The 72,089-nt window shown below is 38.8% G+C and overlaps 1 protein-coding gene across 1 annotated transcript; it reads left to right on the top strand.

The window, feature by feature from the left end:
• Positions 1 to 24,603: 24,603 nt before the first annotated feature.
• Positions 24,604 to 60,191, top strand: TAFA2 (TAFA chemokine like family member 2). The gene is made up of 4 exons (XM_054399988.1): positions 24,604 to 24,712; positions 57,890 to 58,042; positions 59,032 to 59,156; positions 60,162 to 60,191. Exons 1-4 carry the CDS (start codon positions 24,607 to 24,609, stop codon positions 60,189 to 60,191), a joined length of 414 nt encoding a protein of 137 aa, XP_054255963.1. The 5' UTR covers positions 24,604 to 24,606.
• Positions 60,192 to 72,089: the final 11,898 nt, after the last annotated feature.

Genomic DNA, 72,089 nt, shown 5'->3' with positions numbered 1-72,089 from the left:
CTGCAAACTGAGCTTTGAACTGAAACATGATGTAACAAACTAATTTCCATTGTATCACACCCTGGGCAACTTCGATTTCTGTGTAACTAGAGGAGATTTGACTCTAGGGAGAAGATACATTTTTGTTTTCCATTCAGGCTGAGAAGAAAAGATTTCACATTTTGAACTGGATATTGTGTATTTTGTCTCATTGTCAATCTGCATGCATTTCTTTGCACTTAATTATTTAGGTAATGCCTTTGATCCTTATTCCTCTCTAATATTAATGTTGACATTTTACCTAGATTTTGCTGAGGTTGGTATTTTCCTCTTTGATACTAGTTCTTACTTTTGAATGTTTTAGTCCTAAAGCAGAAGCAATGAGCTCAATTACACATTAAAATCAAGGATAATTGCTTTTTTAACTGTCAAAACTTTTTTTCCCTATGAAGCCTTGGATTTGTTACATTTTTTGGTGAACTACAATTTTTTTTTTTTCCAGCCAGCCACAAGCCCAAAAGACTATTCTAAGCATTTAAGAAGCAACTGGTACAGCTCTTCCACTGATTTTCTCTGCCTGTTTTGCAGTTATGCCCAAATTTTAACCACCCGCTTAACTTTTTGCCCAATGATTATCTTCAGTGAAGCTGCTGGGAACTGGTTATTAAAATCCATCCCATAGACTGGAAATTCTGTGGTAGGTCCCCCAAATGTAGGAGAAATCAACCTCTGGTGTTGCTTCACTGAAAAGCTGACAGAGCTGGCATGTCACCACCGCTGCCATCTTCTACCACCCTACAGGGGCAGGTACCGCTTCTGTGAAAGTTTAATAATACTGTTTAGACTACAGTGGAGTTTTACTTTATAAATAATGAGCTTGTAGTGTTCTGTGGTTAACAGGCAGATGAAAGCACAGATGACTTGATTTGAAATCTGTACCTGGCAGTTTTGAGGGTTGCAAGTCTCTTTTAGGCAGTTATTTTGATGTCTTGTTCTCTCTGGACGCTCATATGTGAAGACCTGATGTAGCTAAGATAGTGTTGTTCTCTGGACACACAGGTTGTGGTTGTGATCTGGCATTTGTCAGCTCTCCTGACAGACATTGTGGCTGTTTACATTTACAGGACCTAACGTGTTCTGAACATTTAATTGGCTGTGTGGATGTTCTTTCTTTAGCATTATTTCCATATACAGCTTTCCATTTGACAGAATATTGCTACTGTAACAGCTAGGGAAACTAACTGGTAATAACTGATGCTATTACCAGGCACTTCATTTGCAAAAGGCCAAGAATTAACAGTTTTGCTATTTATATGGCACACTAATTTTTTCTACAAAAGGAAGTCTGCATTGATGAATAATTTAAATCCCAATCTCCCTGCAAATCTATAATCACATGCCCTACAGAGACTGGAGTACGTTCTGCTGTGAGCATTGTGCAAAAGATTAGTAGCTCTGCAGTGGCAATGCTCCTATAACAGTGTGAATTGCACTTTTAATTTGTCTTCCCATCTGACAGAGCATCTCATTATACTTTACAAAATCTATTTTAAATTATGCTTTTAAAATTCTCAGTAGAAGGATATTTACATAAAAAAGGTGAAGATTAAATAAATTGTTTTAAGTCATATCAGCAAATCATTTTAATGAGAACATCCTTTCTTCTTGCATTTGGAAAAGAATGTGCATTTTATTCCCACTGTGTTGAACTCCAGTCAGTCAAACCCAGCAATGACTGGATACATTTTTTTTTTTTTTAACAATACAGTCTGGATATGAAACGTGTGATAAGCCCTACTTTGTGCTACAAAATTATGCAGGCTCTCTAATAACTAACTTGTTAGCTATCTTGAGGTTGAAAAGCATTTTATACGACCTCCTAAATAAGTCAAAAACTTGTTTTTTTTCACCAGTAACGCTGAGCAGAAAATTATTACTTTCTGTTAATCAGATTTAATTGTGAAGGAGTATACATGCAAGGTCCTCAAGTGCACATTTTAAATAAAATCATTACATTTCTTTCACTGCTTCATTTTGCCCTATTTGCTCTTTCTTAACTACATTATTAAAATTTAAGAAGCATAATAGCTGATCTCTTTAATGGCACATCATTATCTTCCTATAGCACAATACATACTATTCATTCTCTCATATTACTCATTAATCCATTGTAATTATTATTTCCTAGTCTTTGTGTGACTGTGTAAGAAATCAGAATTTCACTGTACAGATGAATAATTTTTTGCAATATTCAGTGATCCCAATTAATATCAGCGACCTGTTCATTTGTTAGTTCAGTTGTTGGTAGCATTTCATGTTACTTGGCCAGTGTTTGTTATAGCTCCTGTTTATTTCTCTGGGCATCATCTGTTGGAGTTTGTACTGTGCTCAGCACAATGGAAAAGCTGTGGATTGACAGTCTCAGAAATATTGCAAACTTACTGAGTGGTTTCTTAAGAACCAGTGGACATTATGTAAGGCTTCTCTGTGAATAGGGTTATATTTATTTGAAACAATTGTGTTTAATACTTTCTCATATATGAGCCAGGTCCTTCAAAGCAATGGGAGGTTTAGGAGGCTGTTGCCATGGCACTTGGCTTCTTGCAATTATTTTCCAGCAGAGTGCACCTTGTAGGCTGTAGCTGCAGATGTAGCTTTGGCTAAGGGCTGCTCATGCCTCAGTGGGGTGGCAGGAGCTTACTTTGTTTGGGGACAGAGCTCTGAGATCAGGGCAGAACAGTCAGGCTGCTCCAGATCATGTCTCTAGCACTATTCTAGTGCTCTATGTGGGTTGGCACCTTTTTAAAAATAAAGTTACTATAAACTACTACTTCACAGTTATTAGTGATTGGCAAAGTACTGTGTTTGGGTTCAGAACCAGATTTGAACTTCAGAGAGTGATGGGAGATTCTTGGACCTACATTTCTGATTTATGTAACCTACTGTGCTTTTTTGTATTTCTTGTTTGCCAAGCTACAATAAATGAGTTAATGTAAATCTCTTATTTTTTACACCATTATTTTAGGTCACTCCTCATTTTGTAACACCCATATATTAAGCTTGGTAGTTAAAGTAGAATTCATTTTAAAATGAAGTTTTGTTCTATGCCTTTCTGACTTGCATTGCTTTAAATTACCTATATGTAATATGAATAAGAGAAGGCATTACATAATGAAAGGGTAAATAATAAATTCCAAAATGGACAGCAGTGCTAATTAAGACCTCACATCCCAAGTGCAGTCCCAGTTCCACAGATACCAGAACATGTGCAGAGTTTTAGATACAAAAAGTTGTCCCAATGCAGAGTTCCAGGCCCAAAGTGCTCAGCACTTTGCATATTTGTTCCCTAACTGCATACATGCTCATGAGCTGATCTTCTGTGTGTGTACTGAACAATGACTTGACTTCATAAAGCTGTGCAAGCATTTTGGAAAACAAGTCTCACTACAGTTTTAAAAACAACTTCAACCATCTGTTTGGGAAAAGCAATGGGTCGGTTTCTTGTGAACTTGGCAATTAGATATGCTAAAATATAGTTGTAGCAGGATTAAATGATTGCCATACCTATTAAAACCAAAAACTAAAATCCAGCTAAATAACACCAAAACTGCAGACATAGAGCTGCCATCTGGTTACCAAGTAAAAACAAAACTCTTAATACCCATAAAACACCCTCACTTGAATACATTTTTAGTGGGGAATTTTGAAGCAATAGGAATTAATTTCAGATTAGAAAAGCAAATGTCTTACTTCAGGTCTTTAAAAAGCTGTAAAATATGTAACTCTGTATATTGTGTGCCCCTTTATTTAGGCTGTGGTTTTCTGGCTCTGAAGCGGACAGCAAAAACTGCAGAAAGTTCAGCATTTCTCTGATCTGATTACACAGATTGAGGCCAGCACAGAGACACAGCAGACTTCATGCTCCAGCTCTTGGAATAATGAAATCACAGCTTTCACTGAGTGAAATGTCATTTCTGCTCCTTACGGTAATAATAGAAAGCTAGCAAACATAGAATACCTTTTAAGGCTATTTAAGGACTTCAGATATTCTGGAAAATGGCTTTGAGGAATGGATTTGCCTCTAAATCTCAGTGGGGTGTTCAGTTTCCAGAGTCAGTCCCTTGGGGTAGTCCATCAAGAATAATTTCAGTAGAGAGCTCTGTGTATGACAGAAGAAGAATAACAGTGACATAATACTCTCAAACTAATATATCTCAGTAGCTGGCATAGGTCTGCAGTTCATTACTGTAGCTCCTACCAGGAGGAGGTAGTTGTCCTGACTGTGTGAAACAGCTGTTTAATATGCTGAATGAGTAAAGGACTCCATAAGTGAGCTTCATCTCATCTAGCCGTAGATTTCTAAAAGGCAGATCTGTCTGCCAGTAGTTTCTCTAACTCCTTTTGTCATGAATGAGGGAAACTTGCAATTGCAGGGGTGATTCAGCAGCCCTCAGATACCCTTGTTAAGTTGCTATGAACCAGCTCCTGAATCTGACTTTTCTCCTCCAGAACTGTAAGAGAAATGTAAACATTTTGATACTTAATCTTTAAAATGTTTTATCTAAAACAGGTGAAGTGTGGCTAAAACTATGTTGTCTCTCATACTAAGGGCAAGCTATGGAGTGGCTGAGACTGCAACTACATTTCTAGCTGTTTCTAAATGCTCTTTCCAAACTTTTTTTCCTGGCAAATGTTTAATTACTATGATAAATAGGGAAGAGGTTATTTGTACATAGCTTAACTTGCTGACATCCTTAAGTGCTTTGAATACGAAGTTCTTCCCAGTTCTAAGGTACAGATCATTTTTGATGGTGTGACACTCATAGAATTAATGTTCCTTGGGGAAGGAGATGGAGGAATGTGTTGTTACATTCAGCTTTTCTTCTGGATGTTCAGCCCCTGAAATAGTCTTCTACAGTCTCTGAAGTACCAGATGTCTCAACAGTTATAATCCTACCTTCTCTCTGGCATACCAAATTCCATTATGACACTGAGATCAAATCCATGACCTTGACTTGGTTGGAAGAGAGGAGCAATCTTTGCATTCAAAAATGTTGTTTCACACCATAGTCAAGCTACTGAACTGAAAAAGTCCCCTGGTAATATCTCTTGTGTTTTAGATATTATCTACATTTTCTCACTGTATTCAGAAATTACTCTTTTGCTCACAGTCAGCAACAGATCTAGTTTCTTTACACAGAGATTATTTATGCAGTGTTTTTGGGATTACTCTGTGGTTAGCTCTCCAGTTTAGCTGAGCCAAATATTTTACAAATGCATCTAACTGCATATTTACAAACAAGGCATCAGCCTACTTAAGACACACTGAATGTTTAGTTATTTTAAAATGCCTCCATGTTGTCTGTTATACTGTGCAAGCAATGTATGGGTGATTATTTTGAAACTTCAGTGTCTGTCTGCCATGTAGGTTCTGTGCAGCCTTCTGGGCAGTGGCTTTTCTCTCATCCCATGGAGTGTTGAAAATTTCTGCAATTTTTTATCAGAGGCTCATACTCACTGGCTGTGTTTTTCATGTATTTTAACACTCCTCTGACAATGGCACAACACAAATCAGCGATTTCCTTTTCCCAAACCCAAACAATGTCCAAACTGCTATCTACAAAATATCTAGATGGACTTGGAGAGAAATGATAAATATATGCATCAACCAGTGTGGCAAAATCAAAGATTTGCTGTAAATACCTTCTTGCTCAGTGGATCTATCAAACAAAATTTAAGACTAAAATCAAGTTCAAAGTGTTTGTAGAAAAGCTGAACAGTTTGGATTTATTGAAAGCATAATGACAGCATTTATATATTATCCTGGAGAAATAAAAAGGGTCATAGAATGAAATGTTTTCTTCTTCAAATTATGCTAATCTAATATTTTCTGTCAATATTAAATTTTGCTCTCCAAAATGTCCTGGGTTGAGTTAAATCTGCTGATGAATTTTCAATACCATGCTGATGTCATGCCAGCTTCAAAATGAACGTGCTGGCTGGAGCAAAATGATGAGGCTTGAAGTTCAGATTGTTAACATGAGAGGCTTCCTGTTTTCAGTTGCTGCTTCTGGTTTCTAGTTTTGGGGTGTTGGTCTTTTCCACTGGGCTGGTTGCTGCGTGCTTGGGTGTGGAGGGAAACCGTTTTATTGCTGGCTTCTACAGCTGCTTCTGCTTTTGCCAAGGGAACTGTATGGTGTAGCATCTCGTTCAAGTCCTTATTTCAACCCACAGGGTTTTTTTTATGTTACTTTCTCTCCCCTTTATGTGTGTGTGTAGGCTTAAGGGAGCAGACAGTGTTAACCCAAGACTATCTATGCAGTTAAAACTTTAACATGAGAGATACCAGAATTCTGCATGGTGTGGTCATCATAGGTTTGCATTACAAGATGTTAACTGATACGTTCAGACTATCTGGTTAATGAGAATTTTTTAAGGTCATGAAGAAAGGTCTCATTTGTTCTATGACCTGTATACCCTGGTAATTGCTATGATGGAAGCAGGATCAATGTTCTGCTCTTTCCTGGTTATGATATTAGTAATTCTGAGTCATTTCGCAATGTATTGAATTACATTGAAGAGGTAGATTGCTCAGATTGCTTTTTATTAAGTCTAAACATTTGGCTCACTTTGATAATTTCTGGAAAGCCTTTATTGCAAAAAACCAAACCAAACCAACCAACCAAAACAAAACCCCAAAACAACCAACCCAAAAAAGGGAAAACCAAAACCCATAGATTTTTCCTCATGCTACTGGGAAAAAAGTGCTAGAGGCATAAGAAATCTGGTTCCTCTCATGTTTTTAATATAACAGCCATTATAAACTTGAATACTTTTTTGTAATCACACTGAGTATTTGTCAAGAACCAGAGTTTGAAGAGACATTGAGTAGATTTTAAAATCAGCATTGCGCAGCACATCAGCTACATTGTAGGCTCCTTGTAAATAGCGAGATGAATGATTTCCTTGATTCTTGGATTATAATGGCATTTTGGTCTGGTGTCAGGTTTTGTTTTGTTTTTTGTTTTTTTTTTTTTTCTTTTTTTTGATTAATTGTAGCTAGATGATTCTTTTTCTGATGAACTGTGAGGTAGGCAGTTGCTTTCTACTGATGCTTCTATTGATAGAAATATAGTACTTCTGGGAATGTCAATCTGAATAATTTCTATCATCCTGGTACTTTGATTTCTTGGTATGCATTACTGAACATGTAGCTAAGGGCTATTTTTTCTTTCTTTTTTTCTTTTTACTGTGTAGCTGTAACACCTTGGTACTTGAAGTATACTGTGCACTGACTTTTAAATGGTACCTCTGAAATTTGCTTAGCTGTAGCCAACTAATTCATAATTCTACAGGTACTATAAAGTTATGCAAAAATAGAGCACACTGCATATGAGATTTTAGAAGGACTACATTAATATGTATATAATATCACCCAGTGTTTGGGGTAGATCAATCAAAAATTAGAAGCCCAAACTTAGTCTTTGGATCTTGCTCTGAGAGGTGGCAGTGGCTTCTTTCACCACTAGATAGTGCTTTCATGTCTCACCTTCTTTGTTCTTGTATGCACAGCTACAATGGCCATAGCTGTGGTTTTCTGTAGACAATCAATTGATTGGTCCTCAAAAGTGCTGAGGAAAGAAAGTAGGATGCATAAAATTAGGACAGCCAAAGAATCCTGCAGGACAGTTTCATCCTAAAGCTCCTTTGTTGCACCATACAGACTGAAGGCTTTTCTGTGATTATGCAGGACTAGTTTTCTCTTCCACTTGAAGGGACTTGAGTACACTTTTGCATGATTCTGTCGTTATCTTAATGACCGCAGCATATAGTTTTCATTTCTGTCTTGCACAAGGCAAAGTTGAATCAAGACTTTTACCTGAGGTCAGTGTCATAATCACCAGAGCAGAGGGTCTTCTGAGATCAGTCTCCTGCAGTATGTCTTCATGGTGCTAGTATACTACCTATTTACAAAGTAATCTTTGAGTTAGGGAATGACTTTTAGTGTGATGGCTTCCTCACTCAGATCATTCAGCTTCAGTGGAATACAGGTCTTTTCTGTCCTGATAAATATGTATTCATCTCCTCAAGCTGGAACAGCTTCAACCAGAAAACTTAAAAATCTACTATAATTCAAGAACAGACTGTGACCAAAAACTGAACATGAAGTAAACTTGTTTTTTGTTTTTAAAACTTGCATCTTAGAATACTTGTAAACTATGCTCTGCAGTATGTCAGGACATTCAAATATGACTTCAATCTTACTGACACTGAAGCACAATGACTCTTTTTTCATCACTTCGTCTGTGTAGATTTCAAATAATGTAGTTTTCATAAATGGCCTTTAGGATTAATTTCACCTGCATTGCAAAATGCTACTTTAGGGGTTATAAAAGCTTAATTTTTCATGATTAGATAATTTTCAGAATCAAGAATTTAGCTGCAATGGGATTGAAATAAAACATGGAAATACTGAGACAGTTTCAGATTGTTGATGGTCTATCTACCTGCCTCACCAGTTACATTGCCTCGCTGAGACTGTTCCTCTGCTTCCATTCTAACCCTCTGATTTGCAGTTCCTCCCTATCTGCATTACACAGTTTCCATGAGGCTGAACAGTCATTATGTCTTGTGGGAATATTCTACCTCCAGATGCCAAAGTCTAAAGGATATTGTGCTGGTGAAGGCAATGAGCACTACGCACCCAGGGCAGTGTATATATGTATGTGTGTGTGTGTGTGTATAGATATAGATATAGATATAGATATAGATATAGATATAGATATAGATATAGATATAGATATAGATATAGATATAGATATAGATATAGATATATATGAAAGGACAGAAAAGGTGAGGTTCTGTGGAAGCTCAAGATATCATTTGATTTTCCTCATTTTTTTATTCGATAAAACCTTAAAGAAAGTATTTTTCTGTTTCTAAATACTGAAATACTTTTTCTTTTTGTGTTTGGATTTTTTTTGTGTCTGTGTTTGCATTCAACAAAATATTTAACCAAAAGAAAAGAAACAGCTTCCTTGTTTTATAGACAGTATATAGCAAAACAAGGGCCTAGTCTTTGCATTGCTCTGATTACAGCAATAACTGGAAGGGGCACCTACTATTACCTTAAAAAAAAACCCAACAGAAACAACCAGGAGAAAACAAAAGAAGCAGTCTTATTTAATACATTTCTAGTTCAATTTATCTTAATGGCTTTTTGTTAAAGATATGTATCTCTATGGTAAGTAATTATCTCAATTTAGGCAGCCTTTTTTAATTCACTAGTGGCATAACCCATCTTGTCCTTGAAATTTCAATTTAATTTTTCTCTGTGAAATTTCAAAACTTATGTAAGGAAATGAGGAGGAAATTACCCTTTCCAAAACCTGTGACTTGTTTTGTGCAGATACTTCATATTTACAGTTGGGCATTTATATTAACTAGACATGAACAACAATGATGTAAGTGAATTTATCATGATTAATGTACTCAGAATAAATTTCCATACAGCATCTGTGGTCAAAGAACATAAAATAAATACATAACCTCCATGAATATTTCCAAACCAAAAATTTGGCCAAATCTGGTTGTCCAGAAATTTAGGTTCATCTTTCTCATGTTCTCAAGACATGTAACAATTGATCCTTTTATTGCCTTTAGAAATCACATTTTCTCTGTAACTATAAAGTATAATTAAAATTGCACTTCTTATCTCATTATTGGACTCTGGGAGCTTTCAGAGAAGCATCAAATATCACAGGCCTCAAGAAAACACTGGAGGAGCTGTGCTTGATTCACTGTGCAAAACAGGATCCTGAAATGAAAGCCCGTTGTTAGCAATCACAATTGCAAATTACGCAAGGAGGAGTATGGAAACAGCAAACCTTCCTGAATCAGTGTGGTGAGAAGAATTTTCACCTTTTACTGGCAATGAAGATGGAAGATGCAAGGCGTATAGCTGTTAAAATGAAATAGAATTAGCTGGTGCAGGAGGAAATACACACATCAGCTTAGACCAGGCTTTGTTTTTCTTCAAGTTTTGAAAGCTGCAGTGATTTTACAAAATTAACATATAATGAACTGCTGATCTCACTATCATCCATACTGTTTTCTGCAGGTCTGGAAAACACATAATCATTTCTTTTGATGAGGATGGCAGTGCAATATCTATAATTGTGACTGAAATGGTATTGAAATAGTCTGTCTGGTTTTCGTTAGTAAGTAATATACGTGCAATATTATACCTGTGCTCTAGTTAATGATAATGCTCTGTCATTAAAATTGTCATGACTTCACAGAAACAACATTCTAAACCATTCTGTCTCACCATTTATCTTTAGAATTTTGGGTAATTTTCTGCTGTCTTTCATTTATGGTGCTGTCTGTGGTGTACTAGCTAATGCTCATTCTTATCTAAACCTCGTTTAAGCCTTGAATATTGCTTTCTTAGAATAGGAGACATTCAAAACCTCCCTAGGATAGCATAAAAGAATCATGGTGCACTGTACTGCTTTTGTATGTTACCAAATTTAGAGTGCTACTGACAGCAGAACAGGCATTACTTGGCTTAGTTCCTAGACAGTTCCAATTAATGATTATAAGACGAAGAATGAAAATTAAAATAAAAGCTCTTTTTAATCATAAATACTACAAACACTGGCTGTAACCCCTTCTTCTGAAACAAGAGGCATGGAATCCTGGACATCATTGTGTCTAATACTGATGCTGTTAATGCAATTGTTATGAAAGTAGAATGACATAACCCTCTTTAATAATGAAATACAAAGGAAAGTCAATAATTGCTTTGTTCCACTGAGCCTGCATAAGAATGCAAATGCAGATGTTTTAGAAACAGTTAATCCTGTTGCTAAATGTGGTAATATCTGCGGATTTTCTCAGACAAATCTGTATTAGGGAACAAAAAAAACCACACCAGTCAGTTTTTATTTACTGCAGTGCTGGGCCCCTCACTTCAAGAAAGATATTGAGATGCTGGAGTGGGTCCAGAGGAAAGCAATGAGACTGGTGAAGAGACTGGAGGGAGAGCCTGAGGGAGCTGGGGTTGTTTAGCCTGGAGAAGAGGAGACTCAGGAGGTCCTTATCCCACTCTACAAGTACCTGAAGGGAAGGTGTAGTAAGGTGGGGGTCAGGCTCTTCTGCCAGGCACATTGTGACAAGATGAGAGGGCATGGTGTGAAGCTGCACCAGGGGAGGTTTAGGTTGGCTGTTAGGAAGCACTTCCTCATGGAAAGGGTAATTAGAGACTGGAATGGACTGCCCAGGGAGGTGGTGGAGTTGCTGTCCCTGGAGGTGTTTAAGGAAAGATTGACATGGTCTGGTCGCTGTGGTGATGTTAGGTCATAGGCTGGACTTGATGATCTCAGAGGTCTATTCCAGCCTCAATAATTCTGTGATTCTGTAATAAGCAGCTAATTTAAGGACGCTTTACATTGCTAGGCTGGAATAAAATTGTTTTAATTTAGCTTTGATATATGACCTGTATTTTGTCAGATAAAGTAAGCTGCAGTATACTTAGGCTCAGTCCTGAATTTGTGTGTGTCAGGGAACATGATGCCTTCCCTCTGGCAGGTCATTGCTGGCCAGGGCCTGCCCCACCTCAAGTTAATGATTTCTTAGGCTTTTCCTTTTAGTCGGTCTTTATCTAAAGGGTCAACCTATGCATCTTTAAAGCTGTAGCTTGGCTACCAGAGGCAAGGAAAAACAATCAATTGGCAGGTATTGAGCCAATAAACTATTCAGTTTGACAGTTTTACAACGAGTTGTACTTCCTACAACAGATTTGCTTGTAGATTAGGTAGTAATCAGTGTGAAAAAAGACAGCAAACCTCTTGCCTTTAATTTCCTGCACTGAGAAGAAAGGGTTTTGCTGTTTCACAAAGAGGAACAATTCACTAAGTAATTTGAAGTAATTTATTATGTACTCTATGATCTAAATTAGGGGGGTGTACTGCAGGTAGCTGTTTCCTGGGTTTTGGCGTCCAAGCTGTGCTTCTCTTTTCTGTGGTGTCACGGTAGGAATAATGCCCCTAAAATGCAGATCAGAACTTGTTTGAGGGCCTCCTGAGTGACAGATTTCTTTCAATATGCTGTTGAGGTTTCCTGATGTTCTGAAAGTGCTTTTCAGAATAATCACAACTAAAAGGGCATCTTATCCAAGTATAAAATAATGATGATAATTATCTCCTTCCTCACCAGATTATAAGGCTGCATCTACATTAGCAAATAGTTTATCCCTACAAAATGGATGTTGTAGAACCAAAATTGTTGCTCAGGTCACTATGTTCACATTATATTTGTTTAGTGAAGAATAAAGTTCTTTTCAACTAGCTATTGTCCCCTGATCTGAACACCCCTAAACTGTTGCAGTTTGTTAGGCTGCAGTGTGTTCTCTAGCTCATCTTCTGCTTTATTTTAATCTAAAAGGGACTAATTTTGTGTCCTCCAGAATCATTCCATGATGTGATCAAGATGACAGTAAATGGAGACAACTCAAAAATTTGATTGAAAAGTGAAGTCCATCTCCAAACTCGTATGCTAATATAAAAACACCTTGTAAGTGTCTCTGTTCCAGGGTACTAGAGGAACAGAACACTGTTTATTTATTTTTGTCATTCACCCTCCTACTGTGCTCTACCTGCAAATCCCAAGGTACATATCATGCAGCAGAAAGCTGTGTATAGACTTTTAGGAACTGCAGTTTATAGCTAGTTATTAAATGAGCTCCTGGCCATATTAAGATGCCATTGCAAGGCTGGCATAGTACATGCCAAAGTGAGTGAATTACTGGAGGTAACTCAGGATTGTATGGTTTAATGTAGCTGCTTGTACCCTTCAAAACAAGGCGTTTGAAAAGGGACTGGGAAATTTATTTGGTTTTTCAAGGAAGACTGGGTGCAATTAAGATACTTCAGCCATCATTAAGCAAATCCTGACCTGACTTGAATCCATTCCTAGCAAGCAGGAATACTCTAATTTTTTTTCCAGTATGAACTGGTTATTAATAATTTCTTACTGTTTCAGAAGACTGATGAGGAAATTAATCTGACTTCAGCTGTTAAAGGCAACAAGATATGCTTCTAAGAATATAATAGCAACACATGGAGGACTAAGGAGAATTTCTGTCCCATGTTGGATGCAGTGGAGCACACAGAGGTCAAGGATGAGAAAAAGGCTGAGGTACTCAATACCTTCTTTGCCTCAGCCTTTAGTAGTAGGACCAGTTGTTTGCTGGATACCCAGTTATCTGAGCTGGAAGATACGCATAGGGAGCAGAATGAAACCCCCATAGTCCAAAAGGAGATGGTTAGTGACCTGTTGCACCACTTAAATATACAGAAGTCTATGGGGTTGGATGGGATACACCTGAGGGTGCTGAGAGAAGAGGTGGAAGTGCTCACTAAGCCACTTTCCATCATTTATCAGCAGTCCTGGCTAAGTGGGGAGGTCCCAACTGGCTGGAGGTTGGAAAATGTGACTCCCACCTACAAGAAGGGCAGAAGGAGGACTTGGGGAACTATAGACATGCCAGTCTGACCTTGGAGCAGATCGTCTTGAGTGACATTACACTGAAAGTGTTGTCAAACATTGGAATCAGTTCCCCAGGAAGATGGTTGAATAGGTTCCCTGGGGATGTTTAAAAGACATGTAAGTGTGGTACTAAAGGATGTGGTGTAACACCAGACTTTGTAGAGTTAGATAATGGTTGGACTCAATGATCTAGAGGTCTTTTTCAAGTGAAACTGTTCTATGATTCTATAATTGTAATCTATGTGACAGGTTGGGTAGATAGCATGCTAGGGCCCCAAGCCATATGATAAAACCCTCTGCATAGACAGAAAAGCTGCTGTACTTTTCTGTCAGTAACTTAAAAATTCAGAATTTCCTCGTGTGCTTACATGGGCATACCTCTGTTCAGTACAAAGCTCTGTAGCTGATTTAGCTGCTGGACTTCATGTTTTTCTTCCTAGCTGGTAGCTAGATGATTTTTTGCAGACTGGCTTCCATTCTGTAGCATCTCCCAGAGTGCAAGAGGTCTTTTCCTAGCACTAGCTCAGGAACAGAGATTTTTATTATGTACTACATCCTTATTTTGGAAAAACATGGTCTCACATTGCCTGGAGAAGTTGTGGAGGCTTCAATCCTGGATGTGTTCAAGCCAGATTGGACAGGGCCTTGAGTAACCTGGTCTAGTAGAAGGTGCCCCTACCAGGTACCCTACCAGGAGGTTGGAAGTAGATGGTCTTTAAGGTTCCTTCCAAGGCAAACCATTATATGATTCTATGAACTTTGATCTCTTTTCTTTCCCCTGGAAGCCGCGTCTGTGGTGATTGTGAAGAATGAACATGTGTTTGGACTTGATATTAAAAGAGCAGAGGAATGTGTTCCAACTGTTTCAACTAGGTTTATTCACAGTTGACAACTCTCCTGCCTTTCTGTTGTGTTATGTCAGCTCTCAGAGCTATTTTGACCATTGCAAAACCAAGTTTCATATTTGTAAGAGATTTGAGCAATCTGTCGCTTTTCATTTACACTTGAACCCTTGCCTTCAAATGTGGCCCAAAATGTGTAGGATCATCTATAAAACCATAGCCTGGTCTCAGACCTGTTATTTGTCAGAAGTGCCTGTTGAGAGAGATAATTGTCATGAGCATAGCAGTGGGGATCTTGGTCTCATCCTGGCTTCCCATTTCTTCTTCATAGGTCTGTCACACTATTACTTGCCAGGAGAATTCTTTGGGAAAACAAAATGTAATCTTCAGTAGAGAAGCTGTGCAGTAGAATCTGAATGGTTCCTGTGAACACATTTAATTTCAGGTCTGGCAAGATCGTGTAATACAATCATAGCTCTTCATCCATAGTCTTATGATTAGCCCTCTTATAGTCTTATAGACTAGCCCTCCAGTGTTGCTTGAAAGATATTCACAGAATCACAGAAACATTCAGATTGGAAAAGACCCTCAGGATCACCAAGTCCAACCGATAACCCTAATCTACAAGGTTCACCCCTAAACCGTATTCCCAAGCACCACATCCAAACCACCTTTAAACTCACCCAGGGCTGGTGACTCAACCACCTCCCTGGGCAGCACATTCCAATGCCTGACCACTCTTTCTGTGAAAATTTTTTTCCTAATGTCCATTCTAAACCTACCCAGTTGTAGTTTTAGGCTGTTCCCTCTTGTTCTGTCACTAATTCCCTGTAAGAAGAGACCAGCACCAACCTCTCCACAATGTCTTTTCAGGTAGCTGTAGAAAGCAATGAGGTCTCCCCACAGCCTCCTCTTTTTCAGACTAAACAGCTCCAGCTCCTTCAGTCACTCTTTATCAGATTTATTTTCCAGGAACTTCCCCAGCTTCCTTGCCCTCCGTACTTGCTCCAGCACCTCCACATCTCTCTTGTATTGAGGTGCCCAAAACAGAACACAATACTTGAGGTGTGGCCTCACCAGAGCTGAGTACAAGGGGACAACGCTGGACACAGCGTTTCTAATCCAAGCCAGGATGCCACTGGGTTTCTTGGCCACCTGGGCACACTGCTTGCTCATATTCAGCACCTTGTCAATTAGAACCCCCAGGTCCCTTTCTGCTAGACAGCTTTCCAGCCACACTTCCTCAAGTCTGTAGCACTGCTTGGGCTTGTTGTGACCCAATATTACATTTAAGATGGTAGTCACTTCAAGTCAATTCGATAATGACACACATTTTTAATTCATACATTCACACTCTTAAAATACTTATGATATTGTTTCTTCTGTTTTTCTATTAAAATGCCTAATTCTTGAAAGTATGTAGGTTTTGCTTTCTACCTTTGGACTCCTGTGGAAAATGAGATTCCTTCATATTTTGACAATTGTGATACTTGCCAGTTTTACATTTCCATGATGTCACTCTTAAAAGCAGAATGACAGTAGGAAGATTTTCAATTTCAAGCAAGAGTGATAGAAAAAAAAATAAGAGTGACTTCTTAAAAAAATGAGGGAGTCTTAGTCATGGAATACTAATGCTTACTCATGCTTAGCAGTACAACTTTAATTCACTGAGGTTAGTAAAAAATGATGAATGGTCCATCAATACAGTACTGTGACTGTTTGGGTCATCTTTAAAATTTATGACACAGAGATGGTAATTATGTCTTGAAAATGTCAAAAAATAAAAAAGTATATTCATTTTAATGAGATGTTCAGCAGCATGGCCAATTTTTGGATGGAAACCTGTGCGGTAAGGACTATATTTTTTTTTCAAGGAGAGAAATGCTGTGACTTCTGGTGGGGAGGGGGGGGTTTGGTTTCTTTTGAGGAGAGTGAAATGACTTGGAAAGAAATACTACACTAATGCACTTGGAAAGAACTTGCTTTATAGTTTTCTTCATGAAAAATCTAGCTCTTGGCATCCTATACTAATGTACAAAAGAAGGAACCATGATGTTGATGTAGAGACAAGACTGGAAGAGACTTCCTGGATCACTGAGTGTCCTGATCCTGCCTGCTGGCAAGCTATCATCTAATCCATTCCTTATGGACATGCTTTTTGCCCTCGCTGTGTTTATTTTCTTTCCTTGATTTTTTTTTCCCTTCAGCCTTTGATTTGTTTTACAGATCAGTCTCTTTCAAACTCTTCATGTGGTAGAGTCTTCATTCATGTGACCACAATAGAAGACTGTCCCTGTGTGTTTTGTGGGTTCATTTTTTCTTCCATGAAGATGGCTGGTCAGAATGTTGTAGATAATTCTGAAAGATAGTTTAAGAAAATTTGTGATTTATATGATTTCCCTTTTTCACAGCTTTCTAATGCCATATTGATACTGATGTGCTATTGATGATTTTTACACATCTTGTTTCAAATGACGAATTCCCAACTTGCAGCACAAGTGCCATTAATCCCTGATACTCCCTTTCAGTACTGCCTGCTGTTATCACACCTGAATCCACCTTTCAATTCTTGCAGTAATCCACAGAGTCTTTGGCTTAATGTGTAACTTCTGGAGTGACACTGTAGAAAATGCTTTATCTAAATCCAGACAAATTATATCTACTTCATTTCTTTGTAAAATCAGTTATCTTATCAAAAAAGCTCTTGGGTTAGCCTGGTACAATCTGCTCATGGTAACGCTGCTACACTTTATCCTATGGTCTATTTACTTCTCTGTGTGTAATTTATCTTTTTCTACAAAGCCTGTTCTAAGCCCTTGCAAACTGAAGGGGTCAGACTAATAGGCTTATGCTTGCCCAGATGATTTTCATCCTTGCTTTTAAATATGGGCACTTCAGTTGCCATTCTCCACTAATATTTGATGCTTTCTCTGCCTTGATAGATTTGAAGGCTTATCTTTGCCACTGCTGTGGCCTTTGTGAAATCACAGTATATTTAGTGATTCAGGTCTCAGTGAGACACTTTGTTCAAAACCTATTGAACTGTTATCCCTTTTTTTTCTTCCAGTTAAACTTTTTATTGGTTAATGAGATATGAAAAAAGAAGATTGAAATAACCATCTGCAAGATGATAACATGTAAGATATAAGCAAATATTGCTGCCACGATGTTTAAGAGAATAGATAGTACCCCCTACAACTTAAAGCTCCCTTAAGCAGAGAAAGTGAGGGTTTAAAGTGGCATAGTAATATCAGAGAAAATTATGTGACTTTGAGCCTAAGTACCTTCTAATACTGAACACTTAACTGTAAGAGCTTATTTCACAAGGCTGGAGGACATCACTGGGTAGATTAAAGAAGTTAGAATATATTGGATGTTTAAATATTCTGTAATGTTTGATTCTTAGCACTTCAACATAATGAATGACATGTGCAGGTCTAATGCTAGATTATTACTACTAGTTTTATATTTTCATAAATTCATAGAAGTACAGAATTTAAGCGCACAGAACCCGATGACATTTTCTTTCTGTGTACTTAGTAACGTGTCAGTATTAACATTCATCGTGTAAACTCTCTTTTGCTGGTCCTGAACGAACACAAAAACTTTTAATAAATTCACAGTCAAATACATCTGTATTATTTGAGTTGAAGCTGGCTAGGAGGACAGTGCATTTCTTGTTTACTTTTTCTTTGCTTTCTTTATTGCTTTCAGTTAGGTCTTGCATCTAAAAATTAATGAAGGTGAAAATTACAATCAATTGTGTCTACAAAGAACTGGTGTTAATCTGGAAGCAGGGGAGATTAACATTGATAGCAGTTTAGAGGGGAGGCCATTCATCAGTATCATCTGACTTTTCAAGACAATATCATCACAACCATCCATGCCCTTTTGGAAGAAAAAAAGCTTTTCCCATAATCTCTCAGGCTTTCTAGCTGTGAGGTAGCAGGCAGCTAGGTGGCTAAAGCATTTTATGTCTTTGGTAATTCAAGCATCTGTGCTTATCTGATTTTGGAAACAACAATATATATGTAAATTTCACATCCAAGTGATATGAGAAACTGTCAGCAACTGTAATTACCTATATGTGCATCTGTCTCCAGTTTCCTGCTACTGGGAAACTAATTGCAATATGTAAAGAAAACTATTTCATACATTCCATGACTTTTTATTTTTCAGATATCTGAGATTTTGTTTTCTTGAAACTATCTGTTCTTACAAAATCCCACTCAGTAATCATTTTTCAAGAACTCATGTTGTGTACATACAACTCTTTGGGAAAACATGTGCTTAAATGTAAGTATGTGCTTAAGTCACACTGATTTAAATAAAAGAAGCGTGGGCATGCATGTCAATCATATCCTTTAACACTTTTGGGATCATATACTTTAACACTTTTGGGAAGAAGAATGAAGTGTCTTAGTCTTAGCATAGTAGCCTTTCAAAAGTCTTCCTTATGGCATTAAGCCAAAAATTCTTCAGTCTGGTTCCAGAGGTACACTTCAGCTGAAACTAACAGTGACAACCTTGCTGTATTGATCTGCCCACAATGCTGTATCTATTTCCAAGTATTTCTCCATAGCAGGGCTAAGCTCTCTAGCATGACTTAATCTGCTATTGAAAGATCCAGGTTGATAAACAACAATTTTTGAGAAGAAAACCTAACAAAATCCGTCCCTTTTGCTTTGCATACGGAGATTTGCCATGCAACTTCTATGTAACCCCTGTGCGCTTTGCTAGACTAAATGCCTGTTCTCTCTCTTTCCTTGCCCACCTAGATCATAGAAAGTAGCTTATAAGAACAGGTCTGTGTTTCCCCCCCACCTTCATTTCAGAATCAGAATGCACTTTGTGTCTGTAACAGTCTGTGATGTATGAAGCAGAAAGAAGATTGATTTTCACAAGCTACCTTGTACCTCAAGTAATGAGAGCGGCAAATTACTTGTTCACTGAGCAAACATGACAAGAATGTCATAGAGGGAATTTATATATATGCAAACACCTGGGGGTCACATCGGTGTTACTTTTGCAAAGTGACCTTATCCACCAGAGCTGCATTTTTAAATCTGTGTTAGCTTACACAGGAAAGGCTAAATAAAACTGCAAATACCTGCATTGCATGGGATGTAGAAACTGACACAACTAATAAATAATGTAAGATTCAGCACAGTACAGAAGATAATTTAAGTGGCTACACTATTTCTGTACAAGAGATTTGGGGTCAGAAGTGATTTCTGCTCCTCACTTAGGGTGTCTCTGAAATAGTGACTAAAGTATTTATTGTAAAAAGAAAAGCAAGAGAACACTGGACTAATTTTCTATCAGGTTTTTGTCTCAAAAATTTCATCAAGATAGAGCTGAGAAATGGGCCTATGCTTCTCTTTCTGAACACTTGCATTCACAGGAATTGTGTGTTTGCAGAAGACAAATGGATCTCACTGACACCGAAAGTTTCTCCATATGTAAAGCAGGAATGAATGAATTTTGAACAGCTTCATAGATGCTGATGTTCATAACGAAAAGAAAGGAAAGGAGCAACAGAGAAAAATGCTGTTACTTCTGGAAAACAGATGAGAGTTTTATTTATGTGTAAGCTCTTAATGGAAGAAGGAAAGCCAGTATTTTCCTTACTATTTTCTTTTCCTTCTCAAAAAGTAAAGATTGCATGAGGTTATACTTCACTTAAAATAGGAAAGCAAGGCATTTTAGCACTGGCCTTACAATTGTAAGGTAATTTCCATATAGTTCTCTACTTCTGAATTTTTGAAAGGTGGCTGATCTCAAGCCCAGAAGCAAAGGAGGAAGAAAGCAGAAACTCAGAAGGTTGTGGATACTTAAGTACAGTCAAATAGTTGGGCCACATTTGCTGCCGGGAGAGGCCTGACAGTGAGATGGAGTAGTGGTGAGGAGAACCTGTGCAACCTACTAGTGTATTCAGTTTGCTTCTCATAAGCCATGGAAGCTAGGGAGAAGCAGTTTCTGAAGTTTCTCTGCAGCATCAAATGAGATTTCATCCTGAGGCAAAAATCCTGCAATTTTTAACCTATTTTGTCGCTAATCACCAAAAGAGTCTATTCTTGAGTCCATGATACCAGACTGGTGATGTTCTCAAGGAGTGTGTTTGAGAGAAAAGGATTTGCATGGAACAAGAGTAACAAGTATTACTAAAGCATTCATTGTGTTATGGTGTTAATCAAGAGTTGGTTACAACAAAGTCATCTTGCACTCGGCCACTAGCCTGTCTGTGTTATGTGAGTCACCTCTTTTTATTTTGTATTGAACGTGTCCCTGGAACCACCTGGACTCTAAGAACGTTGAAAAATGACCTTAAACCTGGCAGCCTTTTGTGGCCTCTTTAGTGTGAATGTGCTGAGAATTCCTCAGGTTTATTTTGAATTTGGGGCTTAGAAATGGAAAGAAAATTTCGTTACACCTAGAGTTTGTATTATTTTCACATAAAGTTCTGTGTAAAATTGATTTTCAAATATGGGTGTCTCCTATAGCATGACTGTTCTCAGTTTTACCACCTCTGGCTTATGTGGTGGTGTTACTGAAGGTTGTTAATGAAGGAGAGGTTCTGCAGAAGGGAGGGTGAGTGTAAGAGGAAAATGTCTCACAGAGAAAACCATTCAGGTTAATAGCTGTAGTTTGTGAAGCTGTGCATCACCTGTAGTAAAAGTAGACCTCATTTCAGAGCTCATTTGTTCTATTTAACGCAGCCTGTTGTTAGTGTAATAACAGTACGGTAATGGGCTGAATTTTATTTCCTGGATGCTTGCTCTTGACATGGATCAGGTTTGCAACGGATGAATAGTTTGTTTCAGAGCTGAGGTCAAATGCTATCTAGTTCCAGTGTCTTCTCAGCGCTATATCATGAGCTATTTTGCAAATCCACAAAAAAGAACCAGAATCACAGTCTCTCAGCCCAAGTGGTAATGTGTGCACTTCGATACTGGACATATCTCCTGGCCACTCCTTGTTATTTAGTTGCTTGCCTGCTTTGCTAATAAGATGCATCCATCCCAACCCCCTGAGTTTCTTGGACTACAAACCTTTCATATTTTATTTCTAGGACTGTATTGCTACAGTGTGCCCTCTGTTTATGTGGCAGGACTGCTTGCAAGCAGTGTACCTTGTCTGTGTTCATGCTGCTACTCATCTGTCCTTGGACTGACTGTTCTGAGTGCCTGATTCACACAACTACAGGTTCACAATCACACACCATAATTAGTTTGAAGCTTGATTATTGAAACTTAACATCATCTTCCAATTTTTTCTTAGTTGAACTACGGTATGTTACAAATGCTTTAACTGCTGACCTGGGAGTTCTAGTGGATGGAAGGTTGACCATGAGCCAGCAGTATGCTCTTGTGGCCAAGAAGGCCAATGTATTAGAAGGGCTGTGGTTAGTAGGTTGAGAGAGGTTCTCCTCCCCCTATACTCTGCCTTGCTGAGGCTGCATCTTGAGTATTGTGTCCAGTTCTGGGTCCCTCAGTTCAAGAAGGACCTCAGGGAGAGAGTCCAGCACAGAGACTCAAAAATGATGACGGGAGCAGAACGTCTTCCTTACGAGGAGAGACTGAGGGAGCTGGGGCTCTTTAGCTTGGAGAGGAGGAGACTGAGGGGTGACCTCATTCATGTAAAGGGTGAGTGCCAAGAGGATGGGGTCAGGCTCTGCTCGGTGATGCCCAATGACAGGACAAGGGACAATGTTGGAAGTTGAGGCATAGGAAGTTCCATGGAAACATGAGGAAATTTTTTTTTCAGTGTGAGGATGCTGGAACAGTGGAAAAGGCTGCTCAGGGGGGACGTGGAGTCTCCCTCTCCAGAGATATTCAAAACCTTCCTGGGTGTGTTCCTGTGTGATCTGCTCTAGGTGATCCTGCTCTGGCAGGGGCGTTGTTCTAGATGATCTTTCAAGGTCCCTTCCACCCCCTAGCATTCTGTGATTCTGTGATGTCTCTTCAGTATTCAGTCCTGGCTTACTCCTCGTTGGTATGCTGGGCTGTGGGCAGAGGTTTTGTATCTTCGCTCTGCCACCTACCCTGAGGGGCTGCTGTTCACAGACAGATAGGTTGAGTTTCTCTCTTTCACCCTGCTGCTACTGTTTTTCTTTATGTGTTTGAACTTTCTACTGTGTGTTTGCTGCCAGCCTTGCAGCACAGCAAGTGATTCTGGCATCAGCAGAGTTCAAGAAGGAGCTGTATTAGATTCAACTTTGCTTAGTGGTGCAAGTCCCACTGGGTTTTGAGCTGTGTTGGGTAAGTGAGAAAGAAAAATTTGATTTTAATGAGAGATGACTTGGCACCAGTGTCATAACAGGTGCAGCATGAGAATCCAGGAATGAAAGAGTTAATTCATATTCTGCTCAGAGGTAGCTGGGAAAGAGCATATGCTGAATGTGATTTTTTAAAAATTTTATTGCTGGTGTTCTTATTTACAGTGACAAATAATATTTTTCCCTTTAGCTTTGAGTACTTCATAAACCTAGAACTGATGATGAATATGCAGTTTACCCTCCAAAGGGATTGGAATCAGTGCAGGAAGGCAGAGCTTGGTGTGGTTCATAGCACACTGTGACCTCCACTGTGATTATTAATCAGTCACGCTTTCAGGCGCACTTCTACTATCCTAGAAACAGCATTTGCTTCCTTCCCTCTCTTTTTCCATGATAAATGTGATATCTGAACCCCTGGGAAACAGTGTGGATGTGTGACTTCTGCCAAAGGCTGCTGAGCTCTGTTTGCACTGAATTCATGCTTAAAAGAGTTTAGAAAACTCCTCAGTGTGTTTTAATTTGAGTCCTGGTGTTTGGTTATGCACAGCCCGGTGTGGAAACTTACCCAGTGTTTAATAAGATCTCATCAGTCTCCTGGAGAGCAAGATTGGCAGTTCTGGGGAAAGTAGTCTGGTCACAAGTGTGGAAATCACGAGTGGAATTGCAGGGTGTGTGTGAGGTTGCCTTTTCAGCATGTGGTGTTCTGTTAGAAAGCAATTTACTCAGAGGAAAGAGATTGATTTGAAGGAATAGAAGGAGGTTTGGGACTTTGAATAGGCTACTGGCTAATTCTATATTAGAGCAGTCTGCCTTTCACAGGCTTGTGGTAATGTTGTACATGAACAAAACAAAAGAGATGCTCTTGAATTGCTTTGAGTTTCTTAAGAACATAATAGGAGATAAATGTGCAACCATACCGGAGCAGTGTAGATTTTTCTGCTTACAAAGTAAGTATTTTAGTTTCAGGCATTAGAAACCAACAATAATTTGATTCAAGTGATTAAATTGCCAGCTTTTCTAGTATAAGTGATTTGAAATAGGCATCAGTGTCCTGTTGACCTATCAGCAGAACCATGACCATCGTGCAGAGCCGTTTCTTAACCTGCTCCCTAGGGATCTTCTACAGAGAATGAAAAGTGAGAGTAGGTTTAATTTTATACCCCTTGCCACTCTCTGCACAACTCTAATCCTTAAGCGCTACAGCCTACATTCCTGAACTTATCTTTTTGGCAGGTGGAGGGGTATTTTGTCTTTGGAGGAGGTTACTGGGAAATAAGTCATGTGGTACCTTGTACTTGAACCACCACAGTATCTTGCTGTCACAGGGAAAACATCACTGAGCAAGATGAGGGGAGCTACATGTAGTTTCCCTTGGTGCAGTAAATCAAGCCTTTTCATTACCCAAAGATTGACAGGAGAGACTAGTTAATCTGCCCTGCTTGAGTCCATGTTCCTAAACTACTCATGTCTTCCTAACAGGATTTCTCTGTGGGAAGATAGGTATTTGTGCTGCAGGTGTATTCAATTCTGTTATCTCCTTATGGCTTGCGGACAGAATCCAAAAACTTCACAACACAGAGAGGACCCTGTTGGCCATGACTGGCCCCAAATACACTAGTGGAACAGCTCTGTTCAGCAAAACTTGTATAGCTGCATGGATTCATCCTTCTTGCCTGTTCTGGAGTCTGCTGTGGTTATGAACACTAGTGGTGCCTTGAGAGAAATGTGCTGAATGGAGATGTTGATTTCTCCTGGTACTTACTAGTGTGGAGGAATGCTAGCAGACTAGGGAGGGAGGTTATACTGATGTGACTTAAGAGTTGTCAGCAAGGCACTTAGAAAAATTGAAATCTCCTTTAATTAACACAAAAATGTTGTTTGGGTTTTTTTGTTGTTTGGTTGGGGTTTTTTAAGTCTTAAGATAAATACTTATTTCTGTGTATTTTTGTTTTCAGGATGAATAAGAGATATTTGCAGAAAGCAACAAAGGGAAAACTGCTAATAATAATATTTGTTGTAACGCTGTGGGGGAAATTAGCATCTGGGGCAAATCATCATAAAGGTAAGAAATTCTGTTTTGTCCTATTTTACTGTTACGTCTGGGACCTCTGTCAGCCAATTCAGAAGTGTCTACTCTGTGTGACCTTTTTTCCTCATGTGTATTTGCGTCTCCTGGTATTGGTTCATTAATGAGTTCCAAAGGAGGAGACTTTTCAGTGAATAGACTTTTATTAATTTATTGAGAATTTAAGTATTTCAGTCCTGTTTTCAGTATTCTCTCACTGTGGGTAGTTTTGTGGAGATGGTAAAAAAAAAAAAGATATTAAAGTAAAAAAGTCAAATAATGAATACTACTTGTCTCATAAAAACAGATACCTAAGACAGCACATATGTGTGCTATAAATTGATTCCTTGCAAATTAACATTGGAAAGAAACAATTTTTAGTAATGTGTATGATGGTACTGTATGCAGTTCTCTCAAAGGTTAACTTCATGGATAGTGTGTGCTGAATATGATTGTTTAATCACCAGAAAAACAGTTGCTTTGCAGTGTTGTCTTTCATCTGTGCTTAATTCTTAGCACCAGACCAGAAATTTGAGTAGCTTGAGAATGTGAGATTTGTTTCCTCAAAATGTATACACACCAGCAGAAGCTGTCAGTTTTAATGAAGCTTGTAAAAATCTCTTTTGTGTGTGTGTGTGTCTCTGCATGTGTTTCTGTAGCCCCCTAATGCAGGGAACAAGCTTTCTGGATTTTTGTACTGATTTCTTATAGGTGGATATAACTTGAAACATGTTCTCATGATCTACAGTATATCTTCAGATGGTGTCTGTGGGCTGTTCATGTATTTATTCAAGATCAGAACAAACTCCAATAACTTGGGCAAAGTAAGGGTGGAACATGAACATTTCTGAGAGCTTAGGAGTTAAATACTGGAGAAGGATACCAATACTACCAGTCAGTTCGTCTCTCTGTCACAGAATCACAGAATGTTAGGGGTTGGAAGGGATCTTGAAAGCTCATCGAGTCCAACCCCCTTGCCAGAGCAGGATCACCTAGAGCAGATCACACAGGAACACATCATATGCATTTCATTGTGTTGCTTCTGGTAGGATTTCATGAGCAGGTATTTTATATATCTAGTTGCAAGTTATTTTTCTGCTGGGTAAAGATATCTTTCTTCAAAATGCCTCACTGATTAAGGACTTCAGGATGCAGAGACTCCTTCCACAAAATCTTTTGAGAGTTGTCATTCAGCTGCAGACAAAACCAGATTCTTATATGGTACTGCAGGCCACCAATGATGGGCATTGCACCAGACAGGAACTGTGCTGTCACCCTTTGCTCAGCCTTTGTTCCTCCTCTGAACAAAAATATGGATTTCTGCAGTGGCTTGCTAGTTTAGTTGTGTATTAGAAAAGAGCCAAGACATCCCAGCCTGGATTCAGAGTTCCTTTCTCTTTGATCATCTATCTTTAAAAATCAAAAGGCCCATCTCCAGTTCATTTTGGTTCCATCCACAGAAGCTCATCAGTCCAATTCAAACTTTGCCAAAGCATCCTTGTTATGGGTTTTGAAAAAAATGATGAGTAAAACCTGTCACCAAGTATTTAATGAAAACAAATTATAGTTGTAATGACTGTTTGGGGAATTATGGCTTCATAATTGAGAATCAAATGATCCCCCACCAATTGTAGCTTTCCAGATGTATTAATACATGAGAAATACCAGCAGAGCTGTACCCTTAATTATCTGGACATTACTTGGTGTTTGAGCCCTGGTCTTAAAGCAAAAGTAACTTGAAAATGTTTGAATTTGATGATTTTAGATACAAAAATATGTGTGAGCCCCCTGAAAAAACAGGTCATTAGCTGCAGGGACTTCTTTACATTTCTGCAAGTTAACAGAAAAACTTTAGTTATTTTAAGTTGTAATTTTCCCTCCTTTAGCAAAATAGGTGAAGTCTTATAGGGAAAATAAGAGGCAGCAGCATGATGCGAGTGTTTAATTTAGAAGAGCAAATATTATACATGTTCAGATTCTTTTGGAAAGAGAACATATTCAAAAGGATCTGGGCTTGTGGATTTAGAGCTGCAAAAATCAGCTGTGTTCACTGTATACAGGAGATTATTTTAAAAAGCACAAATCAGAGCTACACAGCTCAGCTACCATTGCTTCCCAAAGAAACTAAGAGTTTAGCTTCTCAGTGTGTCCAAGGAAATCTTCCTGCCCTACTCTTACAGCAGAAATGGAGCTAAGGTACAGTTTAAGAAAACCTGACACCGTTCACCTTTGCATGGAGTTTCCAAATACTGAGAAATGTGAATTTCTTCAGTGATAATTATTCCCAGCATCATTAATCTTAATTTATAGAAATCCTTATTAACCTACTGACACAACAAACATTAATGATGTTGAAGGAGCCCTTACAATTTCAATGATCGATAATCTACATTTGAAAAAAAATCTTTACTTTCCTATTGACTTAGTTATATTATGCATCAGTTGCACCAGCTCTTAAACCCATCTCTTTTTTCTGAAGGCTATTGTAAAAGAAAGGAAAAACAAAAAGCAGGAAAGATCATCAATGTGTGAAAAATTGTTTAATGAGCATTCTTCTCTCTAGACAGACTTCAGCAGGGATATAAACAGCTGACTTTTGACAGGCTGTCTCTAGGCTTGTCGTGCTTATTTCAAGGATGTGATACAAATGAGAAATCCCAAATCAGCAGCAAGGAAAACAGGGGCTGAGGCAGGGTGTGGGGAACCAGATTCTGAAGTCCAGTTGAGCGGCCACCTGGGTTACAACCCAGGATTTCAGATTAGAGCTTTTCAGCGTCAGGTGCATGGACATCAAGTCCATCCTTCTTTTTCTTGAGAAGATTAGTTTGAAGACACATCTGCTCCCTTTATCTTGGCTGATTGTTAAAGTTTCATCAGTTTGAACAGAAAGTCCAAGAGCTAAAATAGGTGAACACTCACAGCATTTAAAGCAAAACACAAAGCTCACTTTTTTTGCTGCACACAGGATTTTGAGATCTCCTGTGTAGTTCCTGGATGTGCATATGTAGTTATAGTCCATTTATCCTGTCCTCTGAAATGAAATGGAACTCTGCTCTTCTTCATTTTGCTGGGGACCCAAATACTATGCTGATATGTGCTGTACCAGGACATATAAACATGTGAGTCAACCTGCACTGCCAGATCCCTTTCTGCTGCAGTATCTGTGTATGAGAAGACAAGTACAGAGTGGTATATCAATCTCCAAAAGGATGTTGTCAAAGTTATGAGTCTAAAAACTGATATACCTTGAGGGTGGCTGAAAAAAATCCATAAAAGTATTCTATTATAAGACTGTTCTTGATCCTCCTACTCATTGCTAGCCTTTGGAAAACAAATAAACCTGGGCAAACATATAGTGTTAAGTGACAGATATGGCAGGCAGGCATCAGTTCAGCATCGCTGCCTGTTTGCTATTTCTGTCACAGGGAACATGAATTGATTTGGTGACCATTGTGTCACACTCCATGTTAAAGGTTTCAAGTGCTGGACTGGTCCTTTTGAGAAAGAAATATATTGATAGCCCTTTACAAGCACTCCTTCATGGATGAGAGGCTACTATGAGAGTTTCTACCCTAAAACTAAAAACTCAAAATTCATAGTTCTTTGATCTTTTCTGTGATTACTAAGTTTTAAAAAAATTATTTTATTTTATTTTATTTTTTTTTTTTAACATTGATAGTCGGTAAGGTAATCAAAATAAATTAAAGGTGCTTTTGAATCTGAGCATATAATATTCCTCAAAATACAAACCAGTAAACTTTATATTAGATATCTAATCCCCAGACAAAATAAAAAGCTACTTAAAATGATTAATGCTTGCTTTCTAGAAGGGATTTTCAATGAAACCTGAAAACACGGCAGGTAGATTTTTGGCTATTAGCTGAAACAGCATGATAATTTATTTTCTTTTGAAAATTTCTCTCAGAAGCTGAATTTGTTAATTTGATGTCTATCATATAGTTAAACTAAACTCTTTTATCATTTGGGATGCAGAATTACTGTTCCTACTTCTCTGTGAATTTGCACTAAGTTAGAAGTCTGAGGGAATGTCTGTCAGACAAGGAGAAAATGAATCTGTTTCTCCTTGGAGAGGAGTGCCTGTTCTGAAGCCCACCTGAATGAAACAGCCACTGATCCTCTAGAGCTGCCAGTCAGATTACCCTTCCTGGATAAACCTGCCCTTCTCAGCTGCCTTACTGGGGCAGAAACATCGCGGGCATCAGTGTTGTCCTGTAGGATATAGCCTGTGCCACACAGAGTCTGGGAATGGCTGTGACTATGCAAACCTACCCAGTGGTAGCAGTGGCACATTTTCAGGTTGTATTGTTGTGTTTATCCATGCCTAGACTTTCAACAGTGGTCATCATCTTTGCTGTTCACTGGGTCTCTGTCCTTTTGTTTTGTGGAAAGAGTACAAATAAAATGTACAGAACAGTCCTGCAAAGTGTCTGAAATTTTAAGTCTTTGTGTAACAGAGTTTAGGAATGCAGTTTAATTGCAATCATTGTCCTTGAGTACCTTATTTTCTTTGTATAATTTCCGTTTGCTCTGGAAGAGTTCTTAAGTCATACATCTAGATTTGTCACGTTTTCTCTCAGAAAAATGAATCAAAGGAATAAAAAATCAATCAAATTAATCAAAATCCTTGAAGAGAATGTGTATCTTTGAGAACGTTTTTTAGGGGAAGAAATATCACAGTAATGAACAAATGTAATCCAATGTGATACTGTAGGCCAGTATGAGCAGTAGTATCCCTGGTTCTGGAGAGTGAGTGCAAGGACTCATAGCCCTTGCAGACAGATGAGGTGGTGTGACTTTGTTCTTTTGGCTTCTAGCATTCAGCTGGGCTCTCTCAGCAAGTGGAGTAATGCTAACGCTGCACTGAATAAGCATGTGACAGGCTCCTGGCTCTGCCTGACCCTCCAGGCTGTGGAGTTGATTTATTCTGAAGAGAGATAATATAGCACTTTGTTGAAAGCTATGGTAATGGCCTGTGTGCTTTATCTCAATGCCTTCATGACTGTTTCATGCACGAGGGGTGAAATTCACTGCTGAGTTAGGACAACTGTTTAGATGACTTAACAGGTGATTTATTTTGTGTTCGTTGTTCTTTTTTATCACTAGGGCACTGCAAAGGTACTGGGGGCATGCTGGTGAATCTTGCACAGTGCCTTCTGAACTTACAGTGTTGTGAATTGTGCCTTAAGGATACTACTCATACTCTGATCCTTGCAATTGGTTTTCTCCTAGACACACTTCCTCCTTACAGTTATCCACTGACCAATATTCATCTAGTCATCTATATGTAACTCTGTCCTGTAATAGGTCACTTCAAGTTCAGATGTCAGTATATAAAGTCCAATACTGCCTTGCACTCCCTGGATTCCTAGAACAAAACTTTATTCTCAGAGGTGTTGTGTATTACCAATTTAGGTAAATGTACCTTGAAATTTAGTGAAGATGATGCCTAAGCTGGAGATGGTCCTGAGCACCAATGATTTGTTTTGCTTATTTATCTTCCTGATTGGCTGATTTCTGTATGTTTAAATCTGAAGCAGCAGAGCAGAAGGCATCATTTTTCTTGTGCTGACTGCTTGCTATAGACCAAGTGAAACTGTTTTGAGTGGGCTGGGAGAAAACCTCCAAAGCGCATAGGTGGTCGGTAGTAAAGGAGAGAAACTAGCTTACAGGAAGCCTACAGCAGGAACAGACTGGAGGACAGCTGAGAAAATTGATGAAGAGATGAACACCTAGCCTTTGGAGGTGATGGAAAGAAAGGCACTTAAAGAGGCAGCTGTGATTCTGCTGAGGGATTCTCTATGAGGGCAGACTGGGAAAAAGAAATTTTCCACGTGGGACAGACTTGTTTACAAGATCTTTTACCTCTGTTCAGCTTTACTAAGAACCACTGACTTTCCTGTTTTAAAATATGCTTTATATGAAAAATCATATAAAAAGTTTTTGACCATTATATCAACTGGAACATTGCACAGTATATGTAACTGATTCTAGCACTGGCAATCACACTGTGATACATACGGTCATTCAGAAGGGCTAGTGAAGGGCTGTATCAGTCCTTTACTCATGTCTTCTTATTGTATTAAGTCTACAGGTTACTAACAACAATGTTCAGAAGCTTGTGTCAATACATACAACCTATTGCAGTTAAATAATGCTGTTTAGGTGACCTTATTCAGAAGGATTAGAGAGCTGCCTTTGATTTTGATGTCTGAGATCTATGTTCCTAATATTTAGAGTCTTAGTGCCTAGGGAAGAATAACCCTAACAAATACATTTTAGACCTCTGAAGTACTCAAACCTTCATCTTTCTGTAGAAGTGCCTTTGTCATGATAGTGTTAGTACCGTAAGTGCAGAGGACAGAAACTAGATAAAAGACATCCCTTCTTCCAGCTAAGTAACCACTAGGTAACTGCATGCTCCCTCTTGTTCTCCTTTCTTCCTGAAGAAGTCCTCTTAGAAGTAATGGCCTTCTTTGGAAACATAAGATATGTGGTTTGAACCTCTGAGCTGAAGATAGCTCAGAACGATGTTCTGGGCTCTGATGTAAAGGGTAAGCAGCAGCAGTACCATTTTTTCCTCAGTTTGTGGGTTTTTGAAGTGCATGTACCATAACATTTAATGAAGGTAAATTCTATGGGCATCTTCTGGATGTGTGGGCCTGTTAAAGGATGTAAGAGTTGTTCATCATACTCCCATGGTTTTCACTGAAATGATGCAGGAGAATACTGTCTAATATTTAGTTGAGGGAAGTTGCAGCCATGCAGATGTGTGTGGGTGCCTGAGGAGCTATCAGGTGAGGTTGGACAATGTGGGGGTCTGTCAGAATATTAGATGGAGGCATCCACTCATCTGTGGCAGAACTGCTTGTCTTGCTTCATCAAAATCTTTTGCTCTATTTGCTAAATGTCTCTTGTGGAAGTTTGCCACAGTGGTAGATTCTCTGAAAAGAGAATGCTTGGTGTGCAGCTTTCACTAATTTAATTCTGAGTGTAATTAATGTTTAAATATAGAAACAAAGGAAGATGATAGTTATTTTAGCAGACATGGGGAAGAAATATATTAGATGTTCTTATCTAGCTTGGGCATTAATTGGAAGTTTCATTTATATCAGGATCAGAACTTGATCCCAAAATTGCCATTTGCTTGAAGATAATGTAGAGGAGTCAGTCAAACACTTTCATACCAGTATCTGGCACTGCAATCTAAAATGTTAATGCAATATCTATTAGAATTCTGTAGATAACATTCCTTGGCCTTCTGCCAGAGTATAAAGGAAAATATTTTTCTTTGATTGCCAACACGCCAGCAGTTCTGATGGTTCACTGGAACATGGGTGCAGAAATCATTGCAATAGCAGTCATGCCTATTTCTTCTCTGTGCTTCCAGCTCCATTACAGCGAAAGGCTGCTTTAATTTTTTTCCCCCCATTCCCACTGCCTCATTGGTGACTAAACATGGCTGTCCTTGAGGCAGCCATGGAGAGAGAAGTTGCAGAGTCATAATGAGATATCATGTATTTTCCAGTAGACTGAACACTCATAAACATATCTGTTTACGTTTGGCAAGTATTGTGGTTTCTTGATGTTTTCTAAACAAAGTAAAAGGGAAGTGCTTAGCAGTCCTTTATTTTGGGCATGATCTTGTAATCATAATGTCAAATTTTTAATAACTTTCTATGAGTGACTATCTAGGATTGTTTCCTTATATACATTCAGATTTTATGTTGTGGTGGAAAGTAGATGCTTGTGCAAAAGGTTATGTTCTTGTAAAAGTTACACAGTGAATTTTACACTTAGAAATGCCAAACATTTTCACATTTTGTTGGGTGATAGGTTGGACTAGATGATCTTGAAGGTCTTTTCCAATCTGGTTAATTCTGTGATTCTGTGATTTCCAGCTTTTTTGTTTATGAGTAATGTTATCTTCCCTTGGATAGCTGGCTCACCAGTCAGCTGTTCTTTTAGCTATTTTCTGATTTTTTGTTTGTTTATTTTTGGTTTTGTTTGTTTGTTTTTGTTTTGTTAGAAAAATATTGTAAGGTGCTAGGACTGGAAAAACACCAAGAGTATGCTTACTATGTTGTTACTTCTTCTGATCATCAGTAAATGTTGACATTTCCTTAATACTGGAATCAGGTCCTCTTTTTCAGTTCTATAGTTCTCAATTTGATATCAGTCCTATTGATTTGTTATGTATGCTAGGTAATGCATTCTGCTAGATGCCTTTATTCTTCTAGTAACATAAGGTACTTGTATTTGCATGCCACAGTTTTAACTAATCCCATAAAAATAGTATGAAAGAAATTGCTAGCTCCCCAGATAGCCATCTTTACTAAATTATTCTTGGCTTAATAATCCCACTGTCTTGGATCTTTGATTTCTCTTGATCATATTCTTGATCAGCATTTTCCTTGTTTCATTAACTTAAGTGCCCAATTAATGTAGCATATAGTAGTATATTTTTGTTTGCTTAAACATATAGTAGTATATTCTTGTGAGCATTATTTTCTGGGCTTATGGCTATATTCTGAATTTTTAATTTACATAAATGTACATCCTACCATAGATAATGTCTTAAATAAACTTTCCCTCGGAGTAGAAAAGGAAAGCAATGGGTGTTAGATGCAGCTGTGATCAGGGAGGAAGAGACCTGGAGGCTCTTATACACTAGGAAGCAGGATGCTGTGCCACAGTGAGCCAGTGGGGTTGCCTGTGCCCACACCCCTCTCCCTTTCTGGAAACTTTTTTACTCATTGACTATATTGGTTAAACTTTCTTTAAAGAGAATCCTTCCAGTAGAGACAGGTAGTATAAGAATCTTAAATGGGGAAATGATTACAAAATTTTAGTGGCAGACAACAGTGAGTCTACACAAATAAAACCTTTTAAAGAAATTCCATTCTCTGACTATTTACATAAATGGTTATTGCTGATAACAAGAGTCTACTCACTAACTCCAGAAGTATGGATCCTTAGGTGCAGGGAAGCTCTAAATGTGCCTTCTAGTTGAAGTTTCCAGCCTTAGAATTCAACATTCATTGTAGAAGAACTGTCTCCAAGTCCTCTTTGTTTTGGAGCTCTGATGGTAGGATTATCTTTAGGAATACTGGAAAGTCATGACTTCTGCAAAGTGTATTTCCAAGACCCTGAAACCAGCATTTGTTTTGTGGAGAAACCAAGCAGATTTTTGTCCACTGATATGAAAGCTTTGATCTTTCCTTTTTTCCTCAGAGAGAAGTGCTTATAGAATTGTATTAATGTCTGGGACTATTAAACAAGAATATCAATGAAAAGAAAATGTGAATAATTGACAATTTTCCTTACATTATATTTTCTCCAAAGTCAGCATGTTAAGATTGTCTCAGTTTTACAGGTCAAACATAAAGGGTCGATATTGCATTATAATTAGTTTGATCCTTAACAGTACCCAGATATGTAAAATTACTGTATTGGCAGGATTAGGGCAAATTCTATCTTCAAAGTCTCAGATACAGAGGCCATATATCCCAGAGCTGGTCCTAGGGTTTTCTGCACTGTCCCTCATGCTTTCCCAGTATACATTTTATGCATCCAACATACATTCCTTGCATGCAGTGATGCTGCATATATATGCTGGTATCTACTGCATATCCCTGTTATTCAACTCAGGGGATTTCAGATACGCAGGCTGGGAAGCTTCTGCCTGTCTACAGCATTCAGAGACATGTTAATCTTTCATCTGCATTAATTTTCTGCTGCTGTTGTCTAAAGACTATGAACTTGTGCCTTGACACTCTTCACTGAATTTACTCTATAGCAGTGTTAAGTGATTGCTTGTACAATGTCATATTTTACAACAGCTGTCATTGTATGTTCGGAAACAGTCAGCTGTTCTGGGGAATAGCAGGAGAAAAATCCCTTGTATATTCTTGGATTTCAATTTACAGTTCCTTTCCAAACAGCAACAACAACAACAACAACAAAGTTAGTTCTACTCTTTTCAGGGCTGAAGGGAATTTACCATTTTAAGGCTTACTGGGACAGCCATCCACTGGAGTAGACATCTGTAAAAGAGTCTCATCTTCTCAGCATATCAAAGAATTGATCTCAGCCCAAGCTGCACAAACCAACAGCTCCAAAGCAGCAAAGCCTGGGTCTGTATGCATGCATATGTGCATGCATATGCATGCAGAGTTTTGAGAGACTTGGATGAAAGAGAAAAATGCAAGGTCATCACTGATGAAATAGCTTATGTGGACTATTTTAGTGTTTTTAAAGCTTATCATTTATTTATAGGAGCTTCACAAATTACTAAGTGCTTTACAAGCATAACTGAAAACTCAGGGAATTTTCTGCAACATTCAGTTTTAGGCTGTCTTAGGTTCTCAGAAGCACCTTTGGAGTTCATTATTTTCACAAAGTGGTAACTTAAGGTCTCATTCTAAGCATCAATGACAGAATCACAGAATTGTCAGGGTTGGAAGGGACCCCAAGGATCATCCAGTTTCAACCCCCCCTCCATTGGCAGGGACACCTCATGCTAGATCAGGTTGCTCAGAGCCACATCCAGCCTGGCCTTAAAAACTTCCAGGGATGGGACTTCCATCACTTCCCTGGGCAACCTGTTTCAGTGTCTCACCACCCTCATGGTGAAGAACTTCCTAACATCTAATCTAAATCTCCCTTCCTCTAGCTTGGATCCATTTCCCCTAGTCCTATCACTACCTGACACCCTATAAAGTCCTTCATCAGCTTTCTTGTAGGCCCCCTTTGGGGAGTGGGGGAGGGAGTCTTCTCCAAACTGAACAATCCCAACTCTCTCAGCCTGTACTCATAGGAGAGGTGATCCAGCCCTCTGATCATCCTTGTGGCCCTTCTCTGAATACTTCTCTAAATTCATATACCAAAGTTTCCAACCTATTCGAAACCTTCTGGAGCTTTTGGAAAACTTCATAGCAGGAGGACTCAGTTTGGATATTCTTGTATCTGCCTGTCTTGTATCAGGATCATAATGTCTGAATAAAATTGTTAATATTTTATTTCTGCTGTTCAAATGAAGTCTCATATAGCTGTTCAGAAGACAATGAAATCTGGTCTATGACAAATTCATTTATATCTGGATAACATTGTGCAAATACCATTCTGTTGGGTTATAAAAGGTTTAATTGTAAAATTTAAATTTGGTGTTTGCTTTGTTTCTCCTTGTTGAGCTAAACTACATAGGAAATCATGAAAAATTCTTGAAATTTTCAGAGCAATAATATGGAAATTTTGACCTTCCAATTAAAATGTGAAAGTAGCATATAACTCTGGCCAAGAAAAACCCACTTCTCCAAATAGATGGAAGTACAGCCATGGCATATGTACTGAAGAATGGAGGCTAGCTTGGGGGGGTTAGATGACAGAAAGCTGGGAAATCATAAAAGAGCAGTCTGCTTTGTGCAGCTCTCTTTCACCAGGCTGAGCAAGAATTCTGTCTGTAGTGATGAGGAGGCTGAGGCAGGAGCTGCCAAGTCTGTCTTGTTCTTTTTTTCCCCATAGATTTGTATAACTCTTGTACTCAAATTGTTCTCAAGTAAATGCAGCAAATGGAATTCTTTCTTTGCAAAATACTTCTGGCTTCAATATCGAGTCCTTGAATGACTGAAGTATGAAGCTGAATGCGTGGGTTTGTTCTGGGTGAATGAAGAGCTGTGGAAAGGATATGCCTGAGAAAAGTGTTTTGTTAAGACCAACACAAATCCTGGGTGTATTTTTCCCATTGTATTTTTAGGTGCAAGTTATTAGAATTGCTTTGGCTGAATTCATGTTGCAGGACAGTGTGTAGGAGACTGACTGACTTGCTGGGAAGGTCAGGATTGTTCTTGATCCAGAATTTGAACCCAAAACTGTGTATGTCTGTGATGAGAGAGATGCAGGAATGAAGCACTTAAGCCTGTAATTCTGTCTCAGTGAAAAGGATGCATCGTAGAAAAGACTGAAATCATAACTGGATTCCTTCAGTGAGCTAGAAGACTAAATAAATCCAAAGTTAGGTTTTAAAAGGATGACAGCAGAAAGTATTGTACCTAAGAACAAACAAATAATTTTGTTTTAAAGGAAAATACTTATTTAAAGCTTTACTCAGTTTTGTTATGTGATGTAAACTTAAAAGTGATTAAAAAAAAAAAAAAGAAAGGATTACTGGTGCTAAACTTTCATCTAAGATGCATTGGCATGTGTCAGATTAACTATGGAAATTTTGTGAAATGGAACCCAGAAGGTGTGCTAACTGCTAGACACCGCAGAGTGGAAAGTAAATATATTTCCAGTGAGTGAATACTGAGAAAACAAGCATCTGGAAGAAATGGGAATTTTGGATTCTTAATTGCATCATTCACCCCAGAACATCTGCCAAAGATATTAAGAGCAAATATAAATGTATCTGAGAGAAGATGTAAGTTTAAATAAAGAAGGAAGAGGAGTAATATGGTGCCATCTTATTACACTGCTGCCCACTGTGCATATGAATGCTGTGTAAATCTCTCTTCCCCTTCTCGTTTTGGTTCAAAAACACCCTGGGAGCATGAAAATACTGTTTACATGCCTATGTTTACCTTTTCAGAACATGGGAAAATTCAGAAAATCTCATTTAGAATAAGTAAATAAACCATATTTTTGCATATTTTTTCTCTCATTATAGCAATACATAGTGTACTAGAAGGCTGAGTTGAAGAAGATGAAGGGCATCCTGCAGATTATGCTCTGGAAGCATCTGAGAAAAGAATTAACCCCGCATCCTACTTATGCCACTCATGTTCATAAGTGTAGTTTAGATCACAAAGGCTTCTTTAATCTTTGCTGTTACACCAGCCTGGGAAACGGCTCTTTGGGAATTGCAGGAATTAAGTCCAGTCTGGCTCTCTGCCTAATGTTAGGGAAGAAAATGGGGTGAAATGGGATGTAAACAGCTAAAATGTGAGGTATTAGGAGGATCCCTGTTAAACCAGTGTGAGGACAGGGCTCACAGTCTTATCTCATGCCTTGCTTGACTTTTCTCTTTTTGCTCTGCACCATTAGAAGTATTTTTCAGCTAAGGAATTTAAGGACATTACATATTTCCCACCCTCTGTCACAACGTTATTCTCATTACATTTTCTTTGGTTTACTCTGACAAATAGCTTATGTAAAGGAAAAGGACTGAAGAAAAGAGCTTAGGTACCAGAGAGGAGTTAGGTATAGTGTATTTCACAAATACAAAGTAAAAACTTCATGTTAGAGAAAAAAGAATTTCTAAAGTGGTGTAATTTTTAAATTTTATTAAAAAAAAGAAAAATATACCAGAAACACTGCATATAATTGCCTGTAAAAACGTGTGGCAGCTTAGACTGGGTGCCTCCTGTTACTGCCACATAAAGTTATACCTCTGGTGTCCCAAGTGTCAAACCCAGTAAGGTGGACACAGGAATCAGAGTATTTCTACTCATAAATCCTACACCCTATAAATCCATCTGCCAAGTCATTCCCTTCCTCTTTCTTCCTTCTCTGCTCCTGTGGGAGATGCTCCCTATCAGGTGATGGTGGGGGAGTATCTCAAGGCCTCTTGGGCTTGTCTAGGCTTAATGCCAGGAGGAGAAAAGGGGGGCAGTCTCAGACCTGGCCAGCCTGAGACTAGCCTAGCAGTAGCAGGGGAAAAAGAGCCCTGGGGGTTTTGGGTATACCCTCAGGTGGGGAGAAGGGAAGACCTGGGAGGTCTTTGGGTGTTGCATAAGGGACTCTGTACACTTTGGGATCTCTTTGCCACTATGCTTGTAGCTTTGTAGTTTCACCAATTACTTTTCCATTTAAACTTTCCATCACTCTTCAATCCATTTGTGTGAGTGTCATTTTTTTTGTCCTTCTTGGGGCAAGAGAGGATCTGTCTGGCTTCAAACCAGCACAAAATGCCATTTTCTAGAACAGCTATTATTTAGTTACAGTTCAGAAAATGTTCAGAATCATCGAGTCATAGAATGGTCTGGGTTGAAAGGTAATCTGAAGGTCATCCAGTCCAACCACCCACTGCAGTCAGCAGGGCCATCCTCAACTAGATCAGACTGCCCAGAGCCCTGTCGAGCCTCACTTTGAATACCTCCAGGAATGGGGCCCCAACATCAATCAGCTATTTTTGGAAATAGCCAAACAAAAACATTTTAATTATTTTGGCTGAAGACCTCCATAAATAGATTACCAATGTTTTATGTTCATGGTACAAGCATTTAGAACTTGAGTTTTAGAGCTGAAAGTCAGAGCAAAACTAAATTAGTCTGAATGGTATATAGAAATCATACTCTAATTTTTTTGCAGTCCGTGTGATTTATTTTATTGTGGGTAACATTTTATCCTTGGTGTGTTTTCACCTTTCTAAAATAAACAATAACAACCTGTTGAATAAATTTGCTGAAACAAATACCATTGTCAAGTCTAGTTCTTGCTTCTGTTTTCAAATATACTTCAGTCTAATGAGTATTTTTTTTTCACCTGGATATTACAGAATCACAGAATTGTCAGGGTTGGAAGGGACCTCAGGGATCATCTAGTTCCAACCCCCTTGCCATGGGCAGGGACACCTCACACTAGATCAGGTTGCCCAGAGCCACATCCAGCTTGGCCTTAAAAACATCCAGGGATGGGGCTTCCACCACTGCCCTGGACAACCTGTTCCAGTGTCTCACCACCCTCATGGTGGATAACTTTTTCCTAATATCCAATCTGAATCTCTGATATGCTCTAATTGTGTGAAGAACTCACATAAAACTATTGCACTAAACACTGATAAAGTAAAAAACAGCACAGATGCACAAAAAAAAACAAACCCAAAAGTCTCACTTCTCATACTGATTTTGGCTGCCAGAAAAGCTTTAATAAAAATCTGTTATATTGTCCAAACAGATCTGTATATGTGATTACAAACTACTGTGCTATTCTTCTGGGTGCTAGAAATGTAACAGTCTGCACTTAAACAGCATTATGACACACACTAAAAATATGAAAAAATGCCAAATTATGTCCTATCCTAATACAGACATTGTAGGAGATAAGTGTTAAACTATAAAGTATCAGTCAATTTTTCATAAAAATGATCATTACAGGGTTACAACTTCAATTGTTTTAAAGAAAGTTTTTATGGTTGGCATTTATTTAATATTTTAGTTTATGGAAAAATCTCTTAGGTTCATGCATAGCAAAAATGAATAATTAAGGAGGAGACAGATGGGACACATGAGACAGCCTGGAGAAAAATGTTGTTTTACAGCTATAGAGTGCAATTTATAAACTTCACACTGGTTTTGTGCCCCTTAATAAAGTGAATTGTCTATAATGAGGAATAAATCTAAGAAGTTTTTATTTTTTTCCTGAGTCCCATAAGTTTCTTTCTTACTTTGTTCTTCTTTCTTTCTTTCTTTCCTTTTTTTTTTTTCTTTGAAGGAGAAAGTTCACTGTTCAAAGAGAGCTTTCAAACTCAGTCTAGATGTGCTACTACCATAAGCAGTGACGTTATGAAAGCTCCTGAAAGTCACTCTCTTGCTGAGTCCTGGCAAATGTCTGAGATCTTAGAGGTCAGCTTTACAGTGGAGGAAAAATCAATAAATATGTTATAAGTTGGTTTAGTTGTACACATATATTATCAGTGCTAGAGCAGACATGGTTGTAGACCTCTGACTGTCTGTTAAGCACATTTCAGTATTGTGGTAATGTCAAGATTCTCATGAGGGCAATTTCCCAAAAGAAATGACTCACCAGGGAACAAGTAATGTTTCTGCTAATGTAGCTCTTTCCCTTTGGGAGGCATCTAATCTGCACAGTAAAATTTGGGTATTACCTCCTGTGGGTGCTGCTTTCTCTAGCTCTGCATTGATTATGCAGGGCCATCCACCTTACACTGATGCCAAAGCCACAGACATCCAGTGTATGGTAAGAAGTGTCTACTTTTGTAGAGAACAGTAGAAACCTCACCTTCTTCATTGTTATCCTAATATAATAAATGTTGGTATACAGATTCAGAAAATTAATAAAAATATCAAGATACACTGCTGTGTTAAAGTTTGGGATCCTTCTACTTACAGACACTTTCTTATGACTGTTTATGTCATGTATGCATATGTATAATACTTGGAAAAAAATAAGCAGGGACAAAACTCCAGCAAGTCTCTCAAATTTCCAAGTTCAGACACTGCTGTACATTGCTTTTGGGGCTCTGAGCCATGCATGCACTGCTGAAATTTGATTTTTGTTCTTTCAGCTGACAATTTATTCCTGTAATATGTGTGTTGCTAGACTCTAAAATTGACTGTATGGGAAAGGAAATGTGGCTGAACATGGCACTCCCTTGAAGAAGTGAGATAGAGCATCAGAAATAATGAGATATCCTCTATGGAACAGGCTGCCCAGGGGGGTTGTGGAGTCTCCTCTGGAGACTTTCAAAACCCACCTGGATGCATTCCTGTGTGGACTACCCCAGGTGATCCTGCTTTTGGCAGGGGGGTTGGACTCGATGATCTCTGGAGGTCCCTTCCAAACTCTAACATTCTGATTCTGTGATCTTGCGTAGCATGTTTGCAGTAGTAAAATTCCAAGTGAAGAGCAGTCACAAACCACACATATCAGACTAGGTGTGTGTGAAATAAAAATAAATTCATAGTGTCCATATTTACTTTTCCATTGTGAGTTTTGGTCCTTAGAATTTATAACTGCCCAGTTCTAACCGCTAGGTGATATAGCACTTTAACATAAACAATCAGGTGTTAAAGCAAGGCTGTACCACTGAAGTCGGGAGAGGCTGGCTTGCTCCACTGCATCTTCAGTTTCTGATTTCCCCATCTTTTTGTATTGTTTTATAACGCTCTGCTAACTGCAGCCTCGCCTGGAGGATATGCACTAGGATTATGCTCAAGATTTCCCTGACTTGTGAGCCCTGTGAAGATAAAACTCCCACTAGATTTGTGTATGCGATCAGACAAGGTATCTCATGAAAGGCATTTTGTCAAATGCTACGGCGTGTCCCCTTGCTCTTCAGCTTTTAAGGTGGTGAATAAAAGGAGAAGTCAATTCTTGTTTTGTGACAGTCTTCCACATGCTAAAGAAGATTGGCTCCCTTCACAAAATATCAGTGCTGCAGACTTGGATAGTTATTTAATGCTCACCTATTTTCCTTTTCTGGTGTGCATTTTAGAACTAAAGCGGTAAAAATATTTGAGTCTATAGATGCTCCCAAAAATTGTGGGGGATTGGTTGTTTCCCCATAATAATTTAATCTAACCCTGAAAAGAGATATTTGTAAATGGTCACTCATCAGTTTTGACCTGGGTTTTGGCACTGGAAGACAAATACTTCACTGCTCTATACTGTACATGGCATTCAGCTTCACACTTGGGACTTCAAAAAAGAATATATGCAGATAACAGCTGCTTTCAATCTGATCTTTCACTTGCTTAACTAAAATTCACTCTTCAGAGACATCTGAGGGTTCAACTTTTCAGGTTCTAATGTTCAGTTTGTGAGGAAAATGCTACATTAAAGTAGTAAAAAGGTCAAAGAGTATGCAGCCATAAAAGTGTATACAGCTAGGATATGGATGCTATCATTTTATGTGCGGATGATCATTTGCTTATATATAAAGTGATCCTTTGCAGGTTCAATTTATTTATTTGTTTGTTTATTTATTTTTAACTTTGCATTGCTTCCTGAGGGCCCACCCTTTTCACAGCGGTGAGAAAGAGGTGAGAGCTGTGGATGCTCTGTCTTTGGTATGAGCTGTCTTTGGCACTGACTCACCTGGCAGAGTGTCTCATTCTGCGTTGCTGATGAATTATTGGTCCAGCTTTTGCTGGGGAATGATGGATCTGAGTGCTGGGTAACACAACAGAGGAGGAGCTGTGGAAGCTGGATCTGATGAGAGGTGGGAAGCTTTCCTTCAGCAGTGGCCTCTTCACCACCCGTTTCAGCACCACAGCCCAGTAGCCTTCTTTCTGCATGATGGTAGGAAACATGACTCCTTGGCTGGTCTGTGAGTCTCGTATTCAATGCAGAAGGTTTGACCATTAAAATGAGTTAATTTTACATTGATTCATTTAAAATTACTTTACTAATAATTTACTTATACCCTTCTCCTGGTGTGCTTTTTTAGTTCATGTCCAAGAGCTGCCCAGTGAGCACTGCTCCATTTTGCATTTTCTTCTCAGCAGTGGTCTAGCTACAGAAGGTGCCTGGCTTGTTTAATGGATGAACAGTAATGATCATGAGCTGGCCTGGCATGGCCTCTCACATTCCGTCTGAGCTTCTGTGGACATGTATGGTGTAGAGTAAAATACCAAGAGTGAAGCCATGCCCTCATTGTCCAAAGAAGTGCCTGAATAATTATGATTTAAAAAATTTTCTCTTTTCCTATATCTTGTAGTTTTTAAATAGATTTCTCTTGAAGGAATGAATTACTTCAGATACTTTCATTACCTGCCAGTTTTTACAAAGCATGTTTCTGGGGTTTTGGGAACTGTGATATTTTTACAGCTTCTGGCTTTGGTTAGCAATAAGAGTGGTGTATGTGTTTCCTATCAACAGCTTCTATTAATGAGAGTTTCTTCAGAAACAAGTGCCAGAGAGTCTGCTGGAAGCATCTTGAAAAGATACCTTTTCAGCAGGAAGACATATCTTAAAGTGTTATCTTCTGGGAATCGCAGAGCATAAGTGTTCTTGATTGCACAGCTCTGAATGGTCCTCCAGGCAGTATCTCTTTCATTTTGCTTGTTGAAATGTGCTTTCTTTTCCTCTGTCTTGAAGAACAGCCAGCCTCTTCCCAGACCATCCAGTTTCAGTTCATAGACTCTGTCTAGATACTTATTGATTCATCATGCCCATGGCTTAGGGACTTGCTATTTATATGGAATCAATAATGTAGTGGGAAGATTGTAGCAGGGGAGATTACTCTAAAAGATAGGATTTCACAGGACTAGACATGTGCCTTGCTAGCAATTTCTTTCTAGGGGCCTGAGTTAAGTTCCCTCCCCTGACTCTGCACTTCAAAGAGCTTGCCTGGGGGTCTACAGGAGCAAGCTGAAACTTAAAATGAAGATCTTTCTTTCAGATGGTGAACTGTAGGCTGGGACATCCCACAGAGTTTCTCTTAACATATGTGGGGGAGTCTGAAGCACTATGGGGAAGTCATAGAAGACAGGGTGGAAAAGGAAAAAGAAAAAAGGCAACCATGATTTATCTCATTTTCAGAAAGGCGAGTATGAATATATGTGCCTGCAGTTTGTGGGAGGAATATTTCAAAGTGTATTTGATAATTTGGTTTAATTGATAGTAAAGTAAAAATTTATTACAGAGCTGCAAAATATAAAGTTATGTATTATAAAAATATAATATGGAATTAAAAACATTTAAACTAGTACAGAGCTACCATTCTATTCATTCATGCAAACAGCAAAACAAAGCCAAAAGGAAAAAAAAAAGTTTACATGCCAGCTAAAACTGTATCTGGAAATAACTAGCAAACCAGCCAAGCTGGAGAGTTTTTGAAATGTGGTATTACAAAAATTAATTTATTACTTTTTAAATAGATAACTTATGTTAAATTTAATCACATTTTTGTGATGAATGTACACACACATATGAATGTAAAAAAAAAAATGAATTTTTTCAGAATCTTGCAGTATGTATTTATTTCAATATCCTTTCTGGATGAATGGATACATAGGTGTACAAACTTACTCTTCTCTATAGAGTATGGATAGAGAATGACTCAGTATTCTGAATATTATGTTTGGAAAAATTCAGCATAATGAGAATCTTGAAATTGACAGAACAGCTGACAGAAGTCCACCTTGACCTCAGTGAGTGATTTCTATCACGTCATCGCTAAAGATCCAGAGTGCTTCTGTCATGGTGTATACTCTAGGCTTGATCAGCTTAATAGCTCTTCAGTACAGATATTAAACAAACAATGTTTATATATTCATCCTTAGAGAAAACATCCTTGTGTTTCTTACTTTGAAAGTTGTTGCTTTCTCTTTGCCCTTGTTTTTTTTGGGGGGGTGGAATTTTTTAAAGACTTTCTAAATCAGTCTAGGTTACCATTGCTTTTTGCAATCCTGAAGAATCTCAGCATGAGATGAACAAGGGGCACTAAGCATAATTTTTTAAAAAGAAAAACACAGAATAATAGAATAAATACAACAAAGAAAAAGGCTTTGGTAATGGAATTCATGGTGGCATTCAGATGCTTAAATATGAATCAACTTTCTTATTACCGAGATCTATTACCTACATAAATTTCTACACTTTAATAAATAAGTAAATTTCTTAACTGTGGAAGCAAGGTCACACATAAGGAGTTAGTTGTGTGTTGGGATGGAAATAGAGCACAGGGATCCAGCTGCATCTTTCTTTTGGGAAACCATGATTGTCCTCTTGGCTTCCTGTCCTTGCTGGCTCCATAGAGGCACCTAATATCCACTGCGGTTCTTGAACTATTTTCTAATAAGCATGAGAAGCCTAAAAGCAGGCTGTTCAAAAGAGCTATTGAATTTACCTCTTCAGCTTGTTACATTAATCCTGTTTTGTAGAGACTGCCATACACAGCACTTTCCTTAAGATGTTACTTCAGGTGAGGCTTGTGTGACAGAGGGTAATTAAAATAGGTGGATACAGAAACCCCCTTTTGTTTATTTTCTTTTTTTTTTTTCACTCTGGTGTGTCCCTAAGAACATTTGTCATCTAGTACAATGTGCCCTGAGACCATTTGGGTTAGCTAGTTAGAAAAGAAAATTAATAATGAGAGTAATCTAAGGAAATGGGAAACGTTCCTCATCAACTCTGTAAACTGCAGTCTTCTGAAGTCTTGAGAGTGAGGAAAATATGTGGGGTGTTTTTGTATTCTGTCAGATGCTGAAGGCTGCTCTGAGACATGTGCTCCTGCTTCTTGCTGAGTCTAGATATTTGGCAGAAGTCCCACAGAGAGAGTAGGAGAGAATAAAAAGTCTTTGTGCCAAATGTTCTTTTGAGTGCCTGAGAGCTGGATTGGTCTTTTTTCTCTATGAAATCACATAATTAGTAATCTCAAGCCTCAGCCTGTTAATTTCAAAAATATCTACACACTTTAATGTATCGTTTGCTTAACATGTTTGATAACAACCTCAGAGATCCTGGGGCTTTTGACTTCTTGTTGTATTTATAAACTGTGCCTCACCCTGGGTGTTTCTCTGTCAGCTCTACACAGGCTCATCTTGTGGATGATGTCAGCCTGCAGATGCTAGAGAAATAAACATGGGTAGTGTCTAGCCTGCAAAAAGCAAAGCAGCTCCATTTCAGGCCCATGGGGAAACATGCAGCCTTTGCTACCACCAGCCTCATCCCATCTGCTCTGCTGCTCAGCAAACCAAGTGGCTGTGCTGCACATAGTTGCATCCTTTCACCTGTAGTGGTAGACAGTGAGTGACCTAGTGGGCTGGCTGCAGCCAGGGAGCTGAGCTTGTGAGGACTGGGAGAACATGTAGAAGCCTTTTCTCCTCCTCTTCTAGCAGGTGAACATATAAAGAGCTGCAAGATTCCAAATGAGCAATGCTTGTAGTCTTGCAACTTAACCTGCAGTAGTTTCATGAACCTAGTGATCATCTGATTTCAAAACTGAAAGCAGGATCTAGGGCAACTCTCTAAGCTGAGAGGGGGTCATATGAAGACAAGAAAATTACTGAATCATAGAATTGTCAGGGTTGGAAGGCACCTCAAATATCATCTAGTTCTAACTCCCCCCGCCATGGGCAGGGACACCTCACACTAGATCAGGTTGCTCAGAGCCGCATCCAGCCTGGCCTTAAAAACTTCCAGGGATGGGACTTCTACTACAACCCTGGGCAACCTGTTCCAGTGTTTCACCACCCTCATGGTGAAGAACAACTTCCTAACATCCAATCTGAATCTATCCACTTCTAGTTTTGCTTCATTCCCCCTAGTCCTATCACTACCCAACATACTAAAAAGTCCATTACCCTCATCCTTCAGGCTACCTGATAATTAGCTGTGTTTTTGAATTCCCATCTTTGACTAAAAGTCTGGTGTGAAGGTGTCGTTTTTAGTCAATGCCATAAAAACGTTCTGACTTTTGTGGGAGAGAAGATAAGCTTATTTGAGTAAGACTGCCTTACACCTGCCAAAGGACTGATTGAATAAAATTAGCCTCAGGATAAAGGGCAGGATAAAGTCAGATGGCTGCAAGCTCTTGATGTCCAAGAGAACCTACATGAAATGCTCCATCTGTGTTTTTATGCTTGTTAAAATTGTGTGACCAACTGAGACTGTGCCAGCTTGCTGTGTTATTCCACTAAGTATGTTTCTCACTTGGTGGAGATAACTCAATCCTTCAGTCCATTTCAGTGCATAGGTTTTGCTACGGAATATCTGAAGCTTGATCTTAGAGTCATTTACAGTATAGTTTTCCTTGATTTTTTTCCAAAAGGGAAAACTTCCTTCACAGATGGTTGTAACTGGTGGCTGGCAGGCAAACTGATGGATGAGATTTTTCTTTGGCACTGTGCAGAAAAGTATACTTGGCAGCGTGACTGTGGTAAATCATTCATTAACTTGGTTTTGAAAGGCTACCAGCGATGCTGTCGGCATAGTGTGGTTGTATGAACTCTGCCTACCATTCTTCACCCAAGTGCACTAGCTGGGTAAATTGCAGGGTAGAGGCAACCTAACAAAAGAAGCTGGGCTAGTCTCTCCAGAATAAACACTTATCAGGGATTACTTTTGTCATTTTAAAATGGTTTTCCCAGAAGAGAAGACACCACATTGTATCCAAGAAGCCTGGGAGAGGCTGCAGTTAGCAGGATATTTTGTGTATGTGCTGCTTACAGCTGACACTACAAAAATAAACTGTCCAAGTGATCTGCTTTGTTTTTTACACAATGCATGGAATCATAGAATGGCTTGAGTTGGAAGGGGCTCTAAAGATCATCTGCCCGCCCCCTGCCATGGGCAGGAACATCTCCCAACAGACCAGGCCACTCAAAGCCTCATCCAGCCTGGTCTTAAACACTTCCAGAGATTCCACTATGGCCATTAAACTGTGTCCCAAAGTGCCACATCCACACATTTCTTGAACACCTCCAGGGATGGTAACTCCACAACCTCCCTGGCCAACTATTTCAATGCCTGACCACTCTTTCATCCACCGTCATAGAGCTAAACGCCACTCAGGACCTGCATTACTTCATAATAGAAATAATTTTAATATACATTCATTAATGTAAATGTTCTGCTAGAAAAACATAAAGAACCAGATGCTTTTGCATTATTGGATTAATACAGACCCATATGGTCCAGAATATGAGACAACAACTCACCTGACAACCTATCCCAAGATGCAAGAGACAGCAGAGTAAAAGAGATGAAAAGCAATGCTGTACATTTAAGCTAAACCAATTCTCCACTGGTAAAAGTAGAGCACCATATGCGCTCTATCTGACTTTTTCAGTGCTCAAGGTGACCAAATGACTTTTAATAGCTGTAGCTGAGGTGCAAGGTATGGAAATGTGAATGCAGTAAGTATTCAAAGCTTTCTCAGTAAGATGTATTTCACAGAATTACAGAGTGTTAAAGGTTGGAAGGGACTTCCAGAGATCATCGACTCCAACATCCCTGCCAAAGCAGGATCACCTAGGGTAGTCTGGACAGAAATGCATCCAGGTGGGGTTTGAAAGTCTCCAGAGAAGGAGACTCCACAACCCACCCTGGACAGCCTGTTCCAGTGCTCCATCACCCTCACTGTAAGGAGGTTTCTCCTCATGCTGACGTGAAACCTTTTATGTTCAAGTTTGTATCCATTGTTCCTTATCTTATTACTGCATTGATCAGATCCCCTCTCAGTCTTCTCAAGACTAAACAGCCCCAGGTCTCTCAGTCTCTCTTCGTAGGGGAGTTGCTCAAGTCCCCTAATCATCCTTGTGGCTCTCTGTTGGACTCTCTCTATCAGATCCCTATTTCTCCTGAATTGCGAAGCCCAAAACTGGACACAGTATTCCAGGTGTGGTCTCATCAGGGCAAAGTAGAGGGGTAGAAGAATCTCCCTAGACCTGCTGGACACACTTTTCTTAATGAACCCCAGGATACCATTGGCCCTCTTGGCTACAAGGGCACACTGCTATTTGTAGGAGTTTAGGAGATACTGCATGGGAAGGAATTGTCCATATCACAGCATTACCCAAATCAAGCAAAAAAGAGATTTACATGTCCTCTGGCATAGGATAGACTGTTCTGATTGACTTTTACTTGACTCACGGCAGTGTTTTGGCGTATGCCTCTCAACAGCTATTGATCTACTGATCTAGCAGATAAGTTTCCTAATTTGTGAGAATCGTGTACACATACTGTCAAGATTTCTTAGAAACAAAGGCTGAGTTAAATGTGATTTTGCCAAATACCCCCTCTGCCTTTCTTGCTTATTTTTTCTTTCCAAAAGGTTAGTAAAGCTCACATCTCTTAGAGGCTGCTGAATACAGTAGCTGAATGGACCTGGACCCCTCAAGGGCTTCAGGTTTAGCCAAGGGTTATTCTAAGGTGATGGTTACTTAGCACATCCTCAATTCTAGGTATTTGGAAAAGGCATTACTGATAGAATTAGCAGCTTCTCACTAAAAACAATTCTCTCTTTAAGAGTAAAATCTGGCATTTGTTTTAAGTTGTACACTACTTTGAACTATTTGGATGTTGTAAATGTGCATGGCATGAATGGGATAGATAGCTAAATAGGTTTTTAAGTAGCCATGTGAAATGTAATGATAGTGTAGAATAAGATAGCACAAAATTGTATTTTTTCCCCCCTGCTGATTCTATAGCACAGCCCCATGTGTCATCTGGAAAATAAAGCAGCATGAGTGCCTTTCCTGAGATGCACCACAACTGTGGCATGCCTCATTGTCACCACGGAGAACACAGGAATTGCAGCTGTGTCTGTAATTGATTTTTTCAGTTCACTTGCCAAAAAAGGAAAAAAAAAAATTAAAAAGCAATTTTTTTCCAAATAAAATACTTTGCTTTGCTTTAAGAATTTGTTCAATTTTAAAAGAAACCTGAAGTTTGTCATAGTAAAATAAAAAATGTAAAAAAAAAAAATTACATCAAAATGTGTAAAAAACTTTTTTTTGCCCCCTCTGAGGATGCTTAATTTTAGGTTCCAAATGTGTAACCAAATTTGTCTAGATTTCAAAACTAGATACTGTACTTTCAGTAAATGAACTGTTCAGTGAAAATCACATAACAGCTCTACTGATGGTGCAAAATACTTAATAAATTTAATTCATCATACTTTTCAGTGACATTTCTAAACTATATGTCATGATTTGCTCAATCACTGTAATAAAAGCTATGTATACAATCATCAGAATTAATATCTTAGTTGTAAAGCCAGATGCCACCTTTTTGGAAAATAAAAAGCTTTAATTTGATCATTGAAATTCTGATCCAAAACCACTGATCAAACCAAAACTATTGATTTTGAAAGGTTTCGAGTATGATCTTAAAAGGTTGTGTTCAGTAAAGTTCCTCTCAATGTGTATCTACCACTGCTTCTTTGGGTATTGCTGGCTCATGCCAGAAGCAATGAGATTATAGAATCAAGAAGGTTGGAAGAGACCTCAAGGATCATCGAGTCCAACCTGTCACCCTACACCTCATGCCTATCTAAACCATGGCACCAAGTGCCACGTCCAATCCCCTCTTGAACACCTCCAGGGATGGTGACTCCACCACCTCCCTGGGCAGCCCATTCCAATGGCCAACCACTCTCTCTGTGAAGAACTTTCTCCTCACCTCCAGCCTAAACCTCCCCTGGCGCAGCTTGAGACTGTGTCCTCTTGTTCTGGTGCTGGTTGCCTGGGAGAAGAGACCAAACCCCTCCTGGCTACAACCTCCCTTCAGGTAGTTGTAGACAGCAATGAGGTCTCCCCTGAGCCTCCTCTTCTCCAGGCTAAACAGTCCCAGCTCCCTCGGCCTCTCCTCATAGGGCTGTGCTCAAGGCCTCTCACCAGCCTCGTTGCCCTTCTCTGGACATGCTCCAGCAATTCAACATCTTTCCTAAACTGAGGGGCCCAGAACTGGACACAGTACTCAAGGTGTGGCCTAACCAGTGCTGTGTGCAGGGGTACAAATGACCTCCCTGCTCCTGCTGGCCACACTATGCCTGATGCAGGCCAGGATGCCATTGGCTCTCTTGGCCACCTGGGTACACTGCTGGCTCATGTTCAGCTGCTGTCAACCAGTACCCCCAGGTCCCTTTCTGCCTGGCTGCTCTCCAGCCACTCTGACCCCAGCCTGTAGCTCTGCATGGGGTTGTTGTGGCCGAAGTAATTATGACTGGTATGGGACATGCCTTTGCTTTTCCTGAGCTGACACGAAGGTGTGCTTTGTTTTGTGTTCACACAAGCAAATTGAAGCTTGTGTTCCCAAAATCTTGTCTGCTTTTTTCCTGATTACCCCAATGAACAGTCAAATCAAGGATTTAAACAAAAAGCTTCACAAAAAAACTAACAAAAAGCTAAAAAAAAGTCTCATTATCAGTACAGGCTGGGGGATCAAGTGATAGAGAGCAATTCTGTAGAGAAGGACTTGGGGGTACTGGTGGATGAAAAGCTGAACATTGGTCAGCAATATGGACTTGCAGCCCATAAGGCCAGTTGCATTCCTGGCTGCATCAAAAGATTGAGATAGATGATTCTGACACTACTCTCCTGTGGTGAGACCTCACCTGGAGTGTTGTGTTCAGCTCTGGGACCCTCAACAAAAGGAGGACAAGGAGGATCCAGAGGAGGGCCACAAAATGATCAGAGGGCTGGAGAATCTCTCCTACAAGGGCTAAAAGAGTTGGGATTGTTCAGCCTGGAGAAGAGAAGGCTCCATGGAGACCTTATAGTGGCCTTTGAGTACCTGCATGGGGCCTACAAAGAAGCTGGGGAGGGACTGTTTACAAAGGCGTGTAGCACTAGGGCAAGGGACATTGATTTTAGACAAGAGAAGGGTGGATTTAGATTGGACATTAGGAAAGAGTTCTTTACCATGAGGATGGTGGAACACTGGATCAGGTTGTCCAGGGAGGTGGTAGAGGCCCTGTGCCTGGAGAAATTCAAGGTCAGGCTTGAGGGGTCTCTGAGCAACCTGATCTATTTGGAGATATCCCTGCTTACTACAGGGGGTTGGAGTAGGTGACCTTTAAAGGTCCCTTCCAACCCGGTACATTCTATGATTCACATTATTTATGCTCTTACATAACACAATTGCAGCAACATCACCAACATTGCTGACAGAGTATGAATAAAATAAATTCAAGTTTTACCCTCTCAGCTACTAGGTAGATATAACAGAAAATATTGAAAAATATTGAAGCGAAGGAACTGGACTTGGTCTGATGTTTGAAGAGAGAAAGCTTAGATGGAAATGGTGGCTTAGCTGTGCTTCCATACAATTTTGATTGCTTAGATGTGACAGCTACTAATACTTACTGATGCAACAATACTCCGTGTGAGTGTGTGTTTCTATGTGTGAGATATTTTGCAAGTTTATTTGTATCCTTCCTATCTACAGTGACACACTGAGACTGATATGACATATTGAAATTGCTGAAGTGTAGCAGAAAGATAACCTACATTTGTTTTCCTTGTCAATCACTATGAACAAAGCAAACAGACTATGTGAACAAGAACATCCTTTGTGTTTTTCCTGGTCACTTAGGAGTAGGACAGTGATATAGAGCCTAATCGGGAAAATTATAACCACTAATTTTATTTGTTTTTCTGATATCAATAACCCTCCTCACACACTTGTTTGAATTTTGTAGTATAGAATAGTGATTAATCACTCAGGGAAAGAGATGAAGCAGGTTGATAATCTTCTGAAATACTATTTGTTTTCCTTGCAGATGGTTATTAAAAACAGTAGTTCCATTATAATACTTAATGCAATTATTCATGTGGATGTAGTTTACATGAATAAAGCTACTTATATGACAAATGTTGAAAGACTGGGCCACTATAATATTTCAATATAGGACATTGTCCTGATGATACTCAAGTTGAAACAAGGCCAGTTTGTATAATAAGGACTGAAACTCATGGCTAAGAGGAATTTCCATTTTTCTCCTTATTGGTGATTTGTTGTTTCTTGTTTCAACTAAAGCTTTGCTTTTGTGAGAAGCTGTAAAACCCACATAGCCACAAGCAAAGAAAGCTTTGCACACTTTACATAGTCTCTCTGACCTAAGAGGAATTACCTGAAAGGGAATAAAATAAAATACATTTATTTCACCTGAGAATGCAGAGCTGCAGTGCTTGTAAGCCTGGTTTCTGCAGAAGGAGGTAATCGTGTGTCCGTGGCTACCTGCTCCTCCTGCTGCTGTATGGCTGAAACTGCTTCTCACTAAGCCTCTGCACCCAGTTGTAGGTGTTAAACTGGTAGAGAACTATCCCTACAGAAATAGGGGATATTTTTCTGCCAGTTGAAATCTCTGACTTACTGTCATCACTATCAAATGACAGTGTTCATGCAAGCAAGGGAATAGAATGTGGGAAAAGGGATAAGATATCTTCTTTTCCTTCCAGTAGCTGTTAGTCATTAGATGGGTTTAGCTGTACCACCCAGCTGTGCCAGTGCCTTTGCAGAGAGTACATAACAGAGCCTTTTTTATGTTTTGGGGTTTTACTTGTTTGGTTGTGGTTTTTTGTGGGTTTTCTGTTTGTTTGTTTGTTTGTTTTTGTCCCCCACCATTCCTCCTCCTGTTCCCCCTCACCCCATTTGTATATGTCTACTACAATGATAGGGAACCTGAGGGTAGAAACAGCCTGTGGCTATCTCATCTAGTCCATAGCAACGTCATTTCTTCCTCTTTGCTAATGGCCAGTATATGTGTTAAGGAATGACCTGTGCATCATTCAGGAAAGAAAAGACTGAACTGGCTGAGCAGATGAGTGTCAGAATTAAAAACGAGTGTTTCTGTGGCAAGGTGAAGAAATGGAGATTGTAGTGAAAGATGGAATTCAGAAGACCTTCCTTGATTTAACGCTAGGTTTGTATGTAACACTGCATCTGCTCTAAATACTTATATTCATATTTGTGAGTTGCAAAGTAATAATCTTGTTGTCTTCTCACCTGTCACAAACTTCGCACAGAAGTAAAGGAGTAAGGGCCGTAACTTTGTGTCAGATGCATTGTGTGACTACAACTTTCCTTTAACTGAAGGGAATTTGAACTTTCCCTGAAGGAACCAGAAATGCTAGAATTTATACGTGTTTAAAGGTCTTTGCCCTTTCTATTTTAAAACAGTCTTTAAGTGCATTCAATTTTATGTAAGATGGGGAATAATTATTGCCTAGCTTTATTTATTTTCAGGGAGCACAATTGTGAACACTGAAGTTTTTGGTGAACTAATATCATACTGATTTATGAGGTAGTTGCTGCTGAAAAAATGCTATGAAAGTGGCAGGTTAATTACAGGATATACTGTAAATGGGTGAGATAAGGTTATGTCTCTTTTCCAAGTTAAGCTCCTAATACAGTGTTACATCATCTGGAACATAATATATACGTGTATCATGTTATGCATAATCATCAAGAGAACTTCACAGTCTGTACACATAGATATCTCTGAGTCTTCCTGCAGGCCTGCTTCACATTGATTTCAGGAAGGATTACTTGCATTACCAGAGACTGAGTGTTTGCAGTGGTTTTGAATAATGAATTTCTGTAGGATTACAGAAGTGACATTCAAACTCAAACATTTTCTGCAAAGCAAGCAGCATACTTTGAAGTCTGTGCTAGGAGGAAAAGGAAATAAAACCAAAATGTGAATCTCCTGAAGTACTATCCCCCTTTCATGGAATCGTTCAGTGGCTTAATGAAGTTAATTTGTATTAGGTTATGGAAATTCTTTATCTAATTTACAAAGGGGTTTATTTCACATGAATGTGACAGATACTGCACTTACTGCATGGGAACTTAATTATTTGATAGCATAAGGAGCTGAAATCCCCACATTTCCTCTCAAAGAATATTCTTTGCACACTCTAGATGGCGAATAGAAGCCAGAGGATGGTTGGCCTAGATTTTCAGTGTTTAAAATATCTCTGTAATTTTCTAGGTTGTTTCAGCTTTATACCTAGAAAATGTCAAAGCAGCTTTATTAAAGATCTCTTGTATTTTTCACTTATCTTTTCACCCTTTGAAATGCTTTTCGATATTGTACACGAAGGTAAGTGACCATTTTGCTTAATTACACTCTTTTTCCCTGAAAATCTTAAAATGCCTGATTTTTTTTCCTCCCAAATTATCTACCAAAGAAGTCTTTCAAACCTTTTGTTTCAGTATGAACGTTTCTCTCACAGAGTTTTGCAACAGCTCTTGTAACTGGCTCTCATTCCAGACGTCTATTGCTGCACATTGTATTTAATTTTCTTTAGCAGTTGTATTATGTCATTTTTTCAGACCTGGTAGAGCACTGAAAAGCTGTTTAATAAGACAGCAAGGAGACAAAATTTCAGGATCAGTGATACACATAAGAGTACAAATAAGGATTGAAAACTAATATAGTGAAAAATTAAGTGGGATGAACTTTACATCCTACCACTAAGTTTACATTCTTTTATGGATTCGTTGCCTGAGTTTTTTATGAACTTTTCATAAAATACAAATTAGTGAATTTGTGTTAACATGTGTGGGTATAAGATGTGTAATTGCCTATCAAAATAAAAATGAATATGAACTTACAAAAGCAGTGTTTGTGTTCATTCTACTACATATCATACATTCCAAATATATCCTAGAATAATTTTTCTACCATATCCACGAATAAAGAACTCCACCTTTTCCTGAGAAAAATTAATGTATTTATTTAAATTGTTTTATTGGCATATGTACCAGTGAAATTGTTTGGAAAACAATGACACGTCTTTTTGTGGTGGTTTGAGGTTCAGGTACCTCTAAGAAGACCACAAAGACAAAGTCCTCCAAACCGATAGAGTCTTAAGGGAGGGACTTGGCCATCCCAGGATCTTGTAACATTGTTACGGTATCACACTATTTAAGGCAGTGCTTAGCTTTCTTCTCTCCTCCTGGAGAAGAGCTCGCATGCCTCCTTATCTCATGGTTTGTGTGTGGGAGATGGCTGTGGCTGGCAGGGGGAATTTCCAGTTGTGCCACAAGGCTCTGTAGGCCTGAGGAGGTGGGGTTGTAGTTGTGGTCTACTCTTGGTCTTGCTGAGGTTGGTAGGGGTGAAAGATGCTGGAAGGTTTTAGCCTAGTAAGACTCAGCCTAATTTGTGAATGTATTCATTCTACCTGAATGCCTTCTGTGTGTACATTTGTAAATAGAATTTCCATTTAAACTTCCAATCTAGTTGTGCAGCCTTTTTATTTCTACTTCCCTTTTGGAGTAGAAGATCTTTGTGTCCTCTGGTCCAGAGTAGCTTGTGGCTCTAAACTAGGACAATTTTTTACATCACACTGCTAAAAGGTGTAAAAATATTTCCTGATCATCAGACAGGAGAATCATCAGAGATTGCAAAGCTCAGGCAGGTAGTATGAATTGCTTTCCTCATCCTCTATTGAATGAAAATTTCTTAGTTAAAAAGCAAAACATTTTTGCACACACACACACAAAGCTATTTTTTTCTCCCGCATTTCTTATTTATATGCAACTTACAGTATGTTGCAGTGTGATGGGTCGTGGGTTAATTGTTTGCATTGTGTTACATCATTTCAACTGTAGTGCAGCATGGTGCTCTGGTGGAGTATAATCTAACCTGACACAGTACAATGCAGTGAGCGATGACAAAGATGACAGGCAGTTCAGTGGACTTTGTTCTGCTGAAAAATGCATTATTACCTGAAATAAATGTTTAGTACTTTATGTTTTGTTGATGAGGACCCAGAAACTAATTGCTACCTCTGTTTTTTGCCTCCAGGCTCATTCTTTGGGTCTATAGACTACATCAAATTAATTTTCCTTTCTCAGGCCTTTTGGGAGCTGATACTGTGAAATAACAACTGGTTGGATTCAGAGATCAATGTTGGGTTCCTGAAAGCTTGTTAGTAGAACCTTCTCCTTGTGGAAGCTCTTGTTTGTTGTTTGCCATTAGGGATAGAAAAGGTAGCTGAAGCATTCAACATTTAGGCATTGCATAAAGCATAAAAAAGTTCAACAGCAGCAGAAATAGAGGAGTTAGGGGCACTGTTAAAACACATATCAATTTGCATAATTAATATTCCTTCTTGTATAAGGTTATAGGTCAATACCAACTAAAAGTCCAGATTTCTTTCTTCCTTCTCATGGAAAAGAACTATCCCCAGAAATATCTCACCTTGTATCAGTAACCACTGAAAGTTCAATTAAAATTACTTTTTCTGAATTCCATGTCCTTTCATAACTGGCTGCTGCACCAGGAGGGGTAGTTTGGTAGCTCCCCTCTTAACAATTTGGTCCTCCAATAGCATGATTCTAGTGATCAGTTAGAGCAGCATGGGTGCTGGGCACTGTTTATGGGATAATGAAGATTGTCCTGTGGCCTTCCAAATTTCAAACATTTGCAGTGCTAGGCAGAAAGATTTAAAATGTCATTCCTTAGTGGATTTAATTTCTAGATTTTACTTGAGGGTTGTCCCTGTATCCTGCCCATTCTTCTCTGTCCATCTGTAGGAAGGTTTTGGAATATCATATGAGAAAGTGCATCTGCCCTGGACATGGAAGTTTGGAGACATAGATTCTGAAAACACATGTATGTATGAGTATTTAAACATTGATACACATCCATTTCATAGTTTCTCTCTTAGGAAGCAGAAATAAAATGTCTTGGAAGGGACAAACATTTGTTTATAGGAGTCCTGAAATTAATACAGTTTCTGGGTTAGTTTTATAACATTTCCACTTTGTTGGAAAAGTTCTATATGGGGCCTTCTCCAATTGTCCTTCTTTAGCAGTGTTTCCCATCCAGATAGTTATACTACATTTGGAAAAGAAATCAGCTTTATATTCTAGTGTTGGTACCATTGTAATTCTAGTCTCATACATGCGAGATTGCCTTACAGAGCCAAGTTTAAAGCCTTTCTAATTAAAAAACAAAAGCCAAACAGTATGATGCTACCTCATGATATTATCAAATTGCTCATCTTCTTTTCACAGCTCACCATGTTAAAACTGGGACCTGTGAAGTGGTGGCACTCCACAGATGTTGCAATAAGAACAAGATAGAAGAAAGATCACAGACGGTGAAGTGCTCCTGCTTCCCTGGGCAGGTAGCAGGTACCACACGGGCAGCTCCTTCTTGTGTTGATGGTGCGACTACTTCTGTTGTTTCCTCTTGTTGCATGTTCCTGGGGGGTTCTGCTGGCTTAATGTCATCAAAGAGAACCACTCCATTACAATTAGCTATCTAAAACAAGCTTCTGTGTTTTAAAGGGCATGCCCAAGGTGAATGGGTGCAAGATGGGAAAAATGAGTTATTTGCTAAGCAAAATTACTAGATGCCAGTGAAAGAGACCTCTAGAGAAACTGAATTTGATCTGAGTGCCCTGAGAGCTGTATGAAATTCATTTAATTAAAAGTGTTTATGCAAAATCTACACGAGCATATAATTTTAATCTGCTGCAGTCTTTAGATATTTGTTTATCATGCAGGAACAAACAAACAGAACACAGTTCTAGCTGTTTTTAAGTCTTTTTTAGACCAACACTATTTTTCCTATTCACAGGGAAATATTAGAGTTTTAAATAAATCTGGCACAGGCTCATATGTTTTAGTCAGGAAAATACTAGCTGGTTTTTTTCACATCTCTTTCTCTAAAAGAGGAGCAGAATGGATTCACCCTTTGAATGATCTCTTTACTGTTGATATGTTGTTGGCTGTCAGAGACACTGTAAATATGTCATCTTCGGGAATAAATTTAATCAGGCTATGCTACACTATGTAGTAGATCAGGCAAAATATACTAACTCAAATGATGAGATTCTAGTTAAAACTTCAAAATCTGGCTTGGCAAGAAGAAAGGAAGGCTGGAAAAAAATACAGTGAAATGAGTTCCTGACTGTAGTAAATTAGAAAAAACATGAGCTGGTAAAGAGATTGAGTTTGAGGCACACAGCACCTTGTGCAAATTGAGACCTAATTTCTTGTAAAGGTTCCAAGCTGGCTGAAAATCACAGACTAGCTGTCAGTCAGTCTATTTATAGCATTTTCCTGGAAAATAATGAATTGTTGTGAAATAGTGATCTATTAAAGTGTCCATTTGAGCAACATGTAAATGTGTTTGTTTTCCTATCTTGTAGCTTCAATAGTGGAGCAGAAATGGTGGTGCCACATGCAACCATGTCTTGAAGGGGAGGAGTGTAAAGTTCTTCCAGATCGTAAAGGATGGAGCTGTTCCTCTGGGAATAAAGTGAAAACAACTAGGGTAGGTATGATACCAACCTGGTATGTTACCAACACGTGAAAAAAAAAATAAATAAAGAGTGCCCAGAAACTTCAGGAAAGTGGGTGCACATTGAAGACTTTAGTTGACAAGACTAAAGAAGCACAAGAAGACTTCCTCATCCTGCACCCTTTTCTCAGCACACTTTACAATTTCTTGAACATGGTAAGCAGTGTGTCAGAACTTTTCAGGTAAGCAGTGGAGATAGTAGAGTAGGCCCCTTGTTGAACTAGCAGTGTGTTAATCTAATACGCATTTCTCTCTGAAACCAGTTTCACAAAGTCTATACTCCTTGCTAAGCTTCATTCACAGGGTAGCCAACGTGCATTTTTATCAAATAACATGGAATTGCCATGTTCCTACATGGAAACTGCTGAGTATGGTAAGCATTTGATGTGTCATTACTGTATGATCTGGTTCTTTCTGTCTCATCTGACTGGGATTTACTAAAAAATTTTGACAGTTTCGATGAGTTCCTTCTCTCCGTTTGACACCTTTTATATTATTGTTTCAAAATTACATTAACAGTAAGACCTTGTGCATTCATCATATGCAATGCCTGAAAACAAATTAAACGTGTTGTCATCTCTCCTTTTCAGTGGCTAAAAGAAACAGGGGATTAAAAAATTCCTCAGATAAGCATTAAGTACACAAGCTTCCTAAAACAGCAGCGTTGTATCTCTATAGGTTGAGTAAGTTCTTCAGCAACATAAACCAAATCAAAATGTGCTCTGAAGACACACATGCATAAACACCTACACCCACCACACATACTGATAACTGGTTTTGCTTGTAAGTATTTAGTAACTGTTTTGAGTGTCAGGCCATAATTTTATAGTGTGGTGTTTACTCTATGCAGGTGTTTGAGTGTCTATGTCATTTGACTGAAACTTTAGTTGCAGTGAAACGTAGAATACCAGTATGCCTTGGTTCTAGTGAAATGTAGTGTGCACTATATAATTGAACGGTATTCTTTCTGTTCCCCAGACAACTCTATATGTCTCAGTTTCTGTCTAAGTCTTTAAAACATTTTAACATTCTTTGAAGGAAGAGTGCTTCCTAAATGTTTGATATACACCGCTTCTTCTGAATATGAAATGTCTTTCATATGAAGCTAACCTTGCTTGAATGCTGCCCATACTGACCTTTGTACACAGAATCACAAAATGGTAGGGGTTGGAAGGCACCTCTGGAGATCATCAAACCCAGCCCCCCTGCCAATCCAGGTTCACCTAAAGAAGGTCACACAGGAACACGTCCAGGTGGGTTTTGAATGTCTCCAGAGATGGAGACTCTGCCAGTTCTCTGGACAGCCTGTTCCAGTGCTCTGTCACCCTAAAGTTAAAGAAGTTCCTCCTCATTTTTAGATGGAACTTCTCATGCTCAAGTTTGTACCTATTACCCCTTGTCCTGTCACTGGGCACCACTGACAAAAGACTTGTCCTATCCTCCTGACACCCACCCTTTTAAAGTATTTATAAGCTTTTATGAGATCATCCTTCAGTCCCCTCAGACTAAAAAAAGACCAAATTCTCTCAGTTTTGCCTCATAAGAGAGATGTTCTAGTCCTCTAATCATCTTTGTAGCCCTTTTCTGTATGCTCTCCAGCAAGGGCCTGTTCTTCTTGAACCTGGGAAGTCTGATTACATCTGTGTAAAATGTGTGTGCGTGTAAAATGTGTTTTGAAATTTGCCCTGGCTGCTACTACTATATAGCACTGTTACTGTTAAAAAAATGCATGACATTTTATGCTTATTGTAAGTGTTTAACAAGTAGTAAGTGAAAATGTGGGTTTGGATTTTGTTTCTGTAGGGAAAAAAAAGTCACAAAAGGGGGAGATGTCAATTAGAATTACCTTCAGATGATTTTTTTTCCTAGCATGTTGTCAGAAGATACGTTTTTCTGCATTCATCAAGGTTACAAAGTTCTGTGCACTGTTAGGAATCTACAGAAGCCCAAGGGCTTATGCCTCTGTTGCATGCTCATATGTCAGACTCCTTGCAGGAGTTAGACTTTTCTTGTCCTCCATGAATGATGGCAGTTCTCAGGACTCATTTCACACCTCTTCAGAGAAGGTGTTATAAAAAAGCCAGTCCTTTTCTGTTTGCCATCTTATGCACTGATGCAGGAGAATGGCTGCCATAAACTGCTTGCAGACCTACCATCACTAATCCCCTTAAATCCCCCACTATTTGTTCCACTTTCTAGTTTGTCTAGATTCTGTACCTTGCCCCCTTCTTCCTTAATTTCCCTCACAGCACAAAACTGTTTTGAGACAACAGCAAATTTGAATTCAGATTCCTTCTTGATAGTTGGTCTAAGTCATTAAAATTGGGTGGCAAGAATGAAGGATACGTGGGGCTGAAAATGGCAGATGTCATTCTGATGGTCAGAAAAATATACATTGCTATTGGAAATGTGAGTGATTCTTTGTATTAAGAGAGTAGTTTATTATCAAAAAGAAAGCCCTTTCCCCTGATATGCAGTGACTACAATATTTTTGTAGATCTTCTTTCTTCTCTCCAAAGTCTATGTATACAAAAGGAAAAATTCTGAAGTGTTCTGTGGTTTCAAACCACCCACCCCCTCCCCCCTTTGTTTTTTTCTTTTTTTTTTTGAGAAAAATGAAAAGAATTGTACAGAGACTCAGTATTAAGGAGTCATGAATAAAAAGTTTCTAATTGTCAAATGAAATAACCCATGTGTTATTATCATATAAAATGTAAAAGCATAAAAAAACAAACAAAGGAAACTGAACAGTTGGGGTGATTTAAGTGTATTGCAGAAAAGCCTTGTGATTGTTTTCCTGAAAGGCCTAAGAAAGTTTATATACGCCTCCAAGCATTTTCTGTAAGTTTGCCTCCTTCACATGCACAAAAAGAACTCAATTAACTGCTGAAATACTGTCTTCTCTTCTACCAAGTTCAAAAGCAGCACCTGTGTTTCTACATTTTCAGCTGTTAAGCTCAAAGAAGTTAAGCTAAAGATAAAATCAGTGAAGGAAGGAGGTAGCTTCTTTGTCCACCTCTGTTAACATACTTAATTAAACTACTGCAAACAAATTATGATGCCAGCTCTGTAATATTTAGGATTTTAAGCCTTTGACACAGTCTCCTACAGCATCCTCCTGGAAGAGCTGGCAGCTCATGGCTTGGACAGGCACACCCTTCGCTGGGTTAAAAACTGGCTGGATGACTGGGCACAGAGTGTGGTTGTGAATGGTGCAGCATCCAGTTGATGTCTGGTGACCAGTTGTGTCCCCCAGGGATCAGTACTGGGCACAGTTCTATTCAACATCTTTATTGATGACTTGGGTGAAGGGATCAAGTCTACCGTTAGTAAATTGACAGATGACACCAAGTTGGGAGGGAGTGTGGATCTGATGGGAGGTAGGAAGACACTTCAGAGAGACCTGGACAGGCTGGGTCAACGGGCTGAGACCAACAGGATGAGGTTTAAGAAGGCCAAGTGCAGGGTCCTACACGTTGACCACAATAATCCCATGCAGTGCTACAGACTGGAGCATGAGTGGCTGGAGAGCAGCCTGGCAGAGAGGGACCTGGGAGTGCTGGGTGACAACCAGCTGGACATGAGCCAGCAGTGTGCCCAGCTGGCATGGAAAGCCAATGGCATCTCGGCTTGTATCAGGAATAGTGTGGCCAGCAGGAGTAGGGATGGAATTCTGCCCCTGTGCTCAGCACTGGTGAAGCCTCACCTCGAGCACTGTGTGCAGTTCTGAGCCCCTCACTCCAAGATATTGAGGTGCTGGAGCAGGTCCAGAGGAGAGTGGTGAGACTGGTGAAGGGACTGGAGGGAAAATCTGATGAGGAGAGGCTGAGGGAGCTGGGGTTGTTTAACCTGGAGAAGAGGAGACTCAGGGGAGACCTTACCACACTCTACAAGTACCTGAAGGGAAGTTGTAGTAAGGTGGGGGTCAGGCTCTTCTGTCAGGCTACTTGTGACAAGACAAGAGGGCATGGCCTGAAGCTGCACTGGGGGAGGTTTAGGTTGGCTGTTAGGAAGCACTTCCTCACAGAAGAGGTAATTAGAGACTGGAATGGACTGCCTAGGGAGGTGGTGGAGTTGCTGTCCCTGGAGGTGTTTAAGGAAAGATTGGATGTGGCACTTAGTGACATGGTCTGGTCGCTGTGGTGATGTTAGGTCATAGGCTGGACTTGATGATCTCAGAGGTCTATTCCAGCCTCCACAATTCTGTGATTCTGTATCAGATAATACGCAAAAAGGCTAAGTGAATAACGGGAAAAAAACAAACTTATTCTTAAAATATGGTCTACTTGAGATTTTGCACTTTTTTTCCAATTTGGGGAACAAGGTAATACATGAGTAATGAGTTCGAAATAGCTGAATGTTTTGGTATACCTAATTCAAATGTTACGAAAAGTCAGATGGAAATTATTTATCTTCAGAATACAAAACCAGGTATTATGGAAAGATAAAACTGCTTTTCCTAATTTGTCTGCAAAATAGTGAGAGAGGGCTAGTTAACCATGGAAAAGGAATAAATATGGGGAGGGAGGAATGAGTGCCAGTATACTGAGTACTGAATTAATTTGTGCTGGTTTAGAACTGACTATTTTGGCTCTGTATAGCGGGAGGAGAAGGGCAGAAAAGGCAATGACAATTTAGTTAAAGCAGTATTTTTTTTTTTACTTCATATAAAGGGATGCTTGTTTGTGTTCTAAGCATTATACCACAACAAAAGAGGACGTTTAGGAACATGTTAGGAGAATTATGAAAAGATTATGTGCATAGCTGGGATTTACCAGGCACATTGTGGCATTTTCCTCCAGACAGAGAAACTGTTTTGAAATGAAACAATTGCTTTTTTTTTTGTATGGCTAGCCTGAATGTTTTGATAAATAAGCACAGAATTTTGTCCTGATGTCTTCTTAAATGATGGCAGAATTGGTGTTTTTGTTTTGTTTGGTTGTTTTTTTTGTTTGTTTGTTTTTGTTTTTTTGAAAAGGGAAAATCCAAATAATTTTTTTCTACCTTTGAAATTTTTTTCTTCTTACAGCCTTTCTGCTGATGTGGTTATTTTCAGTTCAAAAAGCTTTCTTGCTTGTGTTTCCTTTCATTTTTGTAAAATAAGGAAAAAGTTCCTTTAAAACATGTATGGAATTGACAACGATATTAAAAGCGTTATGAATTTGTATTAAAAAAAGGAGCTTTTTACAAGGACTGGAAAAGGCACATTTTGAAGTTAGATAAAATCTGAAGAGAAAGAATTTAACATTTTTTTCAGTTATGGGGTATATTCCACACCAGAGATCTCTACATTTTTCAAGGGCCAATTCAGAAGATGCCAGACTTCTGTTTTTAAGAATAGTACATTGCTTGTTATCGTCGTAATAGAGGCTGACTTTGAATAAGAGCACTACAAGCCACATCTAACCTGTATGAAAGCATATGTTGCTGTACCTCCTGGGGTCTGAGTCTCCTAGGCATCTGCTGTGGAACTAACTTGGAGCCTGTCATGGCTCCTGGGCAGCCCGTAAACCTGTATGTCTTGCAGAAACTAGAGCAGAGCACCATAAGATAAATGGTGCATCCTGGGTCTCATCTGGAGATCCTGGAGCTGAGACATGACTGAAGAAGCCTCCACATGTTCCCAGGAGTGGGGAAGAGTCCCCAGGCTAATATTCTATGAAGATACAGAGAAATAGGCATTGATATTTTTCGTATGAAGTACAATAGACTATTTCAGTTGCAAGGAATGATCATCAAGTCCAATTGCCTGACCAATTCTAAACTGACCAAGTTAAAGCATTCTATAAAGAGCATTGCCCAAATGCCTCTTAAACGCTGACAGGCTTAGGCTGTTGCCCACCTCTCTAGGAAGCTTGTTCCAGTTTTTGACCACCCTCACAGTGAAGAAATGCTTCCTAATGTCCAGTGTAAACCTCCCCTGGCACAGCATTGAACCATTGTGTGTTAGTGAAGTAGTAGCTTGTCCCTAAGTTTTTTGTTTGATTTGGTAGAACTGCTTGTAGAATGAAGCATAGTTTAACAGTAAGTACTAAGTTCAGTTAAAATGTGTGGGGTGAATTTTATGGGACTTTGCTTGGGTTAAGGTTCTCTAGAGTGAGATCATTATCCTAAGCTTTAGGCTATTTTTTTTAGTATTGGAAAGAACTTTTCAATTCCAGAGGACAATTCATTTTGTCCTAAGATAAGTCAGACGAATTATCCTCTGGAGGTGCTTCTGTCTTTAAAGGAAAGCACTGATCAGTACCTTAGTGCCTAACATTTAGATACTTAATGGTGAATCGGAAGATGCTTGCTCAGAGACTTTCTTTAATGTGGTATCAGCAGGAAGATGATCAAAAAAGCCCATTTATTCTTTGCCAATTTGGGAAGCTTTGAACTTTGACCACTATCAAGTGCAATATATTATAGAAGAAGTTTTAAAAATATTGATGTTCCTAAGATACATAACTATAAATACCAATACTAATAGTATAAATTAACCAAAAAGATCAGGTTTAATGCAGGTATCAGTTATTAACCTCTGAACATCTCTAGAGGGTGAAAGTGAAGATTTTCCTATAAACAAGTGAAAGTAGTTTCAGATAGGTCATAAAGGGCCATGTTTTGGAAGGAAGATCCAAGTTCTGGAATAGTTGAGCACCCACACTTTTATTATTATTATTATTATTATTATTATTATTATTATTATTATTATTATTATTATTATTAATTGTCACTCTGAAAACAGGCTATTATTTTAATATGTGAGGAAAAGCAGAGTGCAGAACAGAAAGAAATCGATATCTAATATATTACTATGTAACTATATGCCAAACCAATATTAGAAATAAAGTACTGGAGAAAAAAAAATTACAAGGACAGAGAGAGATAAAAGAGAAATATTACAGGGCCAAAAATAATTCCATATCGAGTGTATTTAGCTACATTCCAAATCCAAATCTGCTTTCCAAATCAATATCACAGATAGATGGACTAGTGTGAAAAGAACAGAAATATTGCCAGGATGGAGAGAAATTCATATCTACATTCCAAAATAATATTGGAAAGAGCCTGAAGTCAGACATTTGTAATATTCAATTTAATCTAATTTTACATTATGGCATTCTTGGAAGAGGAGAATGTGTACCACCCAAACACATGTGAAGCCAAATGGTGCTCAGTATGTGCATTCCATTACTCTGAATCAATGGAGTTCTGTTGCTATCTATAAATGCTGCCTATATTTTTACCTTATCTCCTCTCTTTCACTTGGAGACGCTGGATTGTTTCTAAATCAATTACAACTGCTGAAAGGAGAGGTAGTAATTTTATTAATGTTTCCATTTACAAAAAATGTTGTTCATAACCCTTTCAGCATGAGGAATGAAAGGACCTCTGTTAGGTATCTTTATGTAGTAATGCTTTGCAGTTGGCTACTGAGATTCCCAGTATTAGGAGGCAGCATTACTGGTGAGTCAGCTGCTATCAGTGCTGCTATAACTACTGCATGAGTGAGACCATATAATACAGAACTGGATATGAGAAGAAAATGACATTTTTCTTGTAACTGAGCCTGACATCAGTGTTAGCAACGCAAATAACATTAGTTCTTGATCTTTGCTTCTCTGCATGACCAACAGATGCATAGGCTTTTTAGGCAGCAGAGGGGAAAAAAGTTGAACAAATATTACTGTTTTTTTTTTTCAGCCAAAGTTGAAAAGAAATATTGCCCTTGTGGAAGCCTCTCCCCTCACATCTTTATTCCTCATGCTCCTCCAGGTGTTTAAAAAACAGCAGTAGTAATAGCAGGCGATTAGAAAGAGAAGAGATTCATCACATAAATATTTGGTATAGGTTATTCTAGGATGTTTCCGATAGGCAGGATGTATTGGTAGTTGTGCTCAGTCAGTGCTAAGGCAATGTGTTTCTCACATGACATCATTTTAGTGTAAAACTACTAACTTCTGTCACATTAAAGAATTTGCCTTTTGCTTTGAGCACTGTGAAATACTTACAGTAATAAATAATGACAAGAAGTGCTTTTCCTAATACTATTTAAGTGGATGTGTGAATAAATTAAGAAACAAACTCACTGTAAAACTCTTCTGTTCCTCTGCCTCACTCTGTCTGTGGACTGCTCACCTTCTACCTTAATTTCACATGAAGATTTGTAGGAACAAGACACATATATGCAGTAAGTCACAATTCCTTGTGGGTCATAAAAAGGATGTGATTACAATAAAAGTAAGTTCACAGACTGCAGCAAAATATTACCCATGGAAAAGAGTGACTGCACTTGTGATAGCCACTTTGTTGCTATGGTATCTCTTTCCATGCCTTTGGCTAATCTGTCACTAGGAAAAATTTGCAGCTGTCTCAGCATGTTTCTTATTGCCAACTCAGAGATCCACTATAGCAATAAGTGGTATGTTCACATTTTTCTAAATATAGGTCTGTGTTCCATGGGGCAAACGAGCTGGTGATTGAGCTAGGATGGAATTTTCTGGGATCAGGCTAGCTTCATGTATTAGTCAGTAATTATTGTTTTGATCTAGCATCACAATCACAGAATCACAGAAAACATCTGGTTGGAAGAGACCTCAAAGCTCTTCCAGTCCAACCTTTGACCCAGTTTAGGGTCAATCCTAAACCATGTCCCTAAGCACCAGGTCCACATGCTGCTTAGACACCTCCAGAGGTGGCGACTCCACAACTGCCCTGGGCAGACCATTTCAGTGTTTGATAATCCTCTCTGTGAAGAATATTTCCTAGCATCCAGCCTGAACCTCCCCTGGTGCAGCTTGAAACCATTTCCCCTAGTCCTGTCACTTGACACCAAGCAGAAGAGGCTGCCCCCTCATCACTCCAACCAGGTAGTTGTAGAGAGTGCTGAGGTCTCCCCTCAGCCTTGTCTTCTCTAGACCAAACGCCCTTAGCTCCCTCAGATGCTCCTCGCAGGCCATGTGCTCCAGGCCCTTCACCAGCCTCAATGGCCTTCTCTGGATACCCTCCAGAACCTCAATCTCCTTCTTGTAGTGAGGGGGCCCAGAACGGAATACAGTACTCAAGGAGTGGCCTCACCAGTGCCTCCTTGTTCATGCTGGCCAATGTGTTTTTAATACAAGCTGGATGCCATTGGCTTTCTTGGCCATCTGGGCACACTGCTCTCATATTGAAGCTCAGTATTTTTTGTATGGCACCTGAACACTAATTTTTTGGGTTGATTGAACATTTTAATGGCAATATTTAACATTCCAGCCAACACATGTTTAAAGGACTCATCAATATTTGGGGCTATGTAATTCACTGGTTTTCTTTAAAATAGCTACTATAGACCAAATTTATTTCTTTAATGTGAATTTGCATGCCTAGTTCTGCCCTATGATAAGGTTTCTGTTGCAAGTCTCTATCTGACATGAGTTTAGATGAATAGCTTGATGGTGTTCATTATAGGTCACAGAAATCTAGAGAAATTGTAGTCCTTTCCCCAAAGGTAAATGTAGTTAAAAATACCCCCAAAACACAAGCTCTGGTGAAAAGGATTAAAGCAAGAAGTACTGTGGCCTGAAATGTTATAAGCAAAGTCATGGACTGAAAGGTCAAACATCTTGGGCAGACGAAGATAATCCAGACAACTGAACTGAAAGTGAGCAACAAAATAGAGAATAGGTTAAAAGCAATATGCATAGGTACAACTGTTTTGGAAAAGAGTCTGTCAATGTGTTACTTAAAATGATTTCTAAAATCAGAATAGTTTCTACCTTTTTTTTTTTTTGCCTAGAAGGTTTGCAATTTTTCTTTGACTGTTTGCAATGCCTTGCTGTATCTCCTTGTGAATACAGTCTTGTCTCTAGCTATTCAGAAATGGTACTCTAATTTTTTTTTTGTAAGACATGCTGTACAAATCATGAGGAATGGAATCTTTTACAATCCCTTCATCACACTCACAGAGTTTTATTAATATGTACTGTGGTTTATACATTTTTATGAGGGAATAGTTTTTCCTAAGGTAAGACTGCAACTAGCATCCATTGTAAAGCTTCATTTTAGCTTCCACAGAACCTGAAAATTACTCTGAAATGAAAGGAAAACATTTCTCCAATATTAAAAAAAATGCAAATGGATTTCAGTTGCATTACTTAGTTAATTAACTAATCAGTGATTTTTCAAATGTTATTTTATTCTACGTGGGAATCCTCCAATCCGTCAGTCCAGCCACAAGATTTTCTGCCTTTGTCCCAAAAGATTCATCTTGTGATTTATTATTTTTCTTTTCTTTTTTCCCCTCAATTTGTACTTTGCTGGCATATTTGAGATACTGATCTCATGTCTGAAGAATAATTTTCTGCCTCTGTGATGGAAAATAAGAATGAATTCTGAAGGCTGTATGTAAATTACTGTTTTCTCCACTTCTCCAGGAAGTATAAAAGAACTCTGAAATCAAAGATGTTTCCACTCTCATTTGCAAATCCAGTATGCCAATCTCCCTGCCCTTTCACAGCAGAGCAAGAAGGGCTTCTTGAATATCTAACAGTTCATTTTAGTTTTCCTGAAAAAAATCTTTGTCTTCCTACTACCTTAAAAATTGCCATATAGGAAGATAATATTAAAGTTCCAGGACTGTGTGAGTCATGGTGGCATGCTCTAAAACTTGTGCTTCTTCTTTATCTCATCCTCCTTTGCAATCTGTAAGGGCTTTTGGGCATCATTTCTGTAGGTCAGAAACAATACATTTCAGCTCAGAGGGCCTGGAGTATTCTGAAACCTCACATTACCTACTGCATAAATAGCTGCAGGCAGAACTCTTGCCTCTTCCCGTGGTATTTGGCACAGGCTTCACAAACTGTGCATCACTGCTTAGTTGCAGAACTGATATAAGGGAGTGAAAAATGGCTCTCAACTGTCCAAAAAGTATTAGGTTCAGTTCTCCCAAATATCAGTTTTCTGGAGGTATTTCCTTGCTCATTAGGAATGCTCATAGAAAACCTTGTAAGTACTGCCCTGTCACAGGTCTGCTTTTCTTCTTTCTAATAGGGAAGGAAGGAAATGGATAGTAATCAATACCAAGTAGAGAAAGTCAATCATGCAGAGCATTATGCAGAGTCACTGCTGAAGGAGTGAACAACTCTCAAACCAGTTGAAATCAGATGACTCCAGATATTATTTCCTGGCAGACTGAAGTGAGAATGGTTGTAAATCTAACTTGTTTCTCCATAAGAATAATGAAGATAATCCTGTCCTGTCTGAGAACTGTTCAAAATGAAGGAAATATGTATTTCAGGAAAAAATAAGTGAAAGATTGTGGTCTAGGACTAAATTAAAAAAAAGGAGAGGACCAACATAAAATTAATTTCCAGAAGAATTTCAAAATGTTGACTTTTTTCATAGCTTGTACTTGACTCCTTCATTTGCCTTGGTGAACACTGGCTTTATCTTAGGAATGACTCTACTGCTCTGCATGGAAAAAAAGACTCCAAAGGACTTTATATGTTCTATAAAATGAACTGCATTATTAGGATTCCTTTTCAGATCTTACAGTTCTGTCATTCATCCATTTCCATAACTGCAAGTGTCATAGAGCTTTGAAATGAAGATTCTGAGCGAAGCTACAATATATCAATTTCACCATGACTTATTTGTATGATGTGACTTGTAGAATTATACTGGCAAGACCTCTAAAGCCAGAAGAGAACACAGGGATGTCTCCAGTTTATGAAGATGAATATGATCTCAAGGAAACAATGGATTGTGCCTAACCAGAGTGTATCTCCAACTCAGTAGTAACAGCAAATTTGACAGTTTTAATGGAGCTGCATATTTTAAGAGGTTCAAAACAGCTTTGCCACTTCAAGAATGCCAGAAAATATCTTACTGATGCCAGCCAGAAGAACAACAGTTTGTTCATTCACTGTGAATTCAAGCATTGTGGCTCAAGAACATGTCCCTTCCAAAAGAAGACCAGAGGACCTTACATCTGCTTGTGCTGTTAGCAATTCAGGCAAATGCACTGCAAAATCAAAGTAGTTCCTCTAGAATTCTGAGATATCTTTCTCCTGTTTCCCTGTCACCTTTTCAGCACGATCTTAGAAAATGAGAGCATACCAAATGTATCATTTTGAAGACATCATTCTGATGCCAGTTGTTAATAATGGTCAAAATTTTCAAAGTACGAAAGAGTAACAGGAAACTTTCTCCTAAAAAAATGCAACACGGCAAATTTGAAGCCGGTTACTTGCAAAGCCTATTTCTGTTAGAGAGTCATTCAAGAAACTGCCCAAGACCTTTTTCTCTCTCGACCTCAAAGCACATCATTTGTATGCACATTCATGAAATTTGAAGACAACAAACTTTTCAGAGCCGTTTGGTCTTTCCTTTGTTACTTGAGATTTTAGAATACCAGTGACTAATTGTGATTAACTACTCATTCATTCATACATGGGTCACATACTTGTCAGAAGATAATGAGAAGAGACAGGTATGAAGACAGCTGGTCATGTTCTTTAAGATAGGCAAATTAAATTGGCATTAAGCAGGTCCTTGCTTAAATTTCCAGAGTTGATCTTCTGTTTTGACAGGAAACATCTTTTCTGTGTACTGTGAAGTTCTAAAACTGTATCAAGGTGCTCCTCAGTATAGAGGAGTTATAGGCAGTTGTAACTTTCCGCTGGAAATCTGCATAACGCTCAAGCAAGAAGACATTTCTAGTGAATTCAGGAATGATGCTAGTAACTTGCTTCAGTTTATCATGCACTCAGAAAAAAATGCCAGAGAAAAGCATCAATGCCAAAATTTGCTGGTATATCAGTGTGTTATGGTATCTTCTTCCAAGAATGCCACAGAAACTTGTGACGATTCCATGTAAAAAATGCAAGACTGACAGTGAAGGTTTTTCATCTACATGGAACTTCAAGCATGGATGGTGGA

Source organism: Indicator indicator, chromosome 3 (assembly GCF_027791375.1).
Source record: "Indicator indicator isolate 239-I01 chromosome 3, UM_Iind_1.1, whole genome shotgun sequence".
NCBI lineage: Eukaryota > Metazoa > Chordata > Aves > Piciformes > Indicatoridae > Indicator > Indicator indicator.
Note: the sequence above shows the minus strand (reverse complement) of the source record. Positions and strands in the feature narration are given on the sequence as shown.

Excerpts from the sequence above, each read along its gene's own strand:
- TAFA2 (XM_054399988.1), top strand. The coding sequence starts at position 24,607 with ATGAATAAGAGATATTTGCAGAAAGCAACAAAGGGAAAACTGCTAATA. Across the intron at positions 24,713-57,889 it reads TGGGGCAAATCATCATAAAG|CTCACCATGTTAAAACTGGG; the intron begins GTAAGAAATTCT and ends TTCTTTTCACAG. Across the intron at positions 59,157-60,161 it reads ATAAAGTGAAAACAACTAGG|ACAACTCTATATGTCTCAGT; the intron begins GTAGGTATGATA and ends TCTGTTCCCCAG.